Source organism: Lampris incognitus, chromosome 18 (genome assembly GCF_029633865.1).
Source record: "Lampris incognitus isolate fLamInc1 chromosome 18, fLamInc1.hap2, whole genome shotgun sequence".
Classification (NCBI taxonomy): Eukaryota; Metazoa; Chordata; class Actinopteri; order Lampriformes; family Lampridae; genus Lampris; species Lampris incognitus.
Window position 1 is genome coordinate 6,009,484 of NC_079228.1, and position 72,089 is coordinate 6,081,572.

A 72,089-nucleotide genomic window follows, 5' to 3' on the forward strand; every position below is an offset into this window, starting at 1 on the left:
GCCATTCATGTTATTCAAATCAAGCTGACCCGCCCCTGTTTGAGGAAGCGAGAGGTTGGCTGGCACAGCTCGGTGACCAGCAGGGCTGGGAGGGGAGGAGCCCCGGAGCGCCGCGGTAAACAGCTGCTCTGAATCAAACAGCTTATCAGAGCAGGTCTGTGCAGCATTCCTTCACGGTAGGCACTGCCTCGGCTCTTTGTCACAAGCGTCTCCAGTTGGTACGACCGGTGTGGACCAGCGGGCTCTTGCACGCTAACAGGACCTGCTAGTGCTGCAGTAACGCTCACGCTCGTGACGACACAGCAGCAAAGGGAAGCAGGCAGGGCCTGAGTGGTTCCAGGAGGGGTGTGGCAGAGGCTGATATGATGATACGGGAAGTGAACCTTGATAAACTGGTTGGTCCCCCCCCCCCCCCCCAGGTCACCACTGGCCATGGGAAAAGGAAGAGGCTTTAACCTGTCATGCCATCCAGCACTACACAAGCTGTCTGTAATGGAAAAACGACAGGGCCCCTGGGCAGACGGCCATGTTGCTCTAGGAAAAGGACGCTACCAATGCAGCGCGCCACCGGGATGGACGGTGGATCCAACGTGTTCATGATCAACTCCTGATGATAATTTCTCCTCTGCCATGAGTCTTGTTTTAGGTGCTAGCCAGAAGCATTAATCTGAGGTCGCACTGGTGCAAAAACATTTGGACGTTGTTACATACCCAACGGTTTCTTTTACTTTCACTGTATTTCAGTTCATGAGTTGACTTGGTTTGATATAAACTACTTAAGCCTGAGCAGCACGAGCGGCCAAAGCCGGGGTAGGATTACAGCCGGGAGCACCTTGCCCGAGCTGGCAAGACAATCTGCATGTGCATTTCATTATGTCTGAAACAATTAAAACCGGTGCCAGTTTGAAATGGGTGCCCCCCTCGTTCCTTTACCCCTCTACACTCACAAACACGCATACATCCACCTTCTCAAATAGCAAGCCACCAGAGAAGCACCGAGGAGGTTAAATGACAGTGATGCAATGACCCCCTTTCCCCCTCCCGTCCCACCCCTCCTCCCTTATGTTTGGGCCTGTTAATGTTTAAGAGGGCCGTGTCCTGGACCCGGGCTGGCCCATGCCCACTGTTCTCAAAACAAACTGCCCCCACGAGCACAGCTGCTACAACCAGCAAGCACTCCACTCCACTCCCCAACTCCACTACCCAACTCCACTACCCAGACCACTACCCAACTCCACTACCCAGACCACTCCCCAACTCCACTACCCAGACCACTACCCAACTCCACTACCCAACTCCACTACCCAGACCACTACCCAACTCCACTACCCAACTCCACTACCCAGACCACTACCCAACTCCACTACCCAGACCACTACCCAACTCCACTACCCAGACCACTACCCAAACCAACCTCATCGACTGCGAGTCTCCTGCACTTTCTGCACAGCAAAAAAACATCATTATTGAGGAGCTAGAAAGAAGAGAAACATCAGTATCTGCAAATATCAACACAGAAAGTGTCTTTCCATCAGAGCTGGTCTTTTATCTCACCAGTGTGACGCAAATCCGGACCCAGTGATCTTTAGATACTGCCATGCAGCTCCTCAGTGTCTGAAATACCAGTTAGACTTGTGAAATGAAATGACCAGCTGAACAGGACCAGAAAAGTGCAGTAGGAAACTGTAAATGTTGACAGAATTGAGTGGTGGGTCTCACTTGATCAACACTGGCTTCAAATACAGCTAGTGAATCCTCGCCCATTAATCCCATGTGGGTATACAAAGCTACTCAGTCTCTTCATGCTAGTCAGTTTGTCTTGCATTACTCACACTGCCCATGCTGACAGTTGGGCTGGTAAGAGTCTAGGCTGGTAAGGGTCTAGGCTGGTAAGAGTCTTGGCTGGTAAGGGTCTAGGGCTGGTAAGGTTCTAGGCTGGTAAGGGTCTAGGCTGGTAAGAGTCTAGGCTGGTAAGGGTCTAGGCTGGTAAGAGTCTTGGCTGGTAAGGGTCTAGGGCTGGTAAGGTTCTAGGCTGGTAAGGGTCTAGGCTGGTAAGAGTCTAGGCTGGTAAGGGTCTAGGCTGGTAAGAGTCTTGGCTGGTAAGGGTCTAGGGCTGGTAAAAGTCTAGGCTGGTAAGAGTCTAGGCTGGTAAGGGTCTAGGCTGGTAATAGTCTAGGCTGGTAATAGCCTAGGCTGGTAAGGGTCTAGGCTGGTAAGAGTCTAGGCTGGTAAGGGTCTAGGCTGGTAAGGGTCTAGGCTGGTAAGAGTCTAGGCTGGTAAGGGTCTAGGCTGGTAAGGGTCTAGGCTGGTAATAGTCTAGGCTGGTATGGGTAAAGCAGTTCGATGCAGAAACACAGGACTAGATACAGATGACCCCTGTGGGCTGAGACTCTTGGCTTGGAGAGGATGTGTTCCAGCACACCTGGAGGAAAACACCCAGAAGCCATCATGTTACCCTTTATACTGTTTGCACTTCATCAATTCCACACACACCAGTGAACAGATAAGCCATAGAATATGTCACCAGTCCTGTCAGAGGGTATTTGGGATGTTCCTTGAACCCGCCATTGGCCTGACAGATAAGATAAAAACAAGCTGCAGTACCACCATGTCTTACTATTACTTTATTCAAAATGAAAAGGCGGATTGAACACATAAATATGAACGACCAGCAAAACACACGAGTGAAAGGATGACATCATGGCAACAACATTACACTTTAATAAAAATGCTTCATTTGAAGCAATATTTCACTTCTTTCAGTATCAGAATTACACACAACTCTGAAGGACCTATAAAGTGCATTTTGATTGTCTCTGAATTACATGAATTTCTTTAGATTGAAGGAGTTTTCATTCCAGCCTCTTTGCTGAGGATAGAGTGGACACAGCCATGGAGTACACATGCCGGGCCGAAGGATGCTGTCAACCAACAGAGTTATAAAAGACAGATCCACGGAGAGCACGGCTAGTAAGGAACCCATCCCCAACCGAGCAACAGTCCCACTTCATAGCATTTAGTAAAGACTGAGAAGGTCCCAACACAAGCTAGCGAGTCTGTCCTTGTGCCCATCCTCTAAGTGAAACATTAAGCTCAATGTAAACTTCTGTGGACTCTGCAGAAATGTGCAACACAGAGACAAAATACTAGGAATATGTCGCGACATGAAAAAGACCAACATCTGCAGCTGTGATATTAAAATCTAATGCATCTGTTTGCAATCTAAGCACAAGATTTGGTTACAAAGGGTTTTTTTCTCCAATACTTAGAACTGTAGAACAGACTGGCTGCAGATCGTTTTAAACACAAAGACAGAAGAAACGGGTCAGAGTGCACACTCCACCCTGGACCTCTGATTGTTGAAGGGGGGCTTCAGAGCTCGCTGCTGCATGGTATAATACTTCCTATAAAATGACATTAGTGTCCCTCGGTACTGACAGGATTGTTGACTTTCAGGGCCGTGCGGCAAAATGAATACCACTGGCCTCAGTCAAAAGACGACCCTGTCCGACTTGAACAAACAGGTCCAATGGACAGATCAAATCAGCCTCCAACCGGAGTTGAAAGGGCAGTCCACTAAGTAGACAGCAGTCAGTGTCTCTTTCACAGTACAACCGGCCAGCAGCTTTGAGAGCATGTAACACAGTTCCTCTTGGGTAAACATCATCTCTTCTTCTTCTGTTGACGAAGCACCTTTCTCCTCTTCATGATCATAGCGTGTAACTTTTCCAACCCCTCCTGCAGGCCCTCTCCAATAATGGCACAGGCAGGCTGCAGGTGCCAGGGGGTAGAGGCGCCCAGCTCAGCCAGCGCCAACATGTGCTCCATCTCAGCCAAGCTAAGTGAGTTCCTCAGATCCTGCTTGTTGGCCACCACCAGAACTGGCACCCCCTGGTTCTCCGCCAGGCGTGTGATCTTGTGCAGCTCCGTCTTGGCCTCCTCGATTCGCTCAGTGTCCACCGAGTCCACCACAAACACGATGCCGTCTGCACAGCGTGTGTACGACCGCCACAGAGGCCGAAGCTTCTCCTGACCACCTACATCCCAGAAGTGGAACGAGGCCGTCCGCCGGCCGGACCCGAGCGACACTTTGATCTTCTCTGTGTTAAATCCCTTAGTTGGGACGGTGTTCACGAACTCGTTGAAACGCAGGCGGTACAACACGGTGGTCTTGCCCGCACAGTCCAGGCCCAGAATGACAATGTGGAGGGCCTGGAAAGAGGGGAGGCAGGGGAAGCGAGCGTTCTGGTCTGATGATAATCCATTCCCCATGTTGATGTGCCGCTGAGGGGACTGGGGCGGTTGGGAGGCGAGAGAAGTCACTCCTCTTTAGCCCAGAGATTCACTGGCTAGCTCTTATTTGCGGGGGACTCCAGGCAGGACCTAAGGAAAAGCAAAAAAAACAAAAAACAAACAATAAGCGTGTCTTGTATGCAATTGTGAAGCACCCAGACAAAAGCGAGGTACAAAAAAAAGAAAGAAAGAAAAGTAGAAGAATAGTGCAGCCTGCTCCTGTTTTACCATTTCAAAGAAAACACCCCTACAGCATCTTCGCTTCTTTCTGGCGGCTGCGGATGAATGAGACATAAAACGGCGCGTCTGCTGGAGCTCATTTGCACATGTAGCGCTACCGCAGCACTGATTTCATACGCAAATGTCCCCCCACCAGGCGGGAAGAGCTGCGGGAGCAGAAACGCCTTCGACGTGAACCCGCATCTCAGTTTCACGTCCGTATTCTATCAGCAGAATGACAGGACAATAAAACAACGCATTTATAAAGCGCTGTCCTTCAGCTCCTCCAGCTCCTCCAGCTCCTTCAGCTCGGCGTTGTGGAGCTGACAACCTGAGGTGTGTTCGGCAGCACAGGATCCAGACCAGGATCCAGACCAGGGCTTGTACGGCAACAAGTGTCGCAAGATAAAAAAGCTAAAATCACATAAAACTGAAGATGGCGTGTAAATATAGACAGAATAATGTCGAGTCCGCCGTGAGTTTGGCAGGTCGCACGGTGTATTGGTTTACTAACTAGAACTATGAAGCAGGACCGTCGTGGTGATCTGACATGACTACTACTGCCTTACCTTTGCGTACACTCGGGGTTTCAGCCAATGGGAAATGAAAGCGACGGCAGGCGACGGACACATGGATGCTGATCTGTCCATGCCCGCACGGCCACTAACACGCCCGACGTGTCGGCTGCGCTCTCCGCGCTCCGCTCTCCGCGCACGGCCAATCGGGAGCGCCGGTGATTGTTTGGCACGCCTCCGTTGCCAACCCGCGATCTGATTGGCCAAGAATAACGCCCGTCCTCCCGCTCTGGCCCTGCCCACACACCCACCTGTTTCTGTCACTCAACAGACAAACTCTGAAACTGCCGCGAAACGGAGGACTGCACGAGCGGGACAGAAACAAGCGTCACCGCGCTGTGAAGCCCCTGTCGCAGACATGCAGAATTTTAAAAGCTTATAATCATTAGAGTATTAATGTCACTTGAACTGCTGAAGAAAGTTACTGTTGAAATCTCCAGTCAGATCAAATGAAAGACTACAATATCTATACATCGAAGACTCTTGATCAGCGTCTCAAATGACCTTAGGAGACAGGCTATCCGCGATCGATTCCGACCAAAGTAGTGAAGACATACAGCTGTGTTGTTCTATAACTGAAGAGCTGGAAACAGAATGGAGAAAAAAGATAATGTCGACTAAAGAGGAAAACAAACACATTTTAAATAACATTCAGTGACACACAGTTAATGTTGCACAAACGGTTAGCAAGGATAGTAAAAAGGTTACACTTAAAGCTGTATATAAAGCGGTCTATGTCTGTGTAGTTTGTAAGGGTGGGACACCTGCAGTCAGCTGACACAGAGGTCACTTAGACGATGATGAAACGTTTCTCTCAATAAACATTGTATCCGAATGAATTGATTCAGCTTTCTTTGATTTCCATATTATTATTACGCGTGCATGAAAAGACACTTAAAAGCTGTACTTCACGTGTCTTGATCGCCACCCTGTGGTCAATAAACTCAACTACATGTTAAGTACGTTGCAGTGTAGTGACTATTTAGAGAAGAAAAAGTGAAAATAAAACAAGTGCACTTGCACTTAGTTTATTGTGGTAAACATTTCCCTAAGTGTCTTGATGCATGCTGAATAATCAAGGTAAAGACATCACAGAAAGTTGAATCAGTTCATTTGGACACAGCGTTTATTGGGAGAAATGGCTCATCATCATCATCAGACCTCTCAGTCTCAACTGACTGCAGGTATCCCCACCCTTGTAAACAACAGACATCTTTGCTGTTCTGACCTGGATTCTAATAGAGAGTATGAGCTGATGAGCTGCCGTCTGCAAAGAGCAAGTTTTATACAGTACACTTTGACACTTAACTGAAGGAGGCCCAGAAAAATCCGAAGAGGTAACAAGAGGCCTGCCACTGGAGGCAACAAACACTTACCTCAGAGTTAGTTGTTGGGTGGCTCCACACCTCCAACGCTGCCTTTCATAGACATACACTATATGACAAAAAGTATTGGGCCACCTGGCCATTACACCAACAGGAGCTTTTATGACATCCCATTCTAAATCCATAGGCATTAATATGGAGTTGGTCGCCCCCCCCCCCGCCCCCTTTGCAGCTATAACAGCTTCCACTCACTCCCGTCGGAAGGCTTTCCACAAGATTTTGGAGTGCGTCTGTGGGAATTTTTGCCCATTCATCCAGAAGAGCATTTGTGAGGTCAGGTACTGATGTTGGACGAGAAGTCCGGGCTCACAATCTCCATTCTAGTTCTTCCCAAAGGTGTTCGATGGGGTTGAGGTCAGAGCTCTGTGCGGGCCAGTCAAGTTCTTCCATACCAAACTCACCCAACCATGTCTTAATGGACCCTGCTTTGTGCACTGGGGCACAGTCATGTCGGAACAGAAAGGGCCCTCCCCAAACTGTTCCCACCAAGTAGGAAGCATAGAATTGTCCAAAATGTCTTGGTATGCTGAAGCATTAAGATTTCCCTTCACTGGAACTAAGGGGCCTAGCCCAACCCCTGAAAAACAACCCCATACCATTATCCCTCCTCCACCAAACTGTACAGTTGGCACAATGCAGTCAGACAGGTAACATTCTCCTGGCATCCGCCAAACCCAGACTCGTCCGTCAGACTGCCAAACAGAGAAGCGTGATTCATCACTCCACAGAACACGTCTCCACTGCTTCAGAGTCCAGCGGCAGCGTGCTTTACACCCCTCCATCCGACGCTTGGCATTGTGCTTGGTGATGTAAGGCTTGCATGCAGCAGCTTGGCCATGGAAACCCCTCCATGAAGCTCCCGGAGCACAGTTTTGTGCTGATGTTAATGCCACAGGAAGTTTGGAACTCTGCAGTTATTGAGTAAATAGAGCGTTGGCGACTTTTACGCACTATGCGCCTCAGCACTCGTTGACCCCGCTGTGTGACCTTACATGGTCTGCCACTTCGTGGCTGAGTTGCTGTAGTTCCTAAACGCTTCCGCTTTTCAATATTACCACTTACAGTTGACTGTGGATTATCTAGCAGGGAAGAAATTTCACAAACTGACTTACTGCAAAAGTGGCATCCTATAGCAGTACCACACTTGAATTCACTGAGCTCTTCGGATCGACCCATTCTTCCACAAATGTTTGTAAATGCAGACTGCATGGCTAGCTGCTGGATTTATACACCTGTGGCAATGGGTCTGAATGAAACACCCGAATTCAATGATTAAGAGGTGTGTCCCAATACTTTTGTACATATAGTGTATATACATATAGGGCCCTGTGATGGACTGGCGGCCTGTCCAGGGTGTCTCCCCGCCTGCCGCCCAATGACTGCTGGGATAGTCTCCAGCATCCCTGCGACCCCAATTGGGATAAGCGCCTTGGATAATGGATGGGATGGATGGATGGACATCCTTACTAAGGGGCTGAATTTTGCTGTCACGCCGAGGCAAATCCCGCTAGTGGAACTGATCCGTAAAAACAACATCACGGACCCGGAAGTGGAGCAACTGCAGACGAAAGTTTCAGCCTGCCTCAGTAATGAGAAGGCGCTGCCATCCAACATCAGTAGAGATGAGAGGAAGGCTTTCACGACTCTCAGTAAGGACAATAACATCATCATTCTTCCAGCGGAAAAGGCAGATGCACTGTTGTATTAAACCAGACATGAGAAAGTTATGACGTTACTTAGTGACATGAATACTTATGAGCCTTACGATACATATTGTAACCCACAGAAAGCCTCACCTACAAAAAGACTCACTGGCCGACTGCCAGGGGGTCGGCCCCCTTTAGTCGAGCGGTAAGCAATGTCGCCTCGACTAAAGGGGGCCGACCCCCTGGCGATCAGCCAGTGAGTCTTTTTGTAGGTTACAATATCATTACATGTATAATTATACTTATGAAACGAGATCCAGGCAGTGGTTACAAGAAAACGGTGACATATTGTCTGAAGCCGTTTGAACAGGACAATGCTATGAACGGAATGTTGTACTGTAGATTATAGCCTACCCAGGGGAAGCTACACCTAGTCTGTATGGGTTACCAAAGATATGTAAACAGGATGTGCCATTACGGCCTATTGTTTGTACGATTAACTCAGTGGCCAATAACATCTCTAAGTTTCCGGCATATATTCTTAACCCGTTGGTAGGCAGTAATGAACATCACGTTCAGAACACTGTGGATTTTGTGGGTAAGGTGAGGGACATCATTATGGAGGAGGATGAAACAATGATCTCTTATGTCAACTCTCTTCATGTGTGTTCCTGTTGATGAAGCAGTGGAGGTAGTCCATATGAAATTACAGGATGACCCCACCCTTGGTAACAGGACCACCCTTAACACTGGCCAAGTGTGTCTGCTCCTGAAGCTGTGTCTTCAGTCCACATACTTCACATACAGGGGGCAGTACTATAGGCAGAGGCATGGGTGTGCTGTGGGTTTCCCAGTCTCAACCTCTAGTGGCCACCTTGTTTGTGGAGGAAGTGGAAAAGAGGCTCTGATGTCCTATCCAGGGACACCACCTAGCCATTGGTTCAGATTTGTGGACGACACCTGGGTTAAAATTAAATCTCAGGATGTAGCACATTTCACCACCACATTAACTCTGTGGACACCACATCAAGTCCACCGGGCAGGATGTGGAACATGACAGGGTAGCCTTTTTACACTGTGGAATTGCAACTGGTGATGGGGAACATTTCATTGTTGATGTTTACCGTAAACTAACACATACTGACCAGTACTTTAAGGTTTGACTCTCATCATCCACTGGAGCACAAACTAGGAGTCATCAGGACGCTGTACCACAGAGCTGACAATGTCCCCACCGACTCAGCGGCCGGGAAAGGGGAGAAATCCTACATTAAACAGGCCCTAAGTGTGGTTATCCTAACTGGGCGTTTGTCAAAGCCAGGGATATGCCCAAACAGTGCACCAGCCAATCTAAGAGAGGCGAAGAACAACAGATGCCTAAGTGTAAACCAGTGGTGATCCCGTATGTGGCGGGAGTGCTGGAACAGTTGAGACGCATATTTTTCAAACACCGCATCTCAGTTGTTTTCAAACCCCAAAACATGCTGCATCAGAAGTTGGTCCACCCCAAGGATCAGGTCCCCCGGCACAAACAGAGCAATATAGCGTACGCTGTTAAGTGCCAGGAGGATTGCCGTGACTTGTACATTGGAGAAACCAAACAGACGCTGGCCAAGAGGATGGCACAACACAGAAGAGCTAACATGTCAGGCCAGGACTCCACAGTCGACACCATCTACAGGTCGGTGGCCACTCTTTCAAGGATGAGGATGCATGTGCACAGTAGAGGATCTGCAGCAGTAGAAACCGTAAGTCAGTGGACTACAGTTATGCAGAGCCGACTGGCCATGTCTGCGGGTGGGAAGCCAGATGTGGGTATGTGTCCTGGTCGCTGCACTAGCACCTCCTCTGGTCAGTCGAGGCGCCTGTTCGGGGGCGAGGGGGAACTGGGGGGAATAGCGTGATCCTCCCATGCACTACGTCCCCCTGGTGAAACCATCATTAATTTTGGGCAACATTTCCCATTTACACAAGTTTGATAATGGTGTAGGTAAAATTTTGGTCTTAAGATTTTTACATTAACTGTGATTCCAAAACTAAATAAATAAAATAATGGAGTACACTTTATGAAAATTACTGTAGCTAAACCTGAAGAATCCTGGTCACTCTAATATAGAACATATCACAAAACGAGTTTGGTTTAAAAACTTTATTGCTGCTTTCAGAGAAACAGTGATTCAGCAGTTCACACTAGCAAAGAAAACACTAAACATGTAATTGATAAGACTCCCACTACCTCTGTGAACTGTTAAATATATATATATATAGTCAATTTTAAATCAAAGGACAGAGTTAAGTTAGTGGCAACCCCCAGCTAGCAGAACAAAAGATAATGATCAACTAATGCTTTACTATGATGTCACTGTCCTCTCAGAACAACCGTTCATGTCTGTGGAAAACAAAAGAATAGTACAAATGTTTTGGTTGTGGTCTTTTCTCTGCCAGCATTAAAGGGCAAATGAGGCAGGTACTACAGAGAGCATTTTAAGGTATTTACATGATGAACACAGACACCAACAAACTGAATCTAAAGCTTCATAACTGAAGTGTGGGGAGAAGTGGTAAAACAATTTAAAATCAACTTTTTTTCCCCCCAAAGTTGCTCTTCAGATTCTCTAAAGTTTTATGCGTCAGTGTGATGAAGAAAACTAAAAATTCATTTCAAGATAACACTTTTTATCAGCTTCATCAAGCAAAACAAATAAGGAGTCATTTAGGAAATATTATGTTAGCGCTACTTAAAACAACTAAGAAACCAATAAATTAAGGTAAACCAGGAAGAAACTATAATGATCATCTTCCTAAAAAATGTGAAATCACTTGACCGTACAGTTCCAGTAGGTTAAGCACGTCAGGGTAAGGAATAATCTCAGTACTTTCATTATTTCACACAGTAAACTTATTGCTGTGAAAAACGCTGGTAACACTATAATAACTACACACTGTGACGCATTAGTCAAGTATTTAACTACTGAATTCATCACTTGTAAAGTATAATTCCTACATTAATAGACGAGTAAGTAATTCATCCTTACTAATTTCTTAATTAATTAATTTAAATATTTAAATACATTAAATAAATACAATGAATTAAATAGTTTAATTTCGTTTAATTAATTAATTAATTAATTAGTTAGCCTAATTAATTGTTTAACTAATGCTTCACAGGGTGTAGTTATTATAAAGTGTTTCCAGAACATCTCATTTCTGACTGCTGCATACAAACGGTAACTGGAGCACCCGGCAGCAGACTATATATGTCAACATGCTGCACAGGCCTCCCGGACAGAGTGCAGCATCCAGATCGACACAAGCTTACACTAGGTAAGGACGAAGCTATATTTCAAAAACACCCGTCGCGCACTAAAGACATACTTTCATGCTGTTTCTGAGCACATTTTTAACACGGGTGGTTTGAATTACAACCAGAAGGTAGGTGTGGCTTTATGATTTCATAGCTATTGGCTACTGATTCAGGGGGGGAGAAAAGGGTGTGTCTCCGCTTTTATAGTGTCCCGCTACGGACACACCCTCTATGCTAACGGTAATTTGTGATGCAGCAAGTTACCACATTTTCACCAACCAGAAATCAGTTATTTGGCCGCCGATATCTCTCGTCTGGCCATAAATGGGATTTTAGGGCTGCCATTTGTCTTGTCGATCACATCCACACTCCTTACATCGATTAACAACAGGAAAAGTCGGATTTTGATGCAAGTATCTCTTTAAGAACTTTTGTCTGTTCCTAATGACCTTCAACATGTCTTCACGTCTTGTTTCTACGTCCATGGTGGGGAGATGGGATACGAGCAGCTGTGACGAAATGTAAAGTTTGTTGATAAAATTCACTTGTAAAGTGCATTACGGTGCAGTCACTGCGAAAACACTTCTACTGACCTTGGAACCATGTGACCAGATTTTGCAAAAGCCCCTCGCTTCCCTTTCTCTTTGCTCAAGCGTGACGGCATCGCTGTACAATGGGCTTTCATACCCGACACCAAGGTTAACTAAACACATGAGGGTGGAGTCTATGGGACACTGTACGTGGAGAAAGAGGGCGAAAACGCAGTGCACCACCTAAAGCTAGGTTCAGAAACCATGTTGGGATTGATCAGGATGTGGTGTTTACTCAGGGGGATGCAGGATGTTGGATAGCTTGTTCGGACCTTGAACAGTGGTGGTATTCCCCCCACAGTCCACATACTGGTATATCTCCTGAGACACCTGCTCTGCGTGCCCGAAGTATACCGTGGTCACAGTCACTCTGGAGAGTACAGAACAGGACAAGGCAGTGTCAGAATCATTCATTTGTTCTTTGCATTTCCCCCCCTTTTCTCCCCAGGTGTATCCGGCCAATTACCCCACTCTTCCGAACTGTCCCGGTCGCTGCTCCACCCCCTCGGCTGATCTGGGGAGGGCTGCAGACTACCACATGCCTCCTCTGATACATGTGGAGTCGCCAGCCGCTTCTTTTCACCTGACAGTGAGGAGTTTCACCAGGGAGACGTAGCACGTGAGAGGATCACGCTATTCCCCCCAGTCCCCCCCCCCTACAGGTGCCCTGACCAACCAGAGGAGGTGCTAGTGTAGCGACCAGGACACATACCCACATCCGGCTTCCCACCCACAGACACGGCCAATTGTGTCTGTAGGGACGCCCGATCAAGCTGGAGGTAACATGGGGATTCGAACCAGTGATCCCCGTGCTGGTAGGCAACGGAATAGACTGTTACACCACCTGGATGCCCCGTCAAAATCATTCATAGACAGAGTTCAAATATTGTGACAGGTGTAAAGTGCACTGAAAAGAAAACGGATTAAACACAACTTACTGCATCATGACAACAATGTTGTGCACCTTGATGGTCTGCAGGGTGCAGTAGTTGCTGAAACACAAGACATCTTGTTGACACGCTCCATTGTGTAACAAGTGAAACCATTTGTGTTTATTGCCTCGTCCACACTAATGCGGATATTTTGCAAAAAGAACGTTTTCCTCTGCGCTTTGGCTTCTCATCCAGATGCCAACGCCATCCACAGGCCTGCCGTGACTGTTTCAGCATTTGCAGCCGTTTATGCGTTCTCGTTTGCACAGAGATATTTTTTAAAAACAAAGGTCGTTTGGACAGAATTTCTTTTTAAAACAGAGGGGGAAAATATCCATTTTCAAAAATATCTATAAGTCTGGTCAAGCCTAAATGTTGTGTTGCGAGAGCCGTACTTACTACATGTAGCTCATCTCATCTGCTATGATTGTAGGAACCATGTAATCAATCTGGTGAAAAACAAAACATAAAATCACAATAAAACAACATACACAACAATCAGCAGAGTAGAAATCTTACCGACTGAACACAACACAGCAGTGGGTAAGTAAAGTGAAGTTGTTACCTGCTTCATGTCCAGTGGACTGATGGCAGTGATGTTGCTGATTCGAGATTTACCGATGACTGTCTTGGAAAACTGGACTTGAGCTGTGATGTTGGCCACCTCCACTGAATAGTAGTTATTGTTGGTAATGTTCAGAGTGTTCTGTGTGGGGGAAAATGAAACAGCCAGTAAACAGTCAGTCTATGCACTTTACAGGCTTGAACCTAGCAACCACATAGCAGCCAAGAGTAGCTGTGCTACACACCCTGATCCCAGGCGGTTGAGTCAGTTCATGTGGACACAACGTTTACTGACAGAAACGTTTCATCACTCATTTAGGTGACACCTTCAGTCTCACCTGACTGCAGGTATCCCCACCCTTGTAAACAATACAGTGGTATAACGATCCAAACCAATGACCGGTTTCATATGCAAATCTGGGTGTGACCATTAACTAGAATTACAAAGGTCATGTGTACTATTCACAGAGGGTCGGGAATAGTTGCAATCAGTACTATTCACAGAGGGTCGGGAATAGTTGCAATCACAGCATTGTAAGATGTTGACAGATGTATAATGACCAAAACCAATGACCAGTTTCATGATCAAATATGCACGTGCCCACATTTGATCATGAAACTATTTTTTTGGGGGGGGTGGGGGGGGGCTAAAAGTACATCTGTCACCATCTTACAATGCTGTGATTGCAACTATTCCCCAATCCTCTGTAAATAGTACACATGGCCTTTGTCATTCTAGTTAATGGGCAACCGTCCCCCCAGGCCATCAGCTGTTTCGTTTTCTTTTTTTTTGTGGATTCCCCCCGCCCCCTTTTTCTCCCCAATTGTATCCGGCCAATTACCCCTCTCTTCCGAGCCGTCCCAGTCTCTGCTCCACCCCCTCTGCTGATCCGGGGAGGGCCGCAGACTACCACATGCCTCCTCCCATACATCTGGAGTCACCAGCCACTTCTTTTCACCTGACAGTGAGGAGTTTCACCAGGGGAACGTAGCGTGTGGAGGTGCTAGTGCCAGAGGAGGTTGCTAGTGCCCGAGGAGGTGCTAGTGCAGTGACCAGGACACATACCCACATCCGGCTTCCCTCCAGCAGACACGGCCAATTGTGTCTGTAGGGACGCCCAACCAACCCCGAGGTAACACGGGGATTCGAACCAGAGATCCCCATGTTGGTAGGCAACGGAATAGACTGCTACACTACCCGGACGCCCAGCCATTTTGTTTTCTTGGTGGTCTGTTTGGTAGTCTTAAGCAGGCTGCGAAGAATCTTGGGTAATATTCAATGCTAACCTCGGTTTTGATAATCAAATCAAACATGTTGTTCAGTTATGCTTCCTCCAGCTCAAGCTAATCTCCAAAATTAGGTCATTTTCATCAAATGCCGATTTGCAAAAAGTTGTACATGCTTTTATCTATTCTCTGCTTGACTATTGTAATTCACTTTATTCTGGTATCAGCAAGGGCTCCCTCCACCGTCTGCAGCTGGTACTACATGCTGCTGCTCAGCTCATTACCGGGACAAGGAGGCATGACCATATCACTCCTGTGTTGCCTCCCTACACTGGCTCCCTGTTATATTTCTAAATGATTTTAAAATTTCATTGCTCACGTTTAAGGCTTTAAACGGTCTTGCTCCTACATACATTTGTGATTTATTGACCTGGTATACATCCTCTCCACCGTTAAGATCTGCAGATGGGAGCCCTGCTGGTTATTCCTGGTCTCGGTTTGGTACAAAGGGTGATCCGGTTTTTGCTGTTAGAGCCCCCACACTATGGACCTCTCTTCCTGTTGAGTTAAGACACACCAAATCTCTAGCTTCTTTTACATCTCGTCTTAAAACCTCTCTTTTTATGAAAGCTTTTACAAATGCTTTATTTATTTTTATTTATACTGTTTTTATTTTCACTCTTACTCTTACTAATTTGGTCTTACTCTTATTTTTGCCTTGTCTGTTTTTTTTTTTGTGAAGCACTTTGTATCATTGTCTTAGAAAAGTGCTATATAAATAAAATCATTATTATTATTACCATTATTGTGAATATCAGAGGTTTCTAAGTGACAATAAGGTGATGGCATATAATCTTTTTTTGTGTGACATCATGTCTCATCTAAATACCTAAATCTGTGATTACAAGGCAAGAACCCCACGGTTGCAGTCATGTACGAGGCGGGTCAAAGCTGAACCTTCTGGAGAGAGACATTCACAGCAGAAAGTTGCACTTTCCACGTCTGCAGAAGCACTGTGAGAAGAATGAAATGCGGGACGATCCATTGAAGGAGTTTGTAATGAGCCTGGCAAAAAACTCCAAGGAACAATTTGAAACTGTCAAGTGACTTCCTCCTCCCCCCAGCCATCCTCAGTGTCAGCTGATGGCCAGCGGACTGCATAGGCCAAAAGGCCGGTACCTTCCATACATGAGGCAAGCCTTCTGACGGAGGTCTTGGAGATGGGAACACCTGATTTGCTCAAAGCACGACACAAGGTCGTTGGGGTGAGTGACCTTTGGATCAATGTGGTTCCCCAAGCTCAATTCAAAAACATGAGAGGTGTTGCAACGCTCCTACTCACAGTTCCCCTCCACGTACACATGTGAACCATCACTTTCTTCAATGAGCTCCAGCAACAACCAGGAAAGAAACACAGTCTCCGATGCACATCGTGGCCAGTGCCTCAGGCTTGCCACAACAGAATACAGGCCCGACATCAGAGGGACCGCCTCACCCCATCACTCTCACTTCTCTCACTGATGGTGAATGAACATCCATTTACTTTTGTCCATAGTTAAATGGTTTGGACTTATTTTGTTTCAGGAGTGCATTTTTTTCCTTGTGTGACCCTCAACACAGGCTTTGAGAATCCCAGGCCTAAATTATTACTACCACCTCTACTACTACTTATTATAATAGTAGTAATAATAGTAACAATAATGATAATACTAATAATCATAATAAAAACAACAATAAGGAATCAGGAACACTTTGTCATTTCACCTCATGTACTTGCGCACATGAAGTGAAACGAAATGTCGTTTGCCCCAGCACACAGCAGTACAAAAACACATCTAAGAACTACAAGAACACACATATCCAAACTAACACATATACACTACCGTTCAAAAGTTTGGGATCACCCAAACAATTTTGTGTTTTCCATGAAAAGTCACACTTATTCACCACCATATGTTGTGAAATGAATAGAAAATAGAGTCAAGACATTGACAAGGTTAGAAATAATGATTTGTATTTGAAATAAGATTTTTTTTACATCAAACTTTGCTTTCGTCAAAGAATCCTCCATTTGCAGCACCCTTCAGAGGACAGCACAAACAGGCTCTAACCAGAGTAGAAAAAGAAGTGGGAGGCCGCGTTGCACAACTGAGCAAGAAGATAAGTACATTAGAGTCTCTAGTTTGAGAAACAGACGCCTCACAGGTCCCCAACTGGCATCTTCATTAAATAGTACCTGTTAGAGCCTGTTTGTGCTGTCCTCTGAAGGGAGTAGTACACACCGGTGTAGGAAATCTTCAATTTCTTAGCAATTTCTCGCATGGAATAGCCTTCATTTCTAAGAACAAGAATAGACTGTCGAGTTTCAGATGAAAGTTCTCTTTTTCTGGCCATTTTGAGCGTTTAATTGACCCCACAAATGTGATGCTCCAGAAACTCAATCTGCTCAAAGAAGTGCCCATCCAACCAATCCAACTTGTGGGAGCTGCTTCTGGAAGCGTGGGGTGCAATTTCTCCAGATTACCTCAACAAATTAACAGCTAGAATGCCAAAGGTCTGCAATGCTGTAATTGCTGCAAATGGAGGATTCTTTGACGAAAGCAAAGTTTGATGTAAAAAAAATCTTATTTCAAATACAAATCATTATTTCTAACCTTGTCAATGTCTTGACTCTATTTTCTATTCATTTCACAACATATGGCGGTGAATAAGTGTGACTTTTCATGGAAAACACGAAATTGTTTGGGTGATCCCAAACTTTTGAACGGTAGTGTATCCAAACCAAAAAATAAAAAAAAAATCCCTGTCCAAGGCAACAGACACCAGCCAGGATGACTGTCGGAAGTGCAGGTCTGCATGGGCTAGCAGTTAGCCTAGCCTGCCCCGATTACGCGTCCTGTCAGACCGCTCTCTGTGTTTCCTCCTCAGGTGCAGCGCCAGGCAGGGGCCGTGGTCCCTCTGGCAACCGGACGAAGCAGACCAAGCCCTCCCAGCCAATCCAGCACCAGCTTTCCCAGCCAGACACCCTCGACACACTTCCCCACACTCCTCACGATGACATCAAAAACACCACAGTCAGCGCCAGGTGAGGCAGCCGCCACACCGCCCTCGGTGATATTGGAACTACCGGTCTACATGGGCTAGCAGTTAGCTTAGCTTGCCCCACTCCTGCGTCCTGTCAGACTGCCCTTGGTGTTAACTCCTCGGGTGCAGCTCTGGGTAAGGCCGTGGTCCCTGGGCCCACAGCGCAGCAGACCAAGCTCCAGCCGATCCAGCGCCAGCTCTCCCAGCCAACAAACAAAGACAAAAACTTAGATGCAGACGTGGACAAAGACACTGCATCAACGGTACTGGGTGAGGCTGCCGCAAACGTGAATTCACACCGCCATCTTCCCACACTGGTACTGGGTGAGGCTGCCGCAAACGTGAATTCACACCGCCATCTTCCCACACCGGTACTGGGTGAGGCTGCTGCGAACGTGAATTCACACCGCCATCTTCCCACACTGGTACTGGGTGAGGCTGCCGCAAACGTGAATTCACACCGCCATCTTCCCACACCGGTACTGGGTGAGGCTGCTGCGAACGTGAATTCGCGCTGCCATCTTCCCACACCGGAGGCAGAAGATCTGTACATACAACAACTTTTGAGTGCATTTGGGTAGAAGAGCTGAAATGGCACAGATACGAGAAAGGGGAGCACACATTACCTCGATGAAGCCAGCTGGTGCTACCAGGACCTACCACGTTTGAGAACTGCGGTGCGTATTTTAGTTTTTACTTTCACAATTGAGTCACATGACCGACTACCTGATTTCACCATTTGATTAACTGCAGTTTCTTGTTCGTTTCTTGTTCATCAATATTAAAGTTGTTGTTTCAAAACAAGTGAAAAGTGAAAACACATTTCACCAGACATGCACACTTTGTGTTTAAGAATATTTACATATACATTTCTTCTGCCAGCTCCTTTCATGGCAACGTGTGTTGTGTCGGGTGTGATTCGCTAACTTATTTTACATTTCTGGGTTTTTCCGTTATCCCTGTTGTAAACGTCACAACGCAAAGAACGCACACAAACGCCAGACAGATCCGCCAACCTCCATGTTGGTTTTGCTCTAAGTAACACTGGAAAAGCGTGTCCGGGATGCGGTGTTTGTTGAAAATTCTCCTGAGCTTGGGGTCTCCGAGAAACTCAGGAGAATTTTCAACAAACACCGCATCCCGGTATACGTCAAACCCAGCAACACACTCCGACAAAGACTGGTTCATCCCAAAGACCATGTACCACACACCCGGAAAAGCAGTCTGGTGTATGCCGTACAATGCAATGAGGATTGCACTGACCTATACATAGGAGAAACCAAACAACCACTACACAAACGGATGGCCCAACACAGAAGACCAAACTCCTCAGGACAAGACTCAGCAGTCTATCTACACCTAAAGGAGAAGACACACTCCTTCCAGGACAGCAACGTACACATTTTGGACAGAGAAGATGGATGGTTTGAAAGAGGGGTGAAGGAGGCCATCTATGCGAAACTGGAAAAATCATCCCTCAACAGAGGAGGAGGTCTGCGACACCACCTATCTCCCACTTACAATGCCGTCCTTTCATCTCTACCCAGGAGACTCAAGAAGCCTAGCCTCCAAGAACAACAGTCGCTCACTAACGGCTCCAACGACTCTCATGACCACTGAACAATGAAGTCGAAACTAACACCCCCAACGACCGTCGCTGCTAAACAAATGCAAATCAATAACTCCGATGGCGACGGGCGCGGCTGGACATCGGAGCACAGGAGAGCCATGGACATCTATAGCTCTGATAACGACCCATAGAGGATAAATACTGAGTCTCATCACCAGCCAGTCAGACTAGCTTGGTCTAGTCAGAAAGGCCGAACTGAGGAAGCCTCTTGGATGAGAGGCGAAACGTCTTCACGGATATATACCAAGTCCAGTTCACTTGATTCAACTCCTTTGAGTTCTATACATGGTTCAACACATTTTAACATGTCAACAGCAATACATCTCCCACATTTATAAAGTATTTTGAAGCAAATCTGTCAATTTGGTTACCCTGCTCTTTAAGTGTTGTATTACTGCCACCTACTGGTTTAAACTAAAACGGCTGTTAAGAGTGATTTATCAGCGGTATAAATTGACAGTCATGAGGTGTGTGATGTGTCGTCTTTGTCTACTTGTCTCGTGTGTGCATTCTGATGATCTGTGTAATCTGTCATGATGTGCGACCTCCTCCATTTTCATTACTGGGTAGGATTTTAAAAGCCCTTTAGTGTGCACCTAGCTGCTTAAAAGGAGGCTCCACTCGACAGGTACCCCAGAAGCTGGGAGAGAGCAGACGCCCAGAGAAGTGCATCCCCGTAGCTCTCTCCCCAACTAAACACACTAACGGACAGATTGATTTTAGCATTTGATAAAGTTTGTTTTTTAATCTGTTATTTTTAAATTTGTCTTTGTATTTTAATAAATAAGCTGTTGCATCCCCAGTAACTGGTGCTGTGTATCGGCACTACAACCACGATTATCCAAACTACTACTTTAATAAATAAGACATTTTTATATCAAACTGAGGTACTATTTCAAGTTGTTCCTGATAATTACGTTTTGTATTTACTTCCCCCCCCTTTGTCTCCCCAGTTGTACTTGGCCAATCAGCTGCTCTCTGAGCCGTCCCAGTCTCTGCTTCACCCCCTCTGCCGATCCAGGGAGGGCTGCAGACTACCACATGTCTCCTCCCATACATGTGGAGTTACCAGCCGCTTCTCTTCACCTGACAGTGAGGAGTTTCACCAGGGGGACGTAGCGCATGGGAGGATCCTGCTATTCCCTCCAGTTCCCCCTCCCACACACACACACACACACAGGCGCCCCGATCGACCAGAGGAGGCGCTAGTGCAGTGACCAGGACACATATCCACATTCGGCTTCCCACCTGCACACAGCCAATTGTGTCTGTAGGGACACCCAACCAAGCTGGAGGTAAGACAGGGTTTCGAACCGGCGATCCCCTTGTTGGTAGGCAACAGATTAGACCACTACGTTACCCGGACACCCCGTACTTACTTTTTTTTTTTTTTAATGAAATGAGAAAGCCCCTTCAAAAAGCAACTGCAGTATGCTCTGAACATATTTTACAAATCTACTGAGGTCTAAGGGATTATAGCCCCCCCTGAATCAATACACCTTTATGTCCATGAGCAAATCAAGTTTCTGACCAGCACCATCTCTTAAGAGCAGGAGAAGTGTCTGTCCTGGACTGCACTGCCGAGGTGAACCAGGTCAGACTGGAGACAGGGAGCTCACCGTGATGTTAAGATAGACGATGTGCTTGTCTTCGTCATAGTTGACAAATACAGACTTTACTCCCACATAGGACACTTCAATGGTGCGGGGGAAGAGGAAGAACACAGCCAGGCTGGAGAGTAGCAGGCAGACCAGGACTGAGGCTGTCACATACAACTTCCTGTGGGAGGCAAAGGGACAACATAACACTCCCTACAAAGTAGATGATGACATCATTATTAAATGAGATGGAGCTATGCCGTTGCGACAAAAAAACCAAAACAAAAACAGAATAACTGGTGTTCTAACACACCACCCCAAATTTTCTCTCTCTCGCTCCCTCACACACACATGTACGCCCACACAGAGTAGGGATAAAAGTCACTTGCGTTCGCCTGGGCCTGAGCCTTTGGTCACTGTAAGGAATCAATGCCACCAGCTGATTTTCCTGACCTACACAAATGGGAAATAATAGATCAGTTGCTGATAGGGGTGCAGGATATATCGGTCAGTTTATTGGTATTGGGCAATAATTGCTTAATTATGCGTTACTGGTATCGCGGCAAAAGTCCCTATATATCGTCACCTTCTTAAAATAATGGTCTAAGCCATATTTTTAAGTTTTTCAAAAAACAGAATAAACCTGAAACAAATATAGAATATATGATATTTCTTAATCATTTCACACAAAAAGGTTATGACAATATCTGACTATTGTGTATGTCAATAGTCAAATATTGTCATAACCTTTTTGTGTGAAATGATTAAGAAATATCATATATTCGATATTTGTTTCAGTTTATTCTGTTTTTTGAAAAACTTGAAAATATGACTTGGGCCATTATTTTAAGAAGGTGATGATATAGTGGTTTCCACCGTCATGTATTACAAAATTTCACATTGGACAAAAACTGACTTCATTCAGCACTAGATTTTCTCAGCAGCCACAGCACATGGTTAACAATTAGGTTATGCAATTTTAACAAGGATAAGCCACGTTGTGGCCTTAGGAGAGTCCGTTGTTTATTTCTGCTTACCTCTTGGAATCCTTCCTGTGCCCTGGCAAGTGGGACATGTGACGCTATCCCGTCCTGTGAACTCCACATAAGGAAACTGGGAAACATCTCCACCTTTCCCATCCTCCCCCTGCATGCCATCCTCCAAAGGAGAATTCAAGCTGTCCTGGCCTTCATCGTGGCATGTCTGCTTAGCAAGATGTGAGAACGACTTCCCCATAGTGACACCCTAAAGAGGCAAGAAGAGATTCAGAAGATGTTTACATTCAGCACAAAATGAGGATTTAAGGATGGTTTAGAAAAATAACTAAATGCTAAACACAGGAAGCCAGATAAGATACACAGGCAGACAGTCAACAATTCTCTGTCACACTGTTATACTCTGCCAAACAAAAATATTCAGAGAGGAATCTGGGTAACAGGCAAAATGGCATAACCTGATGCAGAGCTGGCAAGAGGGGGGCAAGAGGAGCAACCACATCAAGGCCCTGTAGTTCTAAGGGCTTCACCTCATCTGACTGTACTTGAATTTTAACTGAATGCAATCAAAAATGATAATCGTAAAACAAATCAGATCACTCTTCAAGCACTCTCTGCTGCAAAAGTGCAAAGACAAAGGAGGGGGGGTCCTGCTAAAACGAATCTCCTTAGCAGCCCCCCACTCATTGGTCTGTGCAAGAGTTATGCTCAAAACGTTGATATGGCAATACATATGGTGATGTACTCCTTGCTAGTGCGCGCATCGATGCAGATGCTGAGATGGCAGTTTTGAAAAAGAAACGTCACCTGTGGTGCAGTGCATAATAAAGCCAATAGGTGGCAGCAAAAGCAAATTCACATGACTCAAACTGTGCATGCCTCATTTCAAAACAAACATACAAGCATGGATGAAAAACTCTTATCCACCGCCAGCAAAACTGAAGGCAAAGATATGGGCGCATTTTGGGTTTTTGTAAACACCAGGAAGCCGGGAGTTGGACATGTGTCATGCAATATTCAAGCTATGCAAAAACAAAGTAAAATACTGCAGCAACACAACCAACTTTTGTCATGCTAATCAGCCGCTTGCAACACTGGGCCAATGTGTGTCATCTCAACCAACCTTGAAAGAGGCTTTCAACTCAAAATTTCCCTCAACATCCCAAGGGGCTCAGCTCACAAAGGGACTGCTATGTAAAGGCCAGCGGCCATACAGCGCTGTTGATAACGAAGGCTTCAGACAACTGCTTACTGAGTGTGAGCCACGCTACACAATCCCCACTCGCCGCTTCATTACAGAAACTGCAGTTCCCCAGCTGTATGTAGATGTGAAGCAAAAAGACACCGAACCAATCTCTTCAGTTAACAGTTGCCATTACATATGACGCCTGGATGTCGAGAACAACCCAGTCATATGTAACGGTCACATGCCACCATATTTCTCCAGAATGGGAAATGGTCTCACATGTCCTTCAGACCAGAGCTATGTTTGACAGCCACATCAGGTCAAATATTGCAGATCTGCTATGGGATGTGGTGGATGAATGGGGCTTGTTGATAACGATCCTGCTTTGGTGACAGATAATGCCTCCAACGTGACAATGGCGGCCAGCTGGTGAAGTTAATGTACGTGGAATGCTCTGCGCAGTGTGAATTTGGCCACTGAATGAACACTCAAGGCCCCACTGTTTCCCATCTACTGGGAAGAATTCGCAGTATCGTGCGTGGCTTTTTATTAGGAAAGGCACAATTGCAAGCTGTGCCCTGAATGAAAAGCAGAACCTACTTAATTTCCCCGAGCACAAGCTCGTGAAAGATGTGGTGCCAAGATGGAACAGCGCTTGTGCTATGTTGGGAGTGCTTCTTAGAGCCCGCAATCTCCTCTGTGCATCACTGTAGTCCACTGACTTCCGGTTTCTACTGCAGCAGTCATACCAGTTTCCTGTTTGTCGGCGTGTGCTATTGACAATGGCATATTTTTCACGATGCACACACCAACAAACAGGAAACTGGCATGACTGCTGCAGTAAAAACCAGAAGTCAATGGACTAGTTATGCACAGTCGATTGACTGGTGAAACATCTTATTGTTATTGCATTTTAAATAAATTATTTAGATTTGACCATATGGCCTTAGTGTGGTACATTCCACACAAAAAATATGGCGGTTATATTACACTTGATGCCATGTAGCCTATATTTTATATTTTTAAAGAAAATTTTGAAAAAGTAAATGAGTTGTCAGGGCAGAAAACCAACAATTAGGTCACCATTACTAGATAGTCTAACAATGGCATTGCCGTCGGTGCAGAAAAAAAGTTTAAATGGAAAATCAAAATCGAATCGTGACATTAAAATCTAAAGTCAAATTGAATCATGGATTTGGAGAATCATGACCCCCCCTAATAATGGGCATTCATTAAAATTAGGTTAGGTAGCTAATTAGTTCACAGGCCTGTTGGAGCTGAACATTTATTTCACCTGGACTACCTTGCTTTTTTGAATTATATGGATTCGGATCTTGACTAGGTTAACGGCAGCCAGCACAGACATCATTGGTGAGTAGACGTTCCATGTTTATTTGGCACTTTGGGATAGCATAGGCTTTTACAGTCATCATTGCGAGCTAGCTGGCTCTTTTTTGACTATGTGTGATCTGTTGCTGCATGTGTCCTACAGGGTGTGTCATCTGCTGCTGCATGTGCTGTAGATGGCAATGTTGTTATTACAGTTTGCATTTGTATGTGGCTAATTATGAATGTAGCTGTGCACACAATACTGATAAGGTGTCATCTGTCATGGTTCAGAGCTTTTTGAGTTGTAACATGGGCTACCACTTCTCATCGGCCTGCAGCTGGTGTTTTCCATTATACAGTGGATATAACAAGTCTACACACCCCTGTTAAAATGGCAGCTCTTTGTGATGTAAAAAAATGAAACCAAGATTGTCAGAACTTTTTCCACTTTTTTAAAATTGCAACTTACAATCAGAAACATTTTAGGGGAAAAAAAATAACAAAACTTAAATAACCTGGTTGCATAAGTGTGTGCACCCTGTAGTAGCTTTGTTCAGAATTAACCAATCACATTCAAACTCATGTTAAATAGTAGTTGGTATACACCTGCCATCAGTTAAAGTGACTGTGATTAAAATCAAATAAATCAGCTTCCTGTAGGATTTTCCTGACATCTTCTTGGTCTCATCCAACTGCAAAAGCCATGGTCCACAAAGAGCTTACAAAACATGACCGGGATGTCATTGTTGAAAGACATCAGTCAGGAGAGGGGTACAAAAGACTTTCCAAGGCATCAGATATACCATGGAACACAGTGAAGACCATCAGATATACCATGGAACACAGTGAAGACCATCAGATATACCATGGAACAACATGAACACCATCAGATATACCATGGAACAACATGAACACCATCAGATATACCATGGAACTACATGAAGATCATCAGATATACCATGGAACTACATGAAGACCATCAGATATACCATGGAACTACATGAAGACCATCAGATATACCATGGAACTACATGAACACCATCAGATATACCATGGAACTACATGAACACCATCAGATATACCATGGAACTACATGAAGACCATCAGATATACCATGGAACTACATGAAGACCATCAGCTATACCATGGAACTACATGAAGACCATCAGATATACCGTGGAAAAGCATGAAGACCATCAGCTATACCATGGAACTACATGAAGACCATCGGATATACCATGGAACAGCATGAAGACAATCATCAACAGGTGGTGAAAATATGGCACAACAGTGACATTACCAAGAACAGGATGTCCCTCCAAAACTGATGAGAAGACAAGGAGCAAACTGGTCAGGGAGGCTGCCAACAGGCCTACGGCAACATTAAAGGAGCTGCAGGAATTTCTGGCAAGTACTGGTTGCTCCCTACATGTGACAACAATCTCCTGTATTCTTCATATGTCTGGGCTGTGGGGTAGGGTGGCAAGACCTTTTCAAAGGAAAAAAAAAATCCAAACATGGCTGAATTTTGCAATATGATACACCCAGGCTCCCAAGACCATGTAGAAAATGTGTTACCATAATTGCCAAAAGACAAGACAAGGACAAGGTAAGATACTTTATTGTCATTGTATACATACAATGAAATTTCGTTTGGTGACTCTCAGACCAGCAGCACTGGACAAGGTAAATGATTAAAAAAAAACCAAGATAAAACAAGGACAAACAACATTTAGTATAAATAAGTGAGGTAGTAAAAATAAGTGAGGTAGCAAAAATGATAGTGAGACAATAAAAGATAGCAGCGGCTTTTAAAGTTCAAAATAGTGCATGGGATTATTGCACATAGTTGCCCGTATTGCAGCGGCCTTTGGACTAGTTAGTCCTCAGCAGCTACAGGCAGGTGTGGGTGGGTGTGTGTGTGTGAGGGGGGGGGGGGGGAGGCTACAGCTCTGGGGAAGAAGCTGTTCCTCAGCCTGTTAGTCCGGGTTTTGATGGTCCGGTATCTTTCCCCGATGGCAAGGGAACAAACAGACAGTGACCTGGGTCTGTTGCGTCTTTGCTGATGTTGCAGGCTTTCCTCTGTAGGTGGCCAGCCTACACAGCATCCAGGTCCGGGAGCACAGCTCCCACAATCCTCTGTGCTGTCTTTACCACTCGGGCCAAGTCCTCCCTATTCTCTGCTGTGCAGCTGGCATACCACACTGTGACACATTGACAGAGGATGCTTTCTGTTGTGCTTCTGTAAAAGTTGACCAGCAGCTGAGAGGGGAGCCCGGCTTGTTTCCTGAGGAAGAAAAGCCTCTGTTGTGCTTCCTTCACCAGATAGGAGGTGTTGAGTGAAAGGTATGTTTGGTGCAAAAACAACACAGCACATCACCAAAAGAACCACGGTGAAGCATGGGGTGGCAGCATCCTGCTTTGGGGCTGCTTTTTTTACAGCTGTAGCTGAGGCTTTACTCAAGGTGGAGGGAATCATGAACAGCCCCAATTACTTGTCGATTTTGGTGCAAAACCTTCAGGCGTCTGCTAGAAAGCTGACGATGAAGATGAATTTCACCTCTCAGCATGACAATGACCCACAGCATACATCTACATCACCAAAGGAATGGCTTCGCCAAAAGACGACCAATGTTTTGGAATGGTCGAGCCAGACCCGACTCCACCTGAAAATCTGTGGGGTGACCTGAAGACTGCTGTGCACAAGAGATGCCCTCGCAATCTGACGGATCTAGAACGTTTTAGAAAGCAAGAGTGGGAAAAGAGTGCTATAATAAAATCAAAAGGTGCTTCAACAAAGTATTAGTTTAGGGGTGTGCACACTTATGCAACCAGGTCATTGTCTTATTGTCAAGTTTTATATATTTTTCTCCCCTAAAATTTGATTATCCAAAGGAATTGAAACAAGTGCAACTGGACTTGGTATATATCCGTGAAGACGTTTCGCCTCTCATCCAAGAGGCTTCATCAGTTCGTGCCTTTCTGACTAGACCAAGCTAGTCTGACTGGCTTGTGATGAGACTCAGATATTTAAAATGTTATTGTTTTTCACATTATTTCTGAAATTACAATCTATAAAAAAATTAAGTAGGAAAGTGTTGACTGATTCATCGTGGTTTCATTTTTATGTCAGAAAAACCTGCCATTTCAACAGGGCTGAGTAGACTTTTTTATATCCACTGTAGGGGCAAGCTTAAATCTATATGCACTTCATGTTGATTGGGATAACAACCACACAAATTGTCAATATTGCATATCAAACTGTCTTGTTATTTGCCTCTGTGTAATATCGAATCATGTACAGTCTAATGGCAATTTGCCCTTGTAGCCCGCCCTAGATGTACTACCTGAGTTGAGCTTGCACACAATATTGGTAAAGCCATGGTGCTGTTGCCTATTCTGTGCACCCAGTATCTCATATCTCTTTATCTTGCCTCTCTGACCATAACAACAACCTCTGCACATTGGTTTTGCACATTGCAAGCATTGATGTGGTGCCCTCTGAGTCATTCCTGGCTATTGGTAACTTTTACACGTGCCAACTTCTGGGAAGACATGGACTGTGGGAGAGTTCCACCCTGTTAGGGACATATACATAGGTATTGCGGATTTAATAATGTAAATATTCAACAATACCAGACTTTTCTTAAAGCTTATGTTTCCCTTATTCCATCGTTTAAGTTTTTTTTTTTCTATGAATAACAAGGGATCCAATTGTGAGTCTACAGGTGCTCAGATGAGCATCACAACAACATATACCCCAGATGATGTGTACATGTTTCCATGAAGGGGCCTTTAGATGAACCTTCAGCTCCGCGTCGGGGCACAACGCCACACTGGCACCACTAGTCTGGAAGCCTACACAAGGTTATGAGCCCGTCTGCTGGCTATCAGTAAAGCCTGGTGGGTAACACTTTAGTATGGGGAACATATTCTAAGTAAAAAAAACTTAATTACTAGTGAATAAGTAATGATCAAGATGTCACTTTAGTATGGGGAACATAAAAAAAACTTAATTACTAGTGAATTAGTAATGATGAAGATGTGACTTTAGTATGGGGAACATATTCTAAGTAACAAAAACTTAATTTAGAGTAATGTAACACTATGAACACTTGTAGTTTTGTGTGTTGTTATGTCAGAACAGACCATATTCATTAAGTGCTAGTAAGGGAGAATAACTCTTCTTGTGGTACTACCACCTTATAAAGGCCATACTAAGCAAAGCATATTGAGATGGTACTACTAATAAGCAATAATTCTGAGGTTATAGAGGGAAAACTCATAGTTAATGGCTTACTGGTTGTATAATAAGGCCATGCAGAATAAGGTATTAATAAGTGCTTAATAAAGAGCCAATATGTTGCTAATTTGCATGCTAATACGCACCTAATTAATGTCGACTACGTTCCCCATACTAAAGTGTTACCACCTGATGGCTACTGCCCGGGGCTGGGTTCTGTGCCAACGCTCAGCCGGGCTCTTTGTAAACAAGATAACTAGCAAAGCTAACTCGGCAATTTAGCAAACCATCAGTACAAATTCCACACGGTGACTGGGGCGGGCGACCGAACTTCAGTGGTTATAAACTCGCCGTAAAGCCGCTTATTAACCGTGTATGAAACGTCAACAAACACAACAATGACGCGCTAAGCTCAAACGCTCCACCGAGTGCGGACGCTAACCGCTAACTACCAGCGGCCATTGCTCGTGCTAGCCAGCTAGGCTAGGCTAGGTTAGCCTAGGCTAGCTGAAGACTCGCCTGTTGACCGGCGTACCGATAACGTTTCACCATTGTGTGCTGCCTCTAGTTAAGGAACAGCGGTGCCTTGTATCGGCACGTCGCCTTAGACAACTCGTCTCGCTGGCGTTAGCTGCTAGCATAGCTGTTCGATATTAGCTAGCGTCTCTATGTAAACCCTGCGCCAATAACATAACTGTTGATCATTAAGAGTTTTGGCCAAATGACTTGGTTAACCTTTATCAACATACGCTTACCCGGTAGGGACTCTTAGTTGAGCAGATCGCAGTCACTCTACGTCATGTGGCGTTTCTCCTCAGCTAGACACACATGCGTTTAGTTGGCATCTATTTTCACATGCGTGTTAAAGCTGTCAAATAGATCACCAGCCCCCCTCCTCCTCCTCCCGCCCCCGCCCCCTCCTCTTCCTCCTCCTCCTCCTCCCCCGCCCAAGCTGTGTGCCTCAATGTCTTAGTTTTACACAAGCCCCATGAAATTCCTAAGAGGTTTATCTGACATGTATGGCAACTTCACACATAAGCAGTCTTATACTATAACTTCAATAGGATGAAGTCTCCTTAATGTATTGTAGCGCTCACCGCTAAAAAACCAAACAACTTCGGAACTCAAAACTGAGCATTGCTTTGTTGGTGCACACCGCCATTAACTGATTGCCAGATCGCACATAGACCTGACCCACTAACCTTTGACCCGGGAACTCCAAAACACCGTCCCAACTAGTGGAGCGTGCTCAGTGTAATAGTGTGGTGACTAGTGTAGCGTGCTCAGTGTAATAGTGTGGTGACTAGTGTAGCGTGCTCAGTGTAATAGTGTGGTGACTAGTGGAGCGTGCTCAGTGTAATAGTGTAGCGACTAGTGGAGCGTGCTCAGTGTAATAGTGTAGCGACTAGTGGAGCGTGCTCAGTGTAATAGTGGCGCGATTAGTGGAGCGTGCTCAGTGTAATAGTGTAGCGACTAGTGTAGCGTGCTCAGTGTAATAGTGTAGTGACTAGTGTAGCGTGCTCAGTGTAATAGTGTAGCGACTTGTGTAGAGTGCTCAGTGTAATAGTGTGGTGACTAGTGGAGCGTGCTCAGTGTAATAGTGTAGCGACTTGTGTAGAGTGCTCAGTGTAATAGTGTAGTGACAAGTGGAGCGTGCTCAGTGTAATAGTGTGGTGACTAGTGGAGCGTGCTCAGTGTAATAGTGTAGTGACTAGTGGAGCGTGCTCAGTGTAATAGTGTAGCGCCTAGTGGAGCGTGGTCAGTGTAATAGTGTAGCGACTAGTAGAGCGTGCTCAGTGTAATGGTGTAGCGACTAGTGTAGCGTGCTCAGTGTAATAGTGTAGTGACTAGTGTAGCGTGCTCAGTGTAATAGTGTAGTGACTAGTGGAGCGTGCTCAGTGTAATAGTGTAGTGACTAGTGGAGCGTGCTCAGTGTAACAGTGTAGCGTGCTCGGTGTAATAGTGTGGTGACTAGTGGAGCGTGCTCAGTGTAACAGTGTAGTGACTAGTGGAGCGTGCTCAGTGTAATAGTGTGGTGACTAGTGGAGCGTGCTCAGTGTAATAGTGTAGTGACTAGTGGAGCGTGCTCAGTGTAATAGTGGAGCGTGGTCAGTGTAATAGTGTAGCGACTAGTAGAGTGTGCTCAGTGTAATGGTGTAGCGACTAGTGTAGCGTGCTCAGTGTAATAGTGTAGTGACTAGTGTAGCGTGCTCAGTGTAATAGTGTAGTGACTAGTGGAGCGTGCTCAGTGTAATAGTGTAGTGACTAGTGGAGCGTGCTCAGTGTAACAGTGGAGCGTGCTCGGTGTAATAGTGTGGTGACTAGTGGAGCGTGCTCAGTGTAACAGTGTAGTGACTAGTGGAGCGTGCTCAGTGTAATAGTGTGGTGACTAGTGGAGCGTGCTCAGTGTATTAGTGTGGTGACTAGTGGAGCGTGCTCGGTGTAACAGTGTAGTGACTAGTGGAGCGTGCTCAGTGTAATAGTGTAGCGACTAGTGGAGCGTGCTCAGTGTAATAGTGTGGTGACTACTGTAGCGTGCTCAGTGTAATAGTGGCGCGACTAGTGGAGCGTGCTCAGTGTAATAGTGGCGCGACTAGTGGAGCATGCTCAGTGTAATAGTGTAGCGACTAGTGGAATGTGCTCAGTGTAATAGTGGCGCGACTAGTGGAGCGTGCTCAGTGTAATAGTGTAGCGACTAGTGGAGCGTGCTCAGTGTAATAGTGTAGCGACTAGTGTAGCGTGCTCAGTGTAATAGTGGCGCGACTAGTGGAGCGTGCTCAGTGTAATAGTGTGGTGACTAGTGTAGCGTGCTCAGTGTAATAGTGTAGTGACTAGTGGAGCGTGCTCAGTGTAATAGTGTAGCGACTTGTGTAGAGTGCTCAGTGTAATAGTGGCGGGACTAGTGGAGCGTGCTCAGTGTAATAGTGTGGTGACTAGTGTAGCGTGCTCAGTGTAATAGTGTAGTGACTAGTGGAGCGTGCTCAGTGTAATAGTGTGGTGACTAGTGTAGCGTGCTCAGTGTAACAGTATAGTGACTAGTGGAGCGTGCTCAGTGTAATAGTGTAGCGACTAGTGGAGCGTGCTCAGTGTAATAGTGTAGCGACTAGTAGAGCGTGCTCAGTGTAATGGTGTAGCGAATAGTGTAGCGTGCTCAGTGTAATAGTGTAGTGACTAGTGTAGCGTGCTCAGTGTAATAGTGTAGTGACTAGTGGAGCGTGCTCAGTGTAATAGTGTAGTGACTAGTGTAGCGTGCTCAGTGTAATTGTGTGGTGACTAGTGGAGCGTGCTCAGTGTAACAGTGTAGTGACTAGTGGAGCGTGCTCAGTGTAATAGTGTGGTGACTAGTGGAGCGTGCTCAGTGTAATAGTGTGGTGACTAGTGGAGCGTGCTCGGTGTAACAGTGTAGTGACTAGTGGAGCGTGCTCAGTGTAATAGTGTAGCGACTTGTGTAGAGTGCTCAGTGTAATAGTGTAGTGACTAGTGGAGCGTGCTCAGTGTAATAGTGTGGTGACTAGTGTAGCGTGCTCAGTGTAATAGTGTAGTGACTAGTGGAGCGTGCTCAGTGTAATAGTGTAGTGACTAGTGGAGCGTGCTCAGTGTAATAGTGTAGCGACTTGTGTAGAGTGCTCAGTGTAATAGTGGCGGGACTAGTGGAGCGTGCTCAGTGTAATAGTGTGGTGACTAGTGTAGCGTGCTCAGTGTAATAGTGTAGTGACTAGTGGAGCGTGCTCAGTGTAATAGTGTGGTGACTAGTGTAGCGTGCTCAGTGTAACAGTATAGTGACTAGTGGAGCGTGCTCAGTGTAATAGTGTAGCGACTAGTGGAGCGTGCTCAGTGTAATAGTGTAGCGACTAGTAGAGCGTGCTCAGTGTAATGGTGTAGCGAATAGTGTAGCGTGCTCAGTGTAATAGTGTAGTGACTAGTGTAGCGTGCTCAGTGTAATAGTGTAGTGACTAGTGGAGCGTGCTCAGTGTAATAGTGTAGTGACTAGTGTAGCGTGCTCAGTGTAATTGTGTGGTGACTAGTGGAGCGTGCTCAGTGTAACAGTGTAGTGACTAGTGGAGCGTGCTCAGTGTAATAGTGTGGTGACTAGTGGAGCGTGCTCAGTGTAATAGTGTGGTGACTAGTGGAGCGTGCTCGGTGTAACAGTGTAGTGACTATTGGAGCGTGCTCAGTGTAACAGTGGAGCGTGCTCGGTGTAATAGTGTTGTGACTAGTGGAGCGTGCTCAGTGTAATAGTGTAGTGACTAGTGGAGCGTGCTCAGTGTAATAGTGTGGTGACTAGTGTAGCGTGCTCAGTGTAATAGTGTAGTGACTAGTGGAGCGTGCTCAGTGTAATAGTGTAGCGACTAGTGGAGCGTGGTCAGTGTAATAGTGTAGCGACTAGTAGAGCGTGCTCAGTGTAATGGTGTAGCGACTAGTGTAGCGTGCTCCGTGTAATAGTGTAGTAACTAGTGTAGCGTGCTCAGTGTAATAGTGTAGTGACTAGTGGAGCGTGCTCAGTGTAATAGTGTAGTGACAAGTGGAGCGTGCTCAGTGTAACAGTGTAGCGTGCTCGGTGTAATAGTGTGGTGACTAGTGGAGCGTGCTCAGTGTAACAGTGTAGTGACTAGTGGAGCGTGCTCAATGTAATAGTGTGGTGACTAGTGGAGCGTGCTCAGTGTAATAGTGTTGTGACTAGTGGAGCGTGCTCGGTGTAACAGTGTAGTGACTAGTGGAGCGTGCTCAGTGTAATAGTGTAGCGACTAGTGTAGCGTGCTCAGTGTAATAGTGTGGTGACTACTGTAGCGTGCTCAGTGTAATAGTGGCGGGACTAGTGGAGCGTGCTCAGTGTAATAGTGGCGCGACTAGTGGAGCGTGCTCAGTGTAATAGTGTAGCGACTAGTGGAGCGTGCTCAGTGTAATAGTGGCGCGACTAGTGGAGCGTGCTCAGTGTAATAGCGTAGCGACTAGTGGAGCCTGCTCAGTGTAATAGTGTAGCGACTAATGGAGCGTGCTCAGTGTAATAGTGGCGCGACTAGTGGAGCGTGCTCAGTGTAATAGTGTGGTGACTAGTGTAGCGTGCTCAGTGTAATAGTGTAGTGACTAGTGGAGCGTGCTCAGTGTAATAGTGGCGCGACTAGTGAAGCGTGCTCAGTGTAATAGTGTAGCGACTAGTGGAGCGTGCTCAGTGTAATAGTGTAGTGACTAGTGGAGCGTGCTCAGTGTAATAGTGGCGCGACTAGTGGAGCGTGCTCAGTGTAATAGTGTGGTGACTAGTGTAGCGTGCTCAGTGTAATAGTGTAGTGACTAGTGGAGCGTGCTCAGTGTAATAGTGTGGCGACTTGTGTAGAGTGCTCAGTGTAATAGTGTGGTGACTAGTGGAGCGTGCTCAGTGTAATAGTGTAGTGACTAGTGGAGCGTGCTCAGTGTAATAGTGTGGCGACTTGTGTGGATTGCTCAGTGTAACAGTGTAGTGACTAGTGGAGCGTGCTCAGTGTAATAGTGTGGTGACTAGTGGAGCGTGCTCGGTGTAACAGTGTAGTGACTAGTGGAGCGTGCTCAGTGTAATAGTGTAGCGACTAGTGGAACATGCTCAGTGTAATAGTGTGGTGACTACTGTAGCGTGCTCAGTGTAATAGTGTAGCGACTAGTGGAGCGTGCTCAGTGTAATAGTGGCGCGACTAGTGGAGCGTGCTCAGTGTAATAGTGTTGCGACTAGTGGAGCGTGCTCAGTGTAATAGTGGCGCGACTAGTGAAGCGTGCTCAGTGTAATAATGTAGCGACTAGTGGAGCGTGCTCAATGTAATAGTGGAGCGACTAGTGGAGCGTGCTCAGTGTAATAGTGGCGAGACTAGTGGAGCGTGCTCAGTGTAATAGTGTGGTGACTAGTGTAGCGTGCTCAGTGTAATAGTGTAGTGACTAGTGGAGCGTGCTCAGTGTAATAGTGTGGCGACTTGTGTAGAGTGCTCAGTGTAATAGTGTAGTGACTAGTGGAGCGTGCTCAGTGTAATAGTGTGGTGACTAGTGTAGCGTGCTCAGTGTAATAGTGTAGTGACTAGTGGAGCGTGCTCAGTGTAATAGTGTAGCGACTAGTGGAGCGTGGTCAGTATGATAGTGTAGCGACTAGTAGAGCGTGCTCAGTGTAATGGTGTAGCGACTAGTGTAGCGTGCTCAGTGTAATAGTGTAGTGACTAGTGTAGCGTGGTCAGTGTGATAGTGTAGCGACTAGTAGAGTGTGCTCAGTGTAATGGTGTAGCGACTAGTGTAGCGTGCTCAGTGTAATAGTGTAGTGACTAGTGTAGCGTGCTCAGTGTAATAGTGTAGTGACTAGTGGAGCGTGCTCAGTGTAATAGTGTAGTGACTAGTGGAGCGTGCTCAGTGTAACAGTGTAGCGTGCTCGGTGTAATAGTGTGGTGACTAGTGGAGCGTGCTCAGTGTAACAGTGTAGTGACTAGTGGAGCGTGCTCAGTGTAATAGTGTGGTGACTAGTGGAGCGTGCTCAGTGTAATAGTGTGGTGGCTAGTGGAGCGTGCTCAGTGTAATAGTGTAGTGACTAGTGGAGCGTGCTCAGTGTAACAGTGTAGCGTGCTCGGTGTAATAGTGTGATGACTAGTGGAGCGTGCTCAGTGTAACAGTGTAGTGACTAGTGGAGCGTGCTCAGTGTAATAGTGTGGTGACTAGTGGAGCGTGCTCAGTGTAACAGTGTAGTGACTAGTGGAGCGTGCTCAGTGTAATAGTGTGGTGACTAGTGGAGCGTGCTCAGTGTAATAGTGTGGTGACTAATGGAGCGTGCTCGGTGTAACAGTTTAGTGACTAGTGGAGCGTGCTCAGTGTAATAGTGTAGTGACTAGTGGAGCGTGCTCAGTGTAACAGTGGAGCGTGCTCGGTGTAATAGTGTGGTGACTAGTGGAGCGTGCTCAGTGTAACAGTGGAGCGTGCTCAGTGTAACAGTGTAGTGACTAGTGGTGCGTGCTCAGTGTAATAGTGTGGTGACTAGTGGAGCGTGCTCGGTGTAACAGTTTAGTGACTAGTGGAGCGTGCTCAGTGTAATAGTGTAGTGACTATTGGAGCGTGCTCAGTGTAACAGTGGAGCGTGCTCGGTGTAATAGTGTTGTGACTAGTGGAGCGTGCTCAGTGTAACAGTGTAGCGTGCTCAGTGTAACAGTGTAGCGTGCTCAGTGTAACAGTGTAGCGTGTTCAGGTTCGTACGAAAATGAACTATAATATTTCTATAGGACACTATACGGCTTGTATAGTGTCCTATAGTAAGTTTGTAGTGTTCTATATTATTTTTCACTAGCTACGGTATTACCATAGTTTTGCTGTCCTGCTATTCTATCAGCTATAGTAGCCCTATAATGTTCCAATATGTTTGTAAAAGTATAAATCTAGTGTTTTCTTTGGTGTGTCTGTAGTATCCCTATTATTTTAAATAGTATTAATTTAATATAGTATTGTAACGTACACGAATAAGTAGACACGTTAGCCCTTGCCTAACGTGTCGGAACCTTTAGTGGACTGGTTAACGTTGTCGCCTGCGGTGCAGGAGATACGGGTTCGTGTCCCGGCTGTGATGGTCCGGCCGGGCTGCCCCCCGTGAATTAGCTGCAGTATGTTAGAGTGTTTCTGCACTTGGCGGTGGGATTTTTAACTAGATTGTTTAACACAATCTTGGAAAGTGAGAGGATGCCTGAGGAGTGGAGAAGACTGGTACCGATTTTCCAGAACAAGGGTGATGTGCAGAACTGTAGCAACTACAGAGGTATAAAGTTGATCAGCCACAGCATGAAGATATGGGAAAGAGTAATAGAAGCTAGGTTAAGAGGAGGAGAGGTGATGATCAGCAGCAGCAGTATGGTTTCATGCCAGGAAAGAGCACCACAGATGTGATGTTTGCTTTGAGAATGTTGATGGAGAAGTACAGAGAAGGCCAGAAGGAGTTACATTGTGTCTTTGTGGATTTAGAGAAAGCATATGACAGGGTGCCGAGAGAGGAGGTGTGGTATTGTATGAGGAAGTCAGGAGTTGCAGAGAAGTATGTAGGAGTGGTGCAGGATATGTATGAGGGCAGTGTGACAGTGGTGAGGTGTGCGGTTGGAATGACAGATGGGTTCAAGGTGGAGGTGGGAGTACATCAAGGATCGGCTCTGAGCCCTTTCTTGTTTGCAATGGTGATGGACAGGTTGACGGAAAAGATCAGGCAGGAGTCTCCTTGGACGATGATGTTCACAGATGACATTGTGATCTGTAGCGAGGAGAGCCTGGAGAGGTGGAGGTATGCACTGGAGAGAAGAGGAATGAAAGTCAGTAGGAGCAAGACGGAATACCTATGCATGAATGAGAGGGAGGACAGGATGCAAGGAGTGGAGGTGACAAAGGCATATGAGTTTAAATACTTGGGGTCAACTGTCCAAAGTAACGGGGACTGCAGAAGAGAGGTGAAGAAGAGAGTGCAGGCAGGGTGGAGCGGGTGGAGAAGACTGTCAAGAGTGATTTGCGACAGAAGGATACCAGCAAGAGTGAAAGGGAAGGTTTACAAGATGGTTGTTAGACCAGCTATGTTATATGGTTTGGTCTGGTCGGGTTGCCCTGCACCCCCCAAGGAGGTGAGCTGGGCACGACTGGGGCAGCAGATTGCGTCTTATTTACTGCGTCATCAGGGCTAGCTGCTACAACCCCCCTTTCCCCCAGATGTCACGGTAGAAAATACGGGTCCCCTCCAGTCGTCTAAGGCATTGCAGAGCCCCTGTATGGCGCCAGCCGGTGATGGTGTAGTGCCACTTTGCGGCCCCATAGAGGCAACTGTACCCAATAAACCACCTCTCCTAGTCCCTCCAAGACCAAGCAAGGCCCCACCCAGTGGCTGTTTAGACCCAAACTAGCTTCCTGGCTGCAAAGTGTTTCTCCCTGGCATGGCGGTCATAATTCCTTATCTGCCCGCACCCCTACACTCTGCAACTGCCTCTGGGCATATGCATGTGTGGTGTCCAAACGGTCCTGAAGCTGCCTGGTGTAGCACAGATGTGCAGGGGCCGATGGTCCATCCAGTGCCCTTCCAAAGGCCAGCGTCTTAGGGGTACTCATTTCCCTACCCAACATGAGGACAGCCAGTGTGCATGAAGTGGAGTCCTGGACGACAGAGCTGCACGCCATGAGGATCAGGGATAAGTGCATATCCCTGTTGAGCTGGTGGGTGGATGTTATGATAGATAACTGTTCAGCTAGGGTGCAGTTAAATCACTCCACTAACCTATCATTCTGGGGGTGGAGGGGTGTTGTGCTAGTCTTAGTTATCCCCAGCCACTCACACATCGTGGAGAAAGCCGTGGATTCAAAATTTCTCTCCTGGTCACTATGGAGGGACTCCAGGACCCCCAGCCTACTAAACATTCCTTCAACCAGGGCCTTAACGACAGTCTCTCGGCCTCCTGGTCTGGCAGTGAATAGAACTCCAGCCATTCAGTGTAATAGTCCACAGCAGTGAGTAAGAAGCGGTTCCCCCATGCTGTGCATGGGAACGGCCCCACAATGTCAACACCAACCCACTGCATGGGCTCTCCCATTGGAAACTGATGTAGCTTCACTCTCGACTGGCCCTGTGGCCCTTTGCGAACTGTGCAGAGGGTGCAGCGCTTGCAAAAGTCCTCAACGTCCCTCCTCAGACTTCCCCAGTAGAAGGCTTGACGCGGCCAGTGGAGCATCTTCATCACCCCAAAGCAGTGGCGGATCCAGAACGTGACTGATAGGTGGGCTTGGATTAAAACCAAGGTGGGCCAGCTCACCACTGCTTAACCACACATGATTATAATTAAAGATCGACTTGGTTTAAAGAGAGGCTGACATGCCCTTTCTGAACACATTTTTTAACATTGTGAGTTTGAATCACATCCGAAAAGAGGTGTGGTTTTAAGAATTCAAAGCTATTGGCTACTGTCTTCCTGGGTGGGCGGGGCTCGGTACCGCTCGTCACTTGTTATTTACAAAAACTGTTGGATAGCGAGAGCGAGAGGGAGATCCTCTGCGAGGATTACAGTTTCGAGGAGGAGGATTCGGTGATACAAATAACTGTTACTTAGATAGAGGATAGATATTTAGATAAATAGATAGATAGACAGGTAGATAGATATATTTTTAGATTGATAGCAATACGTCGTAGCAAGATCAATAATAAAGTCTCAGCAAAATAGAACAAACTCGAGTCAAGTTGCTAGCAGGAGGGGGAGATTCTCCGTGGTTTTATAGCATCTCGCTACAGACACACCCTATATGCAAATTAACTGGTGTCTACGTATCCACCGGCACAGTTTGTCATTGGACGCCATCTACAGTCAATCACAGATTTCTCTCGAGTGGCCGCAGACGCGCTGTTTTTGGACACTGAATCTCTCCGTGGTCACATTCCGACTCGGAACATAGCCTATCAATAGGAACACAGCCTATCAATAGGAACACAGCCTATCAATAGGAACATAGCCTATCAATAGGAATACAGCCTATCAATAGGAACATAGCCTATCAATAGGAACATGGCCTATCAATAGGAACACAGCCTATCAATAGGAACATAGCCTATAGAAACATAGCCTATCAATAGGAACATAGCCTATCAATAGGAACACAGCCTATCAATAGGAACACAGCCTAGCAATAGGAACATAGCCTATCAATAGGAATACAGCCTATCAATAGGAATATAGCCTATCAATAGGAACATAGCCTATCAATAGGAACACAGCCTATCAATAGGAATATAGCATATAGGAACATAGCCTATCAATAGGAACATAACCTATCAATAGGAACACAGCCTATCAATAGGAACATAGCCTATCAATAGGAACATAGCCTATCGATAGGAACATAGCCTATCAATAGGAACACAGCCTATCAATAGGAACACAGCCTATCAATAGAAACACAGCCTATAGGAACATAGCCTATCAATAGGAACATAGCCTATCAATAGGAACACAGCCTATCAATAGGAACATAGCCTATCAATAGGAACTCAGCCTATCAATAGGAACATAGCCTATCAATAGGAACACAGCCTATCAATAGGAACATATCCTATCAATAGGAACACAGCCTATCAATAGGAACATAGCCTATCAATAGGAACACAGCCTATCAATAGGAACATAGCCTATCAATAGGAACACAGCCTATCAATAGGAACATAGCCTATAGGAACATAGCCTATCAATAGGAACACAGCCTATCAATAGGAACATAGCATATCAATAGAAATACAGCCTATCAATAGGAACATAGCCTATCAATAGGAACATAGCCTATCAATAGGAACACAGCCTATCAATAGGAACACAGCCTATCAATAGGAACTTTCAGATTTTGATGTCAGTATCACTTTAAACTACCTAGTACTGTTCGTTCTTCCTGCAGTCTGCAGGCTACGTTTTTAAAAAAAAAACCTAAAAACTCACATTTTTAGATTTCATCTGTCCATTTAATTCATTATTTTTTGGCCATACTTTGTGTATATTAGTATATAGTCATTGTTGTTAAAATTGGATTTATGTTTGTATTGTGTATTTCTACAAGTAGTTGATAATTGTATTTGTATTCTACTTTTGCATGGTTGTTGTATATTGTTATTGTCGTTGTACATCATTTGGATGAAAGCGTCTGCTAAATACTATAAACAATCATGATTAGTTAGACTAACGTTATGTAATAAAGCCTAAACTACACTTATCTGTATTAAATATTAAGGTTGATATTCATCTGTTAACTTGTTAATGAAAAATCATAAACACTGTTTTGATTAAGGTATAGACCACCGGAACACTTCCGGGTGCCGTGACAACAGGCCGCCAGCAGAGGGGGATAGAAAAACCCAAGCCGCCAAGCCGCACTGTATTAGATACGCAGCCTAGCCGTAGCTACCATGCCCAAAAGGTGCTGTGTGGTGGACTGTACTGTTAACAAGAAAAACAATCAAAATATTCGGTTCTTTGTATTGCCTAAAAGGCAGAAGGTGGGAGAACAACGATTGAAATGGCTCCAGGCGATCAGAAGGGAAGACAAGGATGGACAACCTTGGGATCCTGACAGCAGACATGTTTACGTCTGCGGTCTGCACTTCATCACTGGTACTGTTAGCTAATTTAACTAGTAGCTAATAATAGGTTACGTCTATTCTACATTTTATAATCACCAAATGTCAAGTTAGAATGCCAATAGATCAGTGGGCCCAGATGGGAAAACGAATTTAGTCAGTGTAATAGGCTAGCTACATTGAACGAGATGTAGCCGAGTTAGCTAGGCTACAACCCGCATAATGTTAGCTACACTGTAGTCTCCCTCGCCAGACTCCCTTCAGCTACACTGTAGCAGCTAGATGTGAAACTCAGTTGCGGGGTAGGTTGATTCATCTCCCTCTTCCCCTCCCCTTGCCTTCCCTCCTCCACTCATATTTTCTAAGACACGCTCTGGCCCCTCCCTCACCTCCTCCCCTTCCCCTCTCTCTCCCTCCCTGCAGCAGTTTGGTCTGGCGCAGATTGAGCCGGTGGGTATATGGAATTCCACAGTTAGCTAAACCTGTCTGAATGGGATCACATTCTTCAAACCCATATGTATTTTTATCCATTAAAAATCATCAAATGGTCCCTCCTCCCCCCTGAATATTTGGTCACATGCTCAATTTTGTTTGTCTTTCCTAGAAACAAGGGGTAACTACCCCGGTCTCCCTTACCCGGTTAAAATGCAGACATTGTTATCACGTTATTATTGTCATCCTTATTGATTAGTGTATCATGCATCATTGTATGCAGTCATGTGGAATCCAGTGAAAAGTAATCTTCCTCTTCTCCTTTCGGCTTGTTCCCTGTTTCCCAGGGGTCGCCACAGCGGAATCGACAGTTTCCATCGGTACCCTGTGAGGGCACAACACCGATGGCGCTCTTGTCAATCCGCATAATGATCTGGCAAAATTGTACGTCGGATGCCCTTCCTGACAGAACCACTAACCCTATGGACGAATCCAGTGAAAAGTAATAATTGAATAAAACGCAAACATTTGTTGAAAATGTAGCCTAGTTCCTATGTCTTTTCCCCATGGCTGCTCTAGGTCATGATGTGTGATTTAATGTTTGCCTTTTATCATTTCAGGGTGTAATGCAAAGGACCCCATGCTCCCGGACTACTCTCCCTTGAAAGGACACTGGCCACCACCGATACTGCCAATTTTTCGCAAATATCGGTTCTTGTCCGCAGCAGCCAACGTAGCGACATAGTTAGCCATTTAAACCCTGTTCAAACTTGCCGGCTTCTATCCCCCTCTAGCGCCCCCCGCTCTAACGTTCGAACGCGGAAGTGCAGTGGTCTGTTAATGGTTTATGTAGAAAGACTACATCTCCCATGCTTCTCAGGGGTCCTGCAAAAAGAGAGGCGGGGTCAAGGGAAAAGAGAGACTTCCGCCTTTACTCGGCGTGTGTTTCTCACTACAACAAAAACAACAAAAAGACAAGTTGAAACTTTATCATCTTACAGTAATACCACCGTGTGGCAGAACTGGAAGAGGACGGTCATTGCTAGCTAGCGTCGCTGCATCTGGACTTGCTCGCCGCGGTGGTTCTACGCAGTGACGGCCAGCCAGCACGGCGCTGACACGCCCCCCGCCCCGCCCCGGTGTGGGTAATGTACTGGGTTCCAGGCATCGGTCTTTCGAACATTTTTGGTAGTAGTTGTGCACAACTCTTGTGTTTTTCCGGAGATACGTTTTGTTCTTTGCCCCGCATACGAACGGAGGTAAATACAGGCGTGGTGAACTGAACCACTAACGGGACAGGGCACGTGAACAGTGCGTGCAACGTGCGGGCCAGTGTCTGTGCCTCTCGCGAGCAGGGGCTGATGCGCATCAGAGGTCTCGAACTGACGGGGATTGCACTCGTGTCTCGTCGTGGGACGTTCCTCTGCTTCATTGGGTCGCTCCCACAACACATCCAGCGCGCCACCGTACGCAGGCCTGCCAGAGTCTCGGGGTTAACTTATAGTAAAGACCTCTAGTTTATTCTATTTCACTGAGTGCACTCAACTTTTGGGAATTACTGGTTGATGTTATAAAATAATGTAAACTCCTAATAAGACACGTTAGCCCCTAGCTAACGGGTCTGGCCCTTTAGCCGAGCGGTTAGTGATGTCGCCTTGTGGTGCAGTACACGACGTATCGAATCCCGCACCGAGCAAGAAAATAACCGGTTACATTGGTGGCAGCGGTGGGATCCGGAAGTGTGCAGATCCTCAGAGGTCTCTTCGGATCTCGGGAAGAACAAAGCGCGAGGGCGCGCTTCAGGGGTGGGTGACGACTGTAAACTACTAAACTGACCCTTTAGCCGAGCGGTCAGTGATGTCGCCTTGTGGTGCAGTACACCCCGTATCGAATCCCGCACCGGGCAAGAAAATAACCGGTTACACTAATATAAATAATATTGAAGGGGTCAGTGTTTAAAAGTTAAGAGAGTTAACATGTTTTGTTTCTTTTCTTTGGAAGGGATTTGAGCTGATTAACTATGGACCAATTCAGTGTCTTGTGTAGGTAAAACACCTCTAATTACAAGAGTCGTGGGGTTATTTTACTGTATTACAGTACATCTTGTAAATCACAATACATGTTATTTATGAGTAACCTAATTCTTTGGTGTTTGAGTTCTATGAGTCAGCTGGTTTATCTAAAACATACACACTGTTGGGTTTAGAAGACATGTTCCTGTCACACTTGTATATGCTGGGAGACAGTGAGACACACGGTAGTGTGCCTCGTCACTCCAGGTGGAGGCACCGCGCTAAGCATCACTGGGCGCAACACTCGGTCCTCTCAGATTAGAAGGGGCGTTGGAAGGGGGTTACAGTTACGTACATGATGGTTTCCAAGAGCAAGAGAGGGACTTCACACAAAACGGTATTCATAAAATTCGGTTTATTAATTATGCCTAATTTGTAGGCCCATAGACATATCTGATCTGCTTAGCATAGCAGCTGTTGCGTTGGTGAAAGGTGCTACCAAACATGAATGGCTAGCTATAGCCACAGAACATAACGGGGCAAATCAAATCCATTTTATTTGTGTAGCCCAATATCACAAATTTGCCTCAGTGGGCTTAACAGCAACACAACATCTTGTCCTTAGACCCTCTCATCGGATAAGGAACAACTCCCTAAAATACCTCTTTAACAGGGAGAAACAATAGGAAGAAACCTCAGGGAGAGCAACAGAGGAGGATCTCTCTCCCAAGACGGACAGCGGGCAATGGATGTTGTGTTCACGCAATTTACATAATACAACATTGAAAGAGGATAACAGAATTATAATGGACTTATACAATTTATGAAGAATATGATGTGCAGGATGCCAAGCAGTGTCCACATGCCAGTGGGACAGTCCAGGACCCAAGCCACGCGACCAGCATCATCATGTAAAAATATATATATATGGATTTAGAAAAAGAAAACGATGAGGGGAATAGCAGGCAGCATCCAAGAGGCAACCACCATCACCACGGAGACCTGGGAGGAGAACCGACTGCACGAGCACATAAGAGACTCACATGACACCATTCACACACAGAAAAAGAGAAAGGAGAAGACATCATTCAGAGAGAGAAAAGACATGTTAGAGAAGAGAACAGTTTGCAATAGTCAATCAATTAAGACATCAATTAGTTATAATCTATACTCGATAATCTGGTGGGCAGAACAGTGGTTGGTAAATTCATTGAGACAGAAAACCAACCCGCCATCCAGTACAGGTTGTGAAGCACTCAACTTAAAGGCAACTAACTGTGAGCTAAGGCAAAAAGATGAGTTTTAAGTTTGGATTTAAAGACTCAGACTCTGATGGTCTGATGGCAGCAGGCAGGTTATTCCACAACACCGGAGCCCGATAGGAAAAGGCCCTGCTGCCGCCAGCTGACTTCTTTTTAACTTTGGGTACACACAGGAGCCCTGTATTTTGAGAGCGAAGAGCTCGAAGTGGCATGTAAGGTTTAAGGAGATCAGACAGGTAGGATGGAGCAAGTCCATTTAGGATTTTATAAGTCAGCAGAAGCACCTTGTATTCTGATCTAACATGGATAGGAAGCCAATGAAGGGAGGCAAGAATTGGTGTAGTATGGTCAAATTTCCTAGTTTTAGTTAGGATTCTAGCAGCAGCATTCTGAACCATCTGAAGACTTTTAGTACTAGAATGTGGCAGACCTGAGAACAGAACATTACAGTAATCAAGTCTGGATGAAACAAATGCATGTATTAGAATCTCTGCGTCAGCCATGGAGAGAAAAGACCAAATTTTAGCTCTGTTACGCAAGTGAAAAAAGGTAGTCTTTGTTACTTATCTCGAATGAAGACTAGAGGCCAGTGTAGCGAAACCCAAAAGTACAGACAGACAACAGAGCACCGGGATAACCCAAAGGGCGATTGAATGCGGGGGAGAAAAACAATCAATACTGCCACAGGGGATAACAACAGCTGAGTCTCAGGTGGGCGTTGTAGAGACGATGTGTGCCTGGCTACCTAAGTCCGAATCCGTAAAGCGAGGAAGTCCGGGTCCGAGGTCCAGGAAGTCAAGTCCGAGTAGGAGGGGTCCAGGTAGAGAGACACGGAGGGAGATCGCTGGTGAGGTCCGGGGGGAAAACGTGAAGGTCGCTGGGGGCGAGGAGCGAGGGAGAGTCCTGGGAGGGAAAAGAGAGAGACACGAATATAGACACTGGGAATAAACGGAATAGCAAGAGGACAAGGAACGCTGGAGGGCTCGTCAGAGCTTTACCACAGGGTTCAGTACGTCGAAGCACAGACGGGCGTTCTGGCAGGCTTCTTGTAGAGGGCTGCCTGGTTGCCGCAGGTGTGCCTGATGGAAGATGGCAAACACCTGGTGGAGTGCAGAGCGCTCGGATGTTTCCGGCATGTCCGAGCTGGGGGAGTGGCTTGAACGTGCCAGGGAGGCAGCTCGGGGCGGTGTAACCACAACAGGACCCCCCCCCTCCTACGGGAGACACCGGGCGACCGTCCGATGGCGTTGGGGTGGGCCCGATAGAATTCCTCCAGGAGTGCGGGGTCGGCCAGGTAGGACCGGGGAACCCAGCTACGGTCTTCGGGCCCATAGCCAGCCCAGTCCACCAGGTATTGGTACCCACGCCCCCGGCGGCGTACGGCGAGCAGCCGGGTGGGAGACATGGAACACGGGATGGAACTTGAGGGAGGTAGGGAGATGGAGGCGTACCGCCGAAGGGTTGATGATGCGGTCGATGGTGTAGGGGCCAACGTAGCGAGGAGCCAGCTTCCAGTTGAGGGTAGGGAGGGGCAGGTCCCGAGCAAGGAGCCATACCCGCTGGCCAGGTGGCGCTGCGCCGGGCCCGCTCTGTAGCTTGCAACATAGCGGTCCGGGCAGTCTTCCAAATGCGCCTACATCGGTAGAGATGGGCCCTCGTGGATGGGCTCGCTGCCTCCAACTCCTGACGGGGGAACAGAGGGGGTTGATAGCCAAGGGAACACTCAAAGGGGGAAAAACCGGTAGCCGAACTCTCCATAGTGTTGAGCGAGTACTCCACCCAGGGCAGGTACTTGCTCCAGGAGGCGGGGTTGCTGGTGGTAACGCAAAGCAAAGCCGCCTCCAGGGCTTGATTGGCCCGCTCTGCCTGCCCATTCGTCTGGCGGTGATACCCGGACGAGAGGCTGACCATGGCCCCAATGCCTTTACAGAAGGCCTGCCACACCTTAGAAGTGAACTGGGGACCACGGTCAGAGACAATGTCCAGGGGAATCCCATGGAGGCGGACGACGTGGGAGACGAGAAGGTCCGCCGTCTCGGCTGCAGAGGGGAGTTTGGTGAGGGCAACAAAATGGACGGCCTTGGAAAACCGGTCGACAATGGTCAGAATGGTGTCATTGCCTTGGGACACGGGGAGGCCAGTTACAAAGTCCAAGGCAATGTTGGACCAAGGTCGGCCGGGGACAGGAAGGGGGCGCAGGAGACCTGCTGGAGAATGATGGAGAGCCTTGCTGTGCGCGCAGGTGGTGCAGGCAGCCACAAACTCTCTGGTGTCAGCCTCCATGGTGGGCCACCAGAAGCGCCTGCGGATGAAGGCGACCGTCCGGTGGGCACCGGGGTGGCAGGCAAAACGGCTGGAGTGACCCCAGTCCAGCACCAGGGGCCGGACAGAGGGAGGCACAAATAGCGGGTGCATTGCCTGGGTCGGGCTGGGCCCTTCTCACCACCGATTCGATGGCCCAGGTGATGACACCCAGCGCCCGGGTTGGGGGAAGGATGGTGTCTGGGGCGTCAGCGGACCCCTCGGGAAACAGACGGGAAAGGGCGTCTGCCCTGACGTTCTTGGTGCCCGGGCGGTAAGTGAGGGTGAAGTCGAACCGGCTGAAGAAGAGAGCCCAGCGCGCCTGCCTGGGGTTGAGCCTCTTAGCCATCCGCACGTAGGTTAGGTTCGTGTGATCGGACCATACGAGGAACGGCTGCCCTGCTCCCTCCAGCCAGTGTCTCCACTCCTCGAGGGTGGTGTGGACAGCCAGCAACTTCCTGTTGCCGCTGTCATATTTCCTCTCCGCGGGACTGAAACGCCGGGAGAAGAAGGCGCACGAGTGGATCTTCTGGTCCTCCTCCGACCGCTGGGAGAGGACGGCTCCGATGCCCGTGTCCGACGCGTCCACCTCCACGATGAACTGCCTGGACGGGTCCGGGTGGGTGGGCACCGGAGCCGTTGAAAACAGTTTCTTCAGGGCCAAGAAGGCGGCCTCTGCCTCCGGGGTCCAGGAGAAGGGGCGGAGGGTGGAGGTGAGTGCAGTGAGGGGGGTGGCCACACAGCTGAACCCCCTGATGAAGTGCCGGTAAAAGTTAGCAAACCCAAGGAAGCGCTGGAGTTGCGTCCTGTTGGTGGGTCGTGCCCACTCCTCCACCGCTCGGGTCTTCCTGGGGTCAGTGCGGATGAGCCCCTTCTCCACGATGTGGCCAAGGAACTCCAAGGAGGCGGAGTGGAACACGCACTTCTCGGCCTTCACGAACAGCCTGTTCTCCAGCAGCCATTGGAGGACCAGGCGGACATGCTGGTGGTGTTCCTCCTCAGTCCTGGAGAACACGAGGATGTCATCCAGGTACACCACCGCGAACGTGTTCAGCATGTCCCGGAGCACGTCGTTGACCAATGCCTGGAAGACGGCCGGGGCGTTGGTGAGGCCGAAGGGCATAACGAGGTACTCGAAATGCCCTAGTTGGGTGTTGAAGGCCGTCTTCCATTCATCCCCTTTCCGGATGCGCACCAGGTGGTATGTGCTGCACAGGTCCAGTTTGGTGAACACCATGGCGGGAGTGAGTGGCTCGAACGTGGAACTCATAAGGGGGAGTATTTTTAACAGTGATGTCATTTAATTGACAATAATCAATGCAAGGCCTCAGGCTGCCGTCCTTCTTTGCCACAGAAAAGAAGCCCTCTGCAACCGGGGAAGATGAGGGCTTTATGATTCCTGAGGCCAGGGACTCTGCGATATAATTGCGCATAGACTCCTTCTCCGGGACGGAAAGGTTATACAACCGACCGGTGGGAAGGGCGGCCCTGGGGAGGAGATCTATGGCGCAATCATAGAGACGGTAAGAGGGGGAGAGAAAGTGCACTGTCTTTACTAAATACAGGGGCTAAATCGTGGTAAATGGGAGGTACACCAGTGAGATCCGTGGGAGGAGGCACGGGTCTGGGGCCGCTGGATGCAGAGTGGGCGGAGCGAAGGCAGTTGGCATGACATGCAACGCTCCAACCCAAAATCCACCCAGTGGACCAAGAGATGTGGGGATTGTGCCGTTCCAACCACAGCCTCCCTAACACCATGGGCGCTGTGGGGGCGTGCAAAACCAAAAAATGCATAGATTCAACGTGATTTCCCGAAAGAGTGAGAGTGAGGGAAGCAGTGCTGTGTGTGATCTTACCAAGTGAACGACATCTAGGGCTTGGGCTGTGTCTAGGGGGACGAGGGGAACGCCGGCCTGCCCGGCCAGCGACATGTCCATCAAACACTTGTCTGCCCCCGAATCCAGGAGTGCACCAATGGAGAGGGAGTCGTCGCCCCAGGTGAGAGTGACCAGGGACAGCTGGTTGTGCTCCTTCTTGGGTTGGGGCTGTGGGAGGGTCGTCAGGCTCACTAGGACATCCCTCGCTAGTGAGCTGGGTCTTTTGGGCGAGTCGGGTAGGCCCTGATGTAGTGGCCCGCCCTCCCGCAGTAGAGGCAGCGGCGGTCACGCATCCTCTGCTTCCTAACCTCTAGCGGGAGCCGGGACTGACCCAACTGCATGGGCTCCTCCTCCAGCCGGGATCCAGAAGACACCCAGGGTTGCGAGGGGGGGTGTGAGGGTGGAGAGAGCCCGCGGGACGCTGACCCAGGGAAGGCACCGGTAGAACGGACGGGGCTTGGTCTACGGGAGGGCCCAGTGCGCGGGGCGTGTTCCTGGCGCCGCTCCCGCAGCCGTTCGTCCATCAGGAGGGCGAGGGTGACGAGCTCGTTGAAGGAGGCAGGGCGGTCCCGAACGATGAGGCCTTTGATGGGCTCGCTCAGCCCCCTCCTGTACGCGCTCTTGAGCGCAGTGTCATCCGAACCCTAGTCTGCCGCGAGTATCCTCACCTCCAAGGTATAATCTGCCACCGACCTGGCTCCCTGCTGGATTGAATGGAGGCGGCTGGCAGCGTCCTGCCCGTCAGCTGGGTGGTCGAAGACTAGACGGAACTCACGGCGGAAGGCACCATAGTCCGAGGCGAGCCGCTCAGTATGGCCAACCACCGCTATGGCCCAGCTGAGGGCTTTGCCGGTGAGGAGGGACATAAGGGCTACCTTGGTCTCTCCTGTCCTACACCTGGCTGGCTGGTGGTTGAACAGGACCTCACACTGACCAAGGAAGCCCCTGCACAGCTCGAACTCCCCAACGAAAGGCCTTGGGGCAGGGAAGGTTAGGCTCGAACCGGGGGTTCAGTGGGGGTTGACTTGGAGGAGGGGGAACGTCGGGACCAGGAACGGGGAATCCGGAGGCCGAGCTGGGGTCAGGGACCGGGGCCAGAGCAGGGTGGTCGCTTATCTTGGACACTGCCACTGTCAGAGCAGCGATCTGCGTGGAGAGTGAAGCAAGGGTGCTCGCCGAGGTACGCGATTCAGCCTGGAGCCCGCTGATTTCTCCAGTGATCTGGGGGAAGGCAGTGCTAAGCTCAGAATGGAGTTGGGTGAATTGAGTGCTGTGGTCCTTTACCACAGCACTCTGGGGCTAAAGGGCTATAGCTGCCTGAGCGACTGCCTGTCCTTTTTGCTCCATGCATTTTGTGATCTCCAGCTTTCTCCAGTATTTTAGTCCCTCTGGTTCCTCTGTGCTTCTGTTCCTTGTTCCGCAATGCTGCAGTCTTCCTGTGTGTGTAAGTCTTATTGACAAGTCTTTGTTTGTTTCCCTTTGTTTGTGGGTTGTCCATTTGTCCTCTCCCCTAGTTCAGTATTCCCCATTGTGTTAGTTTGCTCCTTCATTGGTGTTCAGTATATTCGATTTCCTCCCCCCTGGACACTAGAAGCCTTTTGGTTCATTGTTTTGTTCTTTGTATTCTCCCCACGCCATCTAGTGTATGATTGTGCAGTTGAGTTAGTTTCTTATGTTCAGCTGTTCCCCTTGTCTCTCTGTGTGTGTGTCTTTGTGACTCCTTGTTACAAACCCGAGTTTCATGACTGGGTGAAGTGTGCTTTAGATATTGAATTGTCAAATATCAGGTTCTTCAGACATATCTGGGGATAAATTTTGACATTCTGCACAGCAAGTACAAAACTCTGTACAGGGAAGGCCAACAGAGAGGCACTGGCACTTTCCAGTCTGTCCACAAGTTGCATCAGTGCAATATAAGTGTGTAATGTCTCTAACCTCTGTTGGTGCCGGGGGTTTCTTAAAGAGGACGGGTTTAAGGGCTCCATGACTGACAGTCCATCCTCTGCCAATTGGACTCCATGGGATAGGTTTGGGGAGGTGACTGTGGCACCATATTGTGGTCTGGAACATCGCTCTCTGTACATGTTGTTCGAATGCATCCTCTGTTGGTGGGAGATTTCCAGAGGCTGCATCTGTTGTCGATGCAATGATGTAGCGAAGTTCACCCAGCTTGGTGCACATTCTTCCATTTTCTTTTCTCTTTTTCCCATACAGGAGAAGCAAATACTCTCTTGCTACTGGCAAAGACTCCTCCAAGCATCCAGAGAGTCCAAAATGAGCCATGTCTTTGAGCTCACTGAGATGTGTCTTGAGTTTGTTGAATGCTGTTGTCTTGCCTATTCTATACAAACTGCTTGTTGTGTCACAGCCAGTGAGCGCATGACATGCTGGAAGACAGCTGGACATGTCTTTTCCGAGTTTGTCTGCTATGGTGTTGATGGGGACATACCTCTCTCTCATTCCATGCCCTGCATGCATGTAGACTTGAGTTGATCCAAACACGCCTTTACTTGCATAATACACCAGCAGTACTTCTACATCTGTGTCATCACACCTCACAATGATGGAAGAATATGAATCGGCAAGATGTATGGCATGTAAGACCATTCTCGTATCGGCCTCCTCCTGATCACTGTAAAGTGATGTGAGAGTGCTGACTCCTGCTCTGCTTATGCGCCTCACCTCCTCTCCTTTCTCAAATCCACCTGCCAGGATGATGGAGCCTTCTGATTGGATCCTCTGTGGGCCTGTAGAGATGATGTAACTGCTCAAAAAGATACACAGTGCCATCTTGTTTCCACTGCTCCTCAGGTACCTTCTGTAGTTCGGAACATTTGCGTTACCTGTGATCACATGTGTGGGCCCATCAGTTGCTCCTCTCCTTTGTCTCTCCAGGATCTTTATTGACTGTGGGTTGTCATATCTGTCAAAGACTATGACGACACGTTTTATCTCTTGCTTCTTTAGAAGAGACAAGATCTTCTTGAGGATGCATTCAGCAAGGTCACTAAAAGTCAGGAAAGCTGAATCAGGAAGACTTCGGAGCAGAGCCATGCCATCAATGATATAGGCCGATTTTGCTGTGATCTCAGGCAGCTCTTGCATCACCTCCACTACAGACTCCATTTTCTTTGCTAGGTCAGCTTTTGTGGTTTTCCTCATCTCTCCATCATCATAGAAGAGAGAGAGGGTGGAACGGCAGCCAACTCGTGAGACATTACATTTTCCAATGACACGTCTCTTTGTTTTGATACGGCCAGGAGTCTCCTGAAGAGCACATCTGAATCCATTTGAAGCTTCGTAGATTTACTGGTTGCAATGCATATTTTCATATCAGTGGATGTTGCCAATTTGTGTCTTCTCTCTGGGTTCCAGAAACTTGTTGGTTTTTCACTCTTTAGTCATTCCTCTATGAAGGCTGTATTTACCTTTTCTCCATATTCCTGAAAGCTTGAGAGATCTTTTGTCACTTTCTGTGATGCTACTTGTCCACTTGCAATGTTGATTAGCTCATCGGGAATTTTCTCCAAATCAAAAGGGTTCTGCCTGTCTTGTACAAACTCCATTATCTGTGCTATTTCCCTCTTATCCCTGTCCACGCGGGCCGCTCAATGCTCTTTGTGGGATTTTGGTGTACCTGTATGTGTGTCTCCATCACAAAGCTCTATCGTTGCATTGCGGTACTCACTGGTGACATGTCTTGTGACGAGCCATCTTTTCAGAGCTCCTTTTCGTGGGGTGAAGCCGACAATGCCTCCTTGACTCTTTCCTTCTCTGTTGATAGTTTGTTCAAGTGCTTGATCAGTGGCCACACAGTTGAAGTTTCTGTTGTCTGAGTGCCGCACAACAAACCCTCCCTCTCTCAGGAATCTGTAGGATTCTGGTTGGCTTTTTTCGAGAGCTTTCATCTCAGCTATGTACACTGGCATGCACTTTGCATAGTTCATCCTGCCAGCAGCCCGGAACCATGGTATTGCTTCAGACATGCAGTTGAGATGAAGTTCAAAGTTAGCCTCACGCTCTGAACACAGCATTCTACGTAAGGTTGGTTGTGCTGGAGTAATTTGCTCTGCATGACTTGTGGTATGACACTTACACTTTGAAGGAGAGTAGGTCATTTGAGTGGAGAGAGAGTCTCTTGTGAACCTCCTCATTTCATTCCTGGGCAATATTTAATATTGTTTGGGGTTCTTAATATATGGATTTTTTTTATCATCTCACAGAGCTTCTTCACATATCAGGCATAGCTTTTCATTTAGTGCCAGTGTTTGGCTTGTTGACTGTGCTGGCTTTGTTGGTTCCATAAGTGCACAGCTGGACTCAGACACAGCTGGTGAACACGGAAAACACAGTTAACATATTTGCCACACAGACACGCACATACACATACACACACACACACACACGTACACACACACACGTACACACACGTACACGTGCACGTACACACACACAAACAAACACACACACACACACACACACTGTCAAGAGTTAGCTTTGTGCATAACTGCCATTAGCACTGTGCAGTGGTATGCTAGCTAGCTAAAGGAATAGTAAGCTGGCTAAGCTAGCTAAAATAATAATAATTCTTTCAACACAAAACATGTTATACTCAATTTAAGAATATAAAAGTGAATTAGACATTTGTGTTACCTGATCTGTCATTAGACTGGTGGTGATGGTTTCTTCTTTCTTTTTTTATTTCTGCCACATAACATTGACAATCCTCTGGATGAGGCAGTTTAAAAATGGTAGTTGGAATTTAACAAACAAGGGAAAAAACAAGGAGGCACACCAAAGAGCAATCAATCCATGTTTGAGAGTGTGAATGGAATGTGGTGCTGTATTTTGTTCATTACCCTATTGACTTTAGAGGGTGATATGGATTGCATATCCCAAATTAACACTAAACAATGAATATATATCTCTCAGGAAGGGATATCTTATGGTAAATGAGAAGGATATTGACTTCCAAAACCTTTTGATTTTGTTCAAATTAAAAGGTTTTGTGTTATTCACCCTGAAAAATCATTTACTTATGCTTTCCGCCTATTCATCACTGTGTTTAGAGGTCAACAGTACATAATTAAAACAAATTATCAACATACATTCAGGTAATCCATGTGCACAAGATACCTGACTACTCTCACACAAAACTATAGGTGGATCAGAGCTTCCTCTGGAAAACTAGACTGCGCATTGTAACCCTTGCACCCCCAGAAAGATCTTTATTGGCTCTATGGGGTGCATCACTTCTTCAGTTGATTTCACTAATTTCCCACAAAATTAAGTCCCACAGCAATGCATTTGAAGATAAAAAGAAAACATTGTTGTGTTTTGTCCTAACTTGGGTAGGGGTACAGTACATCAAAGTCTGAGGGCCCCTCCTGCTAGACTAACAATTTCCGCCTACACTAAAGTCATGTTTGCAGGACAATATTCTAGTATTTCTTTGGAAAAATTACATTTTAACTCTTTGGTGTTGTTGGACAGTTACTTGGGTCAAGCCACAGTAAATTTGATGCAAATTTGAGTAAGCATTATGAAACTATGGGCTTTTTTGTCACCTCACCCCTATCCGGACTGGCCTAATTTGGCTCTTTTTCAGATATTAGGGTAGGTCTAAAGAATGGCCCAAAACACTTATTTCCCACAAAAATAAAGTTCCACATCCATCCATTTCATTAATGGGATACATATGGTATATGAAAAAAAACATGGTTGTGTTTTGTTCTAACTCGGGTAGGGGTACCTCAAGATCTGAGGGCCCCTCCTGCTAGACTATAAGAGCAAATGTCTCATCGTTAAACCAGGGTGTAGGCCTCTTTAGTTGCCTAGCGCTGGTAGTGAGAGGTGCAACTGAATCAAGGAGACTAGAGAGGGCCACGTTTGTCACTAGTGACATTTTCAACAGAGTCAGTTACCACAGTGAAAGGAGCCAAGACTTCAGGCAGCTGCTGGCCAAATGCAGCTACAGTGGAGGAACCAATGTGGCGAGTGGCAATTACATCTGTGCTGAAATTTAGTGGACAGGCCAATAATGCTTCAAATTTGATGAGAAAATGATCTGACACAGCAGTTGTGGTTAGCAAGACATTCAGATCAGAAACAGCTATTCCTTTAGATAAAACCACATCAAGGGTGTTACCACTGCAATGAGTCGACTCTTGAACAAACTGAGTGAACCCAAAAATATCAACTAGTGCCAGAAAGGCTTTACTTAGAGGATCAGCAGCCTTATTCAGATGAATATTGAAATCACCAAGAATTAGAATCTCATCAGAGTGAGAAACAAGGCCTGAGACAAGAAATAACGACTAACAGCCAGGAAGCCGATAGAGTATCACAATTTGGGCTGAGCCGAGTCTGTTCATCGCCTTGTGGTGCAGTATACCCTGTATCGAGTCCCGCACCGGGCAAGAAAACAACCGGTTACAGCAGCTAGAGTTAACATCAGTTACTCCCACTTAGGGGGCGTTGGAAAGACTAAGTATTCAGGTGAAGAAATACACTTCTTCTTTTTTTTTCTTTTTAAGTGTCCTGCACAAACCACCATCCACTGTCTGCCTAATTACCGGTGAGAACAGAGTTTGTTCTCAAAGGACCATATCAGATCAAAAACAGTTTCACATTCCCGAAACAAAAAGATGGGAGACGATGTCAGCATGACTACTTCAACAAAGTCTTAGTCAAAGGCGAAAAAAATAAAAAGAAGCTGTCTAATGTGCTCAAAAAATAAAGACAGTTTTCTCTGCTTCTGCTGCAAAATGTCTTCTCAGAGAGATATCAGATTGAATAGAGAAGGACTAATGGGTTGGGGATAATGCAAGCCACCCTCTCAAGACCCATGAGGATAGCCAGGAGCACAATACACACATGGCCACATGGAAGGAATTGGAGGTCCGTCTTGGAAAGGGGCTAACAATAATTATGCAAGAGATAATAATTTTGCCTCCATTCTCGGGGTCAACAAACGTCTCATGATGATCCTGTGATTGTCCTTGTCCCGGGTGCAGACCTTTCTCTTCATCCTCCAAACGAGGTTTTTTTTTTTTAACTGGGTTAGGGAAATCTGCTTAGCCATTGCTAGAGCAGTGCATAATGCAGGCTTTAAGCAACACTGGCGCCAGAATTCAGAACGCTAATATTATGTCAACAAACACTAGGAAGTTTTGAATCTTTCACTAATTAATATTATTAATTATATGATTCTAATAATGTTAAAGACAAAATAAGTAACATTCAAGGCTATTAATCAAAGTTAAACTTTAAAAATTGCATTATTAAATTTTTTTTTATGAATCTGTGAATGGATGTGCCAGCTGTCAATCTGGCCCAGGCCCACCCATAAATCCGTGCCTGCCCCAAAGTGACCCGAGCCTGCAGAGCCATGCATGGCTGTGAGAACCGCCTCCTGCATCCCTCTGGGCAATACTACTTGCCACCTCTTCTCCCCGATTGCTGGTTCCACCCAGGCTCGTTGGAGGACCCCATCTAGCAACTGAACTGCAGAGTCTTGAACTTGGCCCACAGCCCTTTTGTCCACGGGGAGAGAGCTGCCACCCCTTCCCATGGCGATCGCTGCTGCACAACAACCCACAGCATCACAGGCTGCAGGTCCCGGTTCTGTCTCTGCTCTGTGGACAGTCCGTAAAATCCACCACCTGCAGCTCTCTTCTAGCCAGTATAGCCACCCCATGCTATTCTCTGTCCTGCCTGTGTGCCCACAGGACCAGCTCATGTTCCCTGGCTTCTCTGCAGTCACAATACCGGCAGCCCTCTGAGCTGCATGGGCGACGAGACAGCACGTCTGCATTGCCATACCATTCTCCTGTATGGAGGCTTATGGTGAACTCATACCACTGTAACTCCTCCAACCAATGAGCCAACTGCCCCTCTGGCTCCTTGAATGTCATCAGCCTCTGCAATGAGACATGATCAGTGTGTATAATGAAAGACCGGCCACACAGGTAATACTTAAAGTGCCAGATGGCAAAGACTACTGCCAGCAGCTCCCTACGAGTGACACAATACCGCTGTTCAGCTTTGCTCAATACTTTGCTGTAATAGACCACAGCTTTCTCTCCGCCTGGCCACACATGTGACAGGTCTGCACCTACCCACTCCCTGCTCACAACCATGTCCAGGACAAAGGACAAATGGGGGTCAGGGAGCACCAGGATTGGTGTGCTTTCAGGGCCTGTTACAGTGTGTGAAAAGCCATTTTGCAGTCCTCTGACCAGAAGAATTGCTGGTCCTTCTGTAGTAACTTGCACAAGAGGGCCACGATGCACGAAAAAAACCTGCACAAACTATCTGTAGTAGGAGACCAACCCTAAAAACTTTGTAACCCCCTCTGTTCTGTAGGGGTGGCCCACTCACGTACGACGTGCACCTTCTCCTCTGCAGTGCCAATCTCCTCACTGCCTATTCAGTGCCCTAGGAAGGTCAGCTCCCTGCTCAGTAGTCTGCACTTGTTGGGGTGTAGCTTCAGCCCCAACCCCTTGATCCTCTCCAGCACTCTGCAGCTACAGCTGAATCAAATGAGCTGCCGTGAGCCAGGATGTTGTCCAAAAAATCAAAAAACAAAAAAACAGGCATTCAGTACGTGGAACCCCAGCTAACACCCTCTCCATTAAGCACTCGAATGTGGCCAGGTGCACTGCACAAACCAAAACAAAGGATTTCAATCTGCCATAGCCCCTTCCCTGTGCAGAATGCAATCTTGGACCATGCTTCAGGAGACCTGCACCCTAGCACTGACACCTCACGCCCTATCTCTAGCCAGCCCCTCACCAGTGCCAGGGTCATGTCTGCCTCCTGCTGATGCCTCAGATGCTGCGTGATCAACGGGAACTGCCTCTCCTTGTTGCTGGCGGTCTGAACCAGCACCACTGGCGTCATTAAGGCCCCATTCCTCTTGCCGCTTGCCGATGCCGCACCGTGGCTCTGTGCTGTGCCTGCTGAACAGTGATGCTCGGCGACTGGCTCGCCGGTCCCTTAGCTCGCTCCTCCCCTGGCCAGACCGGGTTGCCGGGGTATTCATGCCGAGGATGATGGTTGTCTCTGACACATTAACACAGGCTTCCTAGTGGGTCAGCAGGTCCAGGCTGATGATGCATGGATCTTGGATGTTGGCGAGCCAGAACTTGTTTGCCAGCTCCTGGTCCCCGACCTGAACTTGCAGTGACTTCTTCTCTCAGGCATTTTTTCTGTCACCATCATCAGCGGGGTTTTGGTTGGTGACCATTTCACCAAGAGTGGGCTGGCGGTGCCTGGGAGGACCCTAGGTCGCACCAGCGAAATGGTAGACCCCATGTCTGGCAGGATCGACCGTTGATTTGGCAGTCCAGATACAGTCCTTTGATGTGACCAAGGCGGCCAACCAGCGGGCATTGGCCTTGAAGGGGGGCTTGAGACTGGAGTGGCGGTCCTCCCACTAGGCCACTCTGCCGTTGTTTCCCCGCCGGCCGGGTGACTCAAGTAATAAAAATAATAGCCAGAGCCCTGTCGCATGGAAGTTCAGCATATTAAAGGTTTCTTTGCCCTAATTAGCTTCACAACACACTTCAAGTATACCCCTTTGGTCAGTCGTTTACAAACACACTAAACATAATTTACAGATGCCTCATTAGAACAGCAGACGTCAGCAAAAGTTGCATAATTTCGAGATAGAATAAAACCGGCCGATTATTGAAAAAAGCTGCGTACTCACCAAATGAAGATCACTTGAAAACAAAGTCCATCCTGCGATCCTTTTTAACAAAGTGTGCAATTGCTGGGTCGTACAGTTTGTCCTTTGACTTCGACTCCATGAGAAGAAGTTCTTTCTCAACTGAGAGGTAAAGGTAAAATGGATTGGAGGGCGTTAATGATGTGGAAAGCGGAGGCTGAGAAAAAAGACAGCCAAAAGAATAGTGAGACAAGAGATAGAAGGGTGGGGGGGGGCAATAAATCACTGTCCTCAGCTTTCACAGAGGGACCTGGATCTCCTCCCCGTCTCAGCCGCTCATCAGAGACCTGCCGCAGACCGACAACAGCCTGCCCGTCTATATCCAGAGGCCCAGGAACCGCTGGCTGCAACAGCAGAGCCCATCACGTAGATGCCAGCAGCCTCCCTGCCCCCATGCAAGGCGAGTATGACCAAGGTTGTGTCCTCCTCGCAAGGCGAGTCTGAAATATCCAGCCCCATTGCTGGAAGAACAAGCGTCAGTATGTTGCTCGAAATTGTACATCAACACAGACCGACGTTGAGAGAAATCAAATCTCTCTTACTGCACAGCATGAAATTGAAATGGGGCCGAGTGCAGGGGGGCTGGCCAGATGAACCTGACCGCTACACCTGGCAGACAATGCTGATTATTGGGACTATGTGACAGAATGTGACAGAATGAGAGACAGTTTCCTAGCCACCATGAGATGGGGACGATAAAGGTCTGTAGACAGCAGTCTGGAGAGACTGTGTCTGACCTTTTAGTCAGATTGACTAAAGTTTTCAGGGAAAACAGCGGTCTAGCACCACCAGCGCCGCCGAACGAACGAAATGACTCCCCGTATGAACGGCAGTTCAAGATCTGTTTCCTGGACGGCATTGAGGAAGAAATAAGCCGTCAGCTGGCACAGTTCCAGACTCAGTAGAGCCCCAACAAGGCAGAGGGAGAAGCAGAGGGCGCAGCAGTCCTCCTCGGAGCAGAGGCCGAGGACCCCGCAATGCAGGTCTTCGAGACGAGGGGTGTTGGAACTGTGGGGCCCCTGATCATTGGGCAAAAGACTGTACCGAACCAAGAAAGAGACTTGAACCCACTGGACACACACGGTGTGTACAAACCCCAATTCCAATGAAGTTGGGACGTTGTGTAAAACATGAATAACAACAGAATACAATGATTTGCAAATCCTTTTCGACCCATATTCAATTGAATACCCTACAAAGACAAGATATTTAATGTTCAAACTGATAAACTTTATTGTTTTTTGCAAATATTCACTCATTTTGAATTTGATGCCTACAACACGTTCCAAAGAAGCTGGGAGAGGGGCAACAAAAGACTGGGAAAGTTGAGGAATGCTCAAAAAAACCCTGTTGGGAACATTCCTCAGGTGAACAGGTTAACTGGAAACAGGGGAGTGTCCTGATTGGGTATAAAAGGAGCATCCCCGAAAGGCTCAGTCGTTCACAAGCAAGGATGGGGCGAGGTTCACCACTTTGTGAACAACTGCGTGAACAAATAGTCCAACAGTTTAAGAACAACGTTTCTCAATGTACAACTACAAGGAATTTAGGGATTTCATCATCTCCAGTCCATAATATCATCACAAGATTCAGAGGATCCGGAGAAATCTCTGCACGTAAGCAGCAAGGCCCAAAACCAACATTGAATGCCCGTGACCTTCGACCCCTCAGGCGGCACTGCATTAAAAACCGGCATCATTGTGTAAAGGATATGACCACGTGGGCTCAGGAGCACTTGGGAAAACCATCGTCAGTTAACACAGTTGGTCGCTACATCTACAAGTGCAAGTTAAAATTCTACCATGCAAAGCCAAAGCCAGATATCAACACCACCCAGAAACACCACCGGCTGCTCTGGGCCCGAGCTCATCTGAGATGGACTGATGCAAAGTGGACAAGTGTGCTGTGGTCTGACGAGTCCACATTTCACATTGTTTTTGGAAATCATGGACGTCGTGTCCTCTGGGCTAAAGAGGAAAAGGACCATCCAGATTGTTATCAGAGCAAAGTCCAAAAGCCAGCATCTGTGATGGTATGGGGGGGGGTGTTAGTGCCCATGGCATCATGGGTAACTTGCACATCTGTGAAGGCACCATTAATGCTGAAAGGTACATACAGGTTTTGGAGCAACATATGCTGCCATCCAAGCGACGTCTTTTTCAGGGACGTCCCTGCTTATTTCAGCAAGACAATGCCAAGCCACATTCTGCAGGTGTTACAACAGCGGGGCTTCGTAGTAAAAGAGTGTGGGTAATGCACCCCTGACACTACATACACACACACACACACACACACACACACACACACACACATAAATGTGTTAGCCAGAGGTGTGATGTGTGCACTGGGCTTGGTGTTACATCGTACCAGAGGAGGGAAGTAACGTCACTAGAGTATCAGACGTCCCTGGTCAGTATGAACAATTAGGGATTGGCAAGCCATTGTACATACACCAATGTGATCTGCCGCCATCGGGGCCGAGATCAATAACCTCTGATTTGCTTAAATTGGCCCATACTCGCATTTCACCACAACACACGTTCATGTCACCACAACACACATTCATGTCACCACAGCACACGTTCATGTCACCACAACGCACGTTAATGCCACCACAACACACGTTCATGTCACCACAACGCACCTTCATGTCACCACAACACACGTTCATGTCACCACAACACACATTCATGTCACCACAGCACACGTTCATGTTACCACAACGCACCTTCATGTCACCACAACACACGTTCATGTCACCACAGCACACGTTCATGTTACCACAACGCACGTTAATGCCACCACAACACACGTTCATGTCACCACAACACACCTTCATGTCACCACAACACACCTTCATGTCACCACAACACACCTTCATGTCACCACAACACACGTTCATGTCACCACAACACACATTCATGTCACCACAGCACACGTTCATGTTACCACAACGCACGTTAATGCCACCACAACACACGTTCATGTCACCACAACACACCTTCATGTCACCACAACACACCTTCATGTCACCACAACACACGTTCATGTCACCACAGCACACATTCATGTCACCACAGCACACCTTCATGTCACCACAACACATGTTCATGTCACCACAACACACGTTCACATCACCACAGCACACGTTCATGTCACCACAACACACGTTCATGTCACCACAACACACGTTCATGTTACCACAACGCACGTTAATGCCACCACAACACACGTTCATGTTACCACAACACACATTCATGTCACCACAACACACGTTCATGTCACCACAGCACACATTCATGTCGCCACAGCACACGTTCATGTCACCACAACACACGTTCATGTCACCACAACACACGTTCACGTCACCACAACGCACGTTCACGTCACCGCGACACACGTTCATGTCACCACAACACACGTTCATGTCACCACAACACACGTTCATGTCACCGCAACACACGTTCATGTCACCACAACACACATTCATGTCACCGCAACACACGTTCATGTCACCACAACACACGTTCATGTCACCACAACACACATTCATGGAAGATTGTGATTTGCATGTGTCCTCATCAACTCCTTCTTTTGAAAAACTTTAGTTCAAGCAAGGAAGAAAAAGTGATCTTATGACTAGTGATAAAGAAAGTGATCTTATGACTAGTGATGAAGAAAGTGATCCTATGACTAGTGATAAATAAAGTGATCTTATGACTAGTGATGAAGAAAGTGATCTTATGACTAGTGATGAAGAAAGTGATCTTATGACTAGTGATAAAGAAAGTGATGTTATTACTAGTGATGAAGAAAGTGATCTTATGACTAGTGATGAAGAAAGTGATCTTATGACTAGTGATAAAGAAAGTGATCTTATGACTAGTGATGAAAAAAGTGATCTTATGACTAGTGATAAAGAAAGTGATCTTATGACTGGTGATAAAGAAAGTGATCTTATGACTAGTGATAAAGAAAGTGATCTTATGACTAGTGATGAAGAAAGTGATCTTATGACTAGTGATAAAGAAAGTGATCTTATGACTAGTGATAAAGAAAGTGATCTTATGACCAGTGATAAAGAAAGTGATCTTATGACTAGTGATGAAGAAAGTGATCTTATGACTAGTGATGAAGAAAGTGATCTTATGACTAGTGATAAAGAAAGTGATCTTATGACTAGTGATGAAGAAAGTGATCTTATGACTAGTGATGAAGAAAGTGATCTTATGACAAGTGATGAAGAAAGTGATCTTATGACAAGTGATAAAGAAAGTGATCTTATGACTAGTGATAAAGAAAGTGATCTTATGACTAGTGATGAAGAAAGTGATCTTATGACTAGTGATGAAGAAAGTGATCTTATGACTAGTGATGAAGAAAGTGATCTTATGACTAGTGATGAAGAAAGTGATCTTATGACCAGTGATAAAGAAAGTGATCTTATGACAAGTGATGAAGAAAGTGATCTTATGACTAGTGATAAAGAAAGTGATCTTGACTAGTGATGAAAAAAGTGATCTTATGACTAGTGATAAAGAAAGTGATCTTATGACTAGTGATAAAGAAAGTGATCTTATGACTAGTGATGAAGAAAGTGATCTTATGACTAGTGATGAAGAAAGTGATCTTATGACTAGTGATAAGGAAAGTGATCTTATGATTAGGGATAAGGAAAGTGATCTTATGACTAGTGATAAAGAAAGTGATCTTATGACTAGTAATAAAGAAAGTGATCTTATGACTAGTGATAAATAAAGTGATCTTATGACTAGTGATAAAGAAAGTGATCTTATGACCAGTGATAAAGAAAGTGATCTTATGACAAGTGATGAAGAAAGTGATCTTATGACTAGTGATAAAGAAAGTGATCTTATGACCAGTGATAAAGAAAGTGATCTTATGACAAGTGATGAAGAAAGTGATCTTGACTAGTGATGAAAAAAGTGATCTTATGACTAGTGATAAAGAAAGTGATCTTATGACTAGTGATGAAGAAAGTGATCTTATGACTAGTGATGAAGAAAGTGATCTTATGACAAGTGATGAAGAAAGTGATCTTATGACAAGTGATAAAGAAAGTGATCTTATGACTAGTGATAAAGAAAGTGATCTTATGACTAGTGATGAAGAAAGTGATCTTATGACTAGTGATGAAGAAAGTGATCTTATGACTAGTGATGAAGAAAGTGATCTTATGACTAGTGATGAAGAAAGTGATCTTATGACAAGTGATGAAGAAAGTGATCTTATGACAAGTGATAAAGAAAGTGATCTTATGACTAGTGATAAAGAAAGTGATCTTATGACTAGTGATGAAGAAAGTGATCTTATGACTAGTGATGAAGAAAGTGATCTTATGACTAGTGATGAAGAAAGTGATCTTATGACTAGTGATGAAGAAAGTGATCTTATGACCAGTGATAAAGAAAGTGATCTTATGACAAGTGATGAAGAAAGTGATCTTATGACTAGTGATAAAGAAAGTGATCTTGACTAGTGATGAAAAAAGTGATCTTATGACTAGTGATAAAGAAAGTGATCTTATGACTAGTGATAAAGAAAGTGATCTTATGACTAGTGATGAAGAAAGTGATCTTATGACTAGTGATGAAGAAAGTGATCTTATGACTAGTGATAAGGAAAGTGATCTTATGACTAGTGATGAAGAAAGTGATCTTATGACTAGTGATAAAGAAAGTGATGTTATTACTAGTGATGAAGAAAGTGATCTTATGACTAGTGATGAAGAAAGTGATCTTATGACTAGTGATAAAGAAAGTGATCTTATGACTAGTGATGAAAAAAGTGATCTTATGACTAGTGATAAAGAAAGTGATCTTATGACTGGTGATAAAGAAAGTGATCTTATGACTAGTGATAAAGAAAGTGATCTTATGACTAGTGATGAAGAAAGTGATCTTATGACTAGTGATAAAGAAAGTGATCTTATGACTAGTGATAAAGAAAGTGATCTTATGACCAGTGATAAAGAAAGTGATCTTATGACTAGTGATGAAGAAAGTGATCTTATGACTAGTGATGAAGAAAGTGATCTTATGACTAGTGATAAAGAAAGTGATCTTATGACTAGTGATGAAGAAAGTGATCTTATGACTAGTGATGAAGAAAGTGATCTTATGACAAGTGATGAAGAAAGTGATCTTATGACAAGTGATAAAGAAAGTGATCTTATGACTAGTGATAAAGAAAGTGATCTTATGACTAGTGATGAAGAAAGTGATCTTATGACTAGTGATGAAGAAAGTGATCTTATGACTAGTGATGAAGAAAGTGATCTTATGACTAGTGATAAAGAAAGTGATCTTGACTAGTGATGAAAAAAGTGATCTTATGACTAGTGATAAAGAAAGTGATCTTATGACTAGTGATAAAGAAAGTGATCTTATGACTAGTGATGAAGAAAGTGATCTTATGACTAGTGATGAAGAAAGTGATCTTATGACTAGTGATAAGGAAAGTGATCTTATGATTAGGGATAAGGAAAGTGATCTTATGACTAGTGATAAAGAAAGTGATCTTATGACTAGTAATAAAGAAAGTGATCTTATGACTAGTGATAAATAAAGTGATCTTATGACTAGTGATAAAGAAAGTGATCTTATGACCAGTGATAAAGAAAGTGATCTTATGACTAGTGATGAAGAAAGTGATCTTATGACTAGTGATGAAGAAAGTGATCTTATGACAAGTGATGAAGAAAGTGATCTTATGACTAGTGATAAAGAAAGTGATTTTATGACTAGTGATGAAGAAAGTGATCTTATGACTAGTGATGAAGAAAGTGATCTTATGACTAGTGATAAAGAAAGTGATCTTATGACTAGTGATGAAGAAAGTGATCTTATGACTAGTGATGAAGAAAGTGATCTTATGACAAGTGATGAAGAAAGTGATCTTATGACAAGTGATAAAGAAAGTGATCTTATGACTAGTGATAAAGAAAGTGATCTTATGACTAGTGATAAAGAAAGTGATCTTATGACTAGTGATGAAGAAAGTGATCTTATGACTAGTGATGAAGAAAGTGATCTTATGACTAGTGATGAAGAAAGTGATCTTATGACCAGTGATAAAGAAAGTGATCTTATGACAAGTGATGAAGAAAGTGATCTTATGACTAGTGATAAAGAAAGTGATCTTGACTAGTGATGAAAAAAGTGATCTTATGACTAGTGATAAAGAAAGTGATCTTATGACTAGTGATAAAGAAAGTGATCTTATGACTAGTGATGAAGAAAGTGATCTTATGACTAGTGATGAAGAAAGTGATCTTATGACTAGTGATAAGGAAAGTGATCTTATGATTAGGGATAAGGAAAGTGATCTTATGACTAGTGATAAAGAAAGTGATCTTATGACTAGTAATAAAGAAAGTGATCTTATGACTAGTGATAAATAAAGTGATCTTATGACTAGTGATAAAGAAAGTGATCTTATGACCAGTGATAAAGAAAGTGATCTTATGACTAGTGATGAAGAAAGTGATCTTATGACTAGTGATGAAGAAAGTGATCTTATGACAAGTGATGAAGAAAGTGATCTTATGACTAGTGATAAAGAAAGTGATTTTATGACTAGTGATGAAGAAAGTGATCTTATGACTAGTGATGAAGAAAGTGATCTTATGACTAGTGATAAAGAAAGTGATCTTATGACTAGTGATGAAGAAAGTGATCTTATGACTAGTGATGAAGAAAGTGATCTTATGACAAGTGATGAAGAAAGTGATCTTATGACAAGTGATAAAGAAAGTGATCTTATGACTAGTGATAAAGAAAGTGATCTTATGACTAGTGATGAAGAAAGTGATCTTATGACTAGTGATAAAGAAAGTGATCTTATGACTAGTGATGAAGAAAGTGATCTTATGACTAGTGATGAAGAAAGTGATCTTATGACAAGTGATGAAGAAAGTGATCTTATGACAAGTGATAAAGAAAGTGATCTTATGACTAGTGATAAAGAAAGTGATCTTATGACTAGTGATAAAGAAAGTGATCTTATGACTAGTGATGAAGAAAGTGATCTTATGACTAGTGATGAAGAAAGTGATCTTATGACTAGTGATGAAGAAAGTGATCTTATGACCAGTGATAAAGAAAGTGATCTTATGACAAGTGATGAAGAAAGTGATCTTATGACTAGTGATAAAGAAAGTGATCTTGACTAGTGATGAAAAAAGTGATCTTATGACTAGTGATAAAGAAAGTGATCTTATGACTAGTGATAAAGAAAGTGATCTTATGACTAGTGATGAAGAAAGTGATCTTATGACTAGTGATGAAGAAAGTGATCTTATGACTAGTGATAAGGAAAGTGATCTTATGATTAGGGATAAGGAAAGTGATCTTATGACTAGTGATAAAGAAAGTGATCTTATGACTAGTAATAAAGAAAGTGATCTTATGACTAGTGATAAATAAAGTGATCTTATGACTAGTGATAAAGAAAGTGATCTTATGACCAGTGATAAAGAAAGTGATCTTATGACTAGTGATGAAGAAAGTGATCTTATGACTAGTGATGAAGAAAGTGATCTTATGACAAGTGATGAAGAAAGTGATCTTATGACTAGTGATAAAGAAAGTGATTTTATGACTAGTGATGAAGAAAGTGATCTTATGACTAGTGATGAAGAAAGTGATCTTATGACTAGTGATAAAGAAAGTGATCTTATGACTAGTGATGAAGAAAGTGATCTTATGACTAGTGATGAAGAAAGTGATCTTATGACAAGTGATGAAGAAAGTGATCTTATGACAAGTGATAAAGAAAGTGATCTTATGACTAGTGATAAAGAAAGTGATCTTATGACTAGTGATGAAGAAAGTGATCTTATGACTAGTGATGAAGAAAGTGATCTTATGACTAGTGATGAAGAAAGTGATCTTATGACTAGTGATGAAGAAAGTGATCTTATGACCAGTGATAAAGAAAGTGATCTTATGACAAGTGATGAAGAAAGTGATCTTATGACTAGTGATAAAGAAAGTGATCTTGACTAGTGATGAAAAAAGTGATCTTATGACTAGTGATAAAGAAAGTGATCTTATGACTAGTGATAAAGAAAGTGATCTTATGACTGGTGATGAAGAAAGTGATCTTATGACTAGTGATGAAGAAAGTGATCTTATGACTAGTGATAAGGAAAGTGATCTTATGATTAGGGATAAGGAAAGTGATCTTATGACTAGTGATAAAGAAAGTGATCTTATGACTAGTAATAAAGAAAGTGATCTTATGACTAGTGATAAATAAAGTGATCTTATGACTAGTGATAAAGAAAGTGATCTTATGACCAGTGATAAAGAAAGTGATCTTATGACTAGTGATGAAGAAAGTGATCTTATGACTAGTGATGAAGAAAGTGATCTTATGACAAGTGATGAAGAAAGTGATCTTATGACTAGTGATAAAGAAAGTGATTTTATGACTAGTGATGAAGAAAGTGATTTTATGACCAGTGATAAAGAAAGTGATCTTATGACAAGTGATGAAGAAAGTGATCTTATGACTAGTGATGAAGAAAGTGATCTTATGACCAGTGATAAAGAAAGTGATCTTATGACAAGTGATGAAGAAAGTGATCTTATGACTAGTGATAAAGAAAGTGATCTTGACTAGTGATGAAAAAAGTGATCTTATGACTAGTGATAAAGAAAGTGATCTTATGACTAGTGATGAAGAAAGTGATCTTATGACTAGTGATGAAGAAAGTGATCTTATGACAAGTGATGAAGAAAGTGATCTTATGACAAGTGATAAAGAAAGTGATCTTATGACTAGTGATAAAGAAAGTGATCTTATGACTAGTGATGAAGAAAGTGATCTTATGACTAGTGATGAAGAAAGTGATCTTATGACTAGTGATGAAGAAAGTGATCTTATGACCAGTGATAAAGAAAGTGATCTTATGACAAGTGATGAAGAAAGTGATCTTATGACTAGTGATAAAGAAAGTGATCTTGACTAGTGATGAAAAAAGTGATCTTATGACTAGTGATAAAGAAAGTGATCTTATGACTAGTGATAAAGAAAGTGATCTTATGACTAGTGATGAAGAAAGTGATCTTATGACTAGTGATGAAGAAAGTGATCTTATGACTAGTGATAAGGAAAGTGATCTTATGATTAGGGATAAGGAAAGTGATCTTATGACTAGTGATAAAGAAAGTGATCTTATGACTAGTAATAAAGAAAGTGATCTTATGACTAGTGATAAATAAAGTGATCTTATGACTAGTGATAAAGAAAGTGATCTTATGACCAGTGATAAAGAAAGTGATCTTATGACTAGTGATGAAGAAAGTGATCTTATGACTAGTGATGAAGAAAGTGATCTTATGACAAGTGATGAAGAAAGTGATCTTATGACTAGTGATAAAGAAAGTGATTTTATGACTAGTGATGAAGAAAGTGATCTTATGACCAGTGATAAAGAAAGTGATCTTATGACAAGTGATGAAGAAAGTGATCTTATGACTAGTGATGAAGAAAGTGATCTTATGACCAGTGATAAAGAAAGTGATCTTATGACAAGTGATGAAGAAAGTGATCTTATGACTAGTGATAAAGAAAGTGATCTTGACTAGTGATGAAAAAAGTGATCTTATGACTAGTGATAAAGAAAGTGATCTTATGACTAGTGATAAAGAAAGTGATCTTATGACTAGTGATGAAGAAAGTGATCTTATGACTAGTGATGAAGAAAGTGATCTTATGACTAGTGATAAGGAAAGTGATCTTATGATTAGGGATAAGGAAAGTGATCTTATGACTAGTGATAAAGAAAGTGATCTTATGACTAGTAATAAAGAAAGTGATCTTATGACTAGTGATGAAGAAAGTGATCTTATGACTAGTGATAAGGAAAGTGATCTTATGACCAGTGATAAAGAAAGTGATCTTATGACTAGTGATGAAGAAAGTGATCTTATGACTAGTGATAAAGAAAGTGATCTCATGACCAGTGATAAAGAAAGTGATCTTATGACTAGTGATAAGGAAAGTGATCTTATGATTAGGGATAAGGAAAGTGATCTTATGACTAGTGATAAAGAAAGTGATCTTATGACTAGTAATAAAGAAAGTGATCTTATGACTAGTGATGAAGAAAGTGATCTTATGACTAATGATAAAGAAAGTGATCTTATGACTAGTGATAAAGAAAGTGATCTTATGACTAGTGATGAAGAAAGTGATCTTATGACTAGTAATAAAGAAAGTGATCTCATGACTAGTGATAAGGAAAGTGATCTTATGACCAGTGATAAAGAAAGTGATCTTATGACAAGTGATGAAGAAAGTGATCTTATGACTAGTGATAAAGAAAGAGAGCTTATGACTAGTGATGGGATGTATTGGGATGATCATACTATGTGCACATTGACAGTTGTACTGACCCCCACCCTAACTCGACACCACATGTGCCTCTCGTCAAAACAATTGACACCCAGTGGGAGGATTTAGGGCCGTGGGTCACTCAGTGTTCACAAGACCACATGTGGGAGACAAGGGGAGAAGGAGTGCAATACTCACCCCAAATGTAAGCATATAGACGCCCATTTCAGAGCACGTTTATGGGAAAATGGCTGTGGATTGAACACAGAGCAGTAAATTCAACTTGAGGGGGTGGAGAAATTTCCCCAAATTGACCACTGACTCACCACAGTTGCAAAAGTGCCACAATTTTTTTTACAGATGATTACGATGTGGGGGTTAGTTAAAGGGGCTGAACCCCTTCCTGTGACACCCAAGAGCACATACCGTCCATGTCAGGCACAGTATCTGCCCAAACCAGGGGCAGTGATAGGTATAACACCAGTGTTTAACAGTTTGCTGGCAGCAGGAGTCATTATCCCACGTGTTCACTCGCCAGTGGGGAGGCCTATCTTTCCCTTTAAAACACAAAAAAGAAAAGAAAAAAGATAAGGGGGCAGAATCATCCAGCACAGGGGCGACTCATGCAAGATTTACGGGCAGCAGTATCTGTGTGCACCCGGACTCTCAGTATTGGTTTGCTTTTGCGTTTCAGGGTCAGACATATACGTGGACCAGGATGCCACAAGGTTATGCTGAGTCCCCAGTGATCTACTCTCAGGTTTTGCATGCAGGGCTGGAGAGTTTAGAGCTTCCAGTGGGGGGCGCGCTGAGATTTGATGATCTGTTCGTCGGCAAAACAGGTTGTGAAGTTGGTACCATTGCATTGCTAAAACAGCTAGCAGAACAAGGCCGCAAAGCTAGCTTGAGTAAATTGGAATTTGTTCAGGAAAAAAATCATCTTCCTAGGGCGTGAGATCTCTAAAAAGGGTACAACATTGAGCTCAGAAGTAGTGGAAACCATCCTCACAATTAGAAAACCTTGCGCTAAGAAACAGTTGATGTCATTTTTGAGGACGACAGGCTCCTGTAGACGGTGGATCTGTGATCACATGTGGATGTGTGAATCTTGTGTGTGTGTGTGTGTGTGAGGAGGCTCCACTGACAATGTGACGTAGACAGAGGCTGCTGACGCAGCTTTCATTTGACTGAAACAGACTTGGACTACCACGCCCACGGTGGGACAGTCCGTCCCTGATGGACCATTCACACAGACTGTGGATGAAAAGGCTCCATGTCTTCTGTTCTGTCACAAGAACACGGGGGAAGCAGCGACCCCTGGCGTGCTGTTAGAGAGGAGTTGGGTGTGGATATGTAAATGACATGAGGCAGTCTGAGGACGGACGTCCTTGCCTGCCTAAGTGTTTGTTTCCTTTTATGCAAACTGGCACAAGGAGAGGACCATGTGTCAAAAGGGGGGGATGGTGGACGCAGGAAACAAACTCTGGTTTACGAGAGGCTTCACAAGTTGTACCCGGCATTTTGGTTCAAAATATTTAATTTGTTTGAAAAGCAATGCTGCAAGAGGGCAAACCACACCAGCCTCGAGCCACCCTCCTCCTGACCACCCGTTCGATCCCCTGCAGATGGGTTTCATTGAATTGACACCATGTGGGGGAAAGAAATATTGTCTTTTGATTGTTGACATGTTTTCCAGGTGGGTTGAAGTGTCCCTACAGGAGAGGCAGATGCCTCCACAGTAGCAAAGGTGCTGGTAAGAGAGAGTATTCCCAGATGGGGAATACCACGAAGGATCAGCAGGGATAACGGGACTCACTTTGTAAATAGTGCTGTTAGACAACTTTCAACATTTCCGGGTATTAATCTGAGACAACGTTGTGCCCGTCACCCACAGTGTGGTGGAGCAGTGGAGACAGAAGATGGGACGATTATAAATAAACTGCTCAGATGTTGTGATGAGACAGGACTCACGTGGATAAAAGCATGGCCACTAGTGCTGGTGGCTATGAGGGCGAGAGGGAGGGCCACAACAGGTCTGTCACCTTTTGAAATCCTCACAGGCAGACCCAGGACCACTGGACTAGCCCTTCCCCCACAAAGGCGGGTCCTCAGCTCAGACCTCATGGAGGATGTGATGCTTAACTACTGCATGCAACTAAACCACATGCTGACTTCTATTCACAAGCAGGGGAGCTCGGCACGTCCACCGACAATAGAGGGTCGTCTGCATGACCTGACGCCAGG

General features: G+C 45.5%; 2 protein-coding genes across 3 annotated transcripts; both read right to left on the reverse strand.

Annotated features, from left to right (window-relative positions):
* Positions 1-2,609: 2,609 nt before the first annotated feature.
* Positions 2,610-5,210, reverse strand: arl4ab (ADP-ribosylation factor-like 4ab). Of its 2 annotated transcripts, none has more exons than XM_056297915.1 (2): positions 5,082-5,210; positions 2,610-4,383 (listed from the first exon to the last, which is right to left on the reverse strand). In XM_056297915.1, the coding sequence occupies exon 2, from the start codon at positions 4,270-4,272 to the stop codon at positions 3,664-3,666; it is 609 nt and encodes a 202-aa protein (XP_056153890.1). In that variant the 5' UTR covers positions 4,273-4,383; positions 5,082-5,210; the 3' UTR covers positions 2,610-3,663. The 2 variants fall into 2 exon arrangements, with proteins under 2 accessions (XP_056153890.1, XP_056153891.1); XM_056297916.1 differs by lacking the exon at positions 5,082-5,210 and adding an exon at positions 4,522-5,063.
* Positions 5,211-10,258: 5,048 nt separating this feature from the next.
* tmem106bb (transmembrane protein 106Bb) lies at positions 10,259-29,686 on the reverse strand. Its single transcript, XM_056298288.1, has 8 exons — positions 29,556-29,686; positions 22,085-22,292; positions 21,437-21,500; positions 21,069-21,228; positions 13,510-13,650; positions 13,344-13,393; positions 12,951-13,004; positions 10,259-12,382 (listed from the first exon to the last, which is right to left on the reverse strand). The coding sequence occupies exons 2-8, from the start codon at positions 22,281-22,283 to the stop codon at positions 12,244-12,246; spliced, it is 807 nt and encodes a 268-aa protein (XP_056154263.1). The 5' UTR covers positions 22,284-22,292; positions 29,556-29,686; the 3' UTR covers positions 10,259-12,243.
* Between the last annotated feature and the right edge of the window lie 42,403 nt (positions 29,687-72,089).

Coding starts and splice junctions, on each gene's coding strand:
- arl4ab (XM_056297915.1), bottom strand. CDS start 4,272: ATGGGGAATGGATTATCATCAGACCAGAACGCTCGCTTCCCCTGCCTC.
- tmem106bb (XM_056298288.1), bottom strand. CDS start 22,283: ATGGGGAAGTCGTTCTCACATCTTGCTAAGCAGACATGCCACGATGAA. Junction 21,229..21,436: donor AGGCTCAGGCCCAGGCGAAC/GCAAGTGACTTT, acceptor TGCCTCCCACAG/GAAGTTGTATGTGACAGCCT. Junction 12,383..12,950: donor AACATTGTTGTCATGATGCA/GTAAGTTGTGTT, acceptor TGTACTCTCCAG/AGTGACTGTGACCACGGTAT.